The following is a 72,089-nucleotide window of genomic DNA, read 5'->3' on the forward strand; positions in this document are numbered from 1 at the left end:
CCTGAAGCTGCTGACAAACAGCCGGAAGAAGCGGTTATTGTCACTCCGCCTGAGATTCCAGATCTCAATGTTGATGGCACGGCGATTAATCCTTCTTCCTCTGCCCCCTCGGGTTCACCTAAGCCGCCAGAGACTTAGAATGATGATGTGTTGATTACTGGCACCAGTTTTGTTGAACCAGGAAACCCAATAGCTTTGGCCAACATACTGCCAAGCAAGAGGTTATCGAGAGGCAGAAACTGAAGTTTGACATCTCTCATTATGCGCAATTGAGCAGTAATGAAATCCTCTCCGGTTACCTCAGTCAAGTCCACTCCAGCCGCGACCTTGAAATTGATATGGTAAAACAGATGCACCAAAAATATGAGGTATGACTTCCGACTTTCAATAATGTATACATACATATCCTGCCAGCCCCCAAGTCTACTGGCTATGAGAAGATTGAATAGGATGTATACTTTTAAAGAAGTCCATACACTTCTGTCCTAGAATCCTTTCTTGTCCGGTTTAAATGAAGTCGTATGTTTGTCTAAGTTTGAGTTTTGCATCCGTAGCCCCCAAGGGCCGGTTTAATCCGCAGAAATAAGCCGGTCCTATTTGTCTTTGTATAAGAATAGAGAGCTTGACTGTCTAGCCCCCATGAGTCGGTTGGGACTATCTACAGTAATTCCGGCTCATGATAAAAAAGAGACAAACGGTATGCATTAGCCCCCAAGTGTCAAGTAGTCTTGCTTGCAAAGTACTTGGGACTTTAGTCATAAGAATTGTTGTCTTGAAAAATTGCTTCGATAGACATTAGCCCCCAAGTGTCAAGTTTTGTTGCTGGCAAAAGACTTGGGACTTGCCTTATTGTAATCTTGATAAATGTTGATAATTCTGTACCTTATGCAGGCTGCTACTGCTGAACTGGAGTCCCAATTGAATGATGCCAAGACCCGGCTGGCGACTCAGGAGAACTAGACCCGGAAGGCTGAGTCGAAGTTCAAGTTTAGCGTGACTGAGTCGGAAAAACTGAAGACCAGCTTTGAAGCAGAGAAAAAGGCTTGGTTGGATGAAAGGACGGTTTTAACACAACGTGCTGAGAAGGCTGAAGCAGCGCTTCAAGAGGTGACCACTGAGCTGACCGGTTTAAAACACCGTGTTACGCAGATGATTTCAGCTATCTTTCGTGAGCCGCCTTGCCAATCATCAAAAAATCAATCATTATGCTAATCTCATAACCCGCCATTTAATCATCTTGCAATATATCCATGTCCCAGGAGCAGCAATCTCAAGCAAGACATGCATGTGAAGCTTAAAGCTGTATATACACTTGTCGAGCAGCTGTATACCGGGAGTCAACGTGCATTAGCCACCATTTCGCCAACAGGTGAAGCACCAACTATGCTGATAGATGTGTTAAAGAGACTCGCCGTGCTGCCTGTGAGATTTGACGAAATAAAGCGATCCTCTGCAAGAGCTGGCACAATGACGGCTTTGAGCCGGGCCAAGGCATGGGTACCAGAGCTTGACCCGTCTGAGGTAGCCACTGGTTACCCAAGCCTAAAAGAAGATGGTACGCCTTTCGATCAGAAAATTTTTGCAGCCTGCGTAAAAGAAATTCGTCCGATGGCTACTCTGATTGCCAATGATTCGGACCTCTCCAAGTACCATCCGGCTTATGACCAGGAGAATAAGAAGATGGCAACTCCAGCTTACAAAGTGATGGACTTAGTTCCACCAATCCGTAAGCACACCTTTGCTCCCGAAGTCGACCCGTCTTAGCTTATAGATGATGAGGCTGAATTTGAAGCTTTATCTGGCATCGATTGGTCATCTCCAACTTTTCAGACGGTGGAAGAAGACAAAGAGCCGGCAAGGGATAATGCAGAGGACTCCGAGCAGCAAGGCCAAGAAGATTGAACCGCCGGGCGGCTCTAAAACTTGATCGTGTGAAAAATACTTTGATCTCATTTGGCCCATGGGGGCATGTAATAGGGTAGTAAAACTTTGATTTTGCTGTGCCATCGTGCACGTTCTGCTTTGCATGTGATTGCCAATTGAATATCTACCACTTGATGTTAAGATATGCTACATCTCCTCATGATATTCAGTAATGTAGAATCTGCTCCTGCATATAAGTGTCCTGGCGGTTTACCGCTAGATGGGTTATCATGTCCAATAACATAGTTTATAACCAAGGCTGGACTTAAGAATAACCATATATAACTGAAAATATATCATACCTGTGATATTTTATCACACTGTTGGTTTACCAAGTCACTACAATAAGGGTGATAACCCAGATTTTGAGCATTGGCAATTATCATAGATTACTGGCTTATGAACAAAACCAGGCCGGGTTAATAAACACCGGATTTATTTTATCTCATACTGTCGACTTATAGTCAAAAGCCAGTCCAGGTCAATAAACAGCGGATATTAACTTACCATGTACTGACAACTTATAATTGACAGGCAAGCTGGGTTAACAAATACCGGCAAATTGTGATAATAAAACTTTATAAGCTTTACTCGATAAACCTCAAAAAAATTCATCAACTAAAACAAGCAAAAAATGAGGCTTTTCATGGGCTGCCAGGCCGAAAAATAGAGGCTTTTCACAGGCTGCCAGGCCACTGAGTTAAACCGTTTTACAAACCTTATAAGAAGGACCTCACATAACCAATCATCGTTTTAACTTTGACAAGTTCAGGGTCTGCATAAGATTGACTTGTCAAACGTTCGGCGGGTCATTCCAGGAATACCTGGGCGGAGTGGCTTACTTAAAAAGGCAGGATAACCCGGGGTTTTAGGTGAATACACCTGGCTTCCAAGCCTGGCTTTTAAGCCGATCACAAGGGTTATAGCAACTCTTGTTCTTTAGAACAAAAGAGCCCCCAAGCAATATTTCTGAGCTATGCCCAATGGGTACCTATGTTTGAGTTGTGCTTTGTAACAAACTCTCTTTGGTTCCTTTAACCTGGGTAGCAAGCCCCCCCAAGTTTTTTTGTGTGGCCTATAAGCCGGATCAAAGGGAAATCATAACATTGCTCTATAAAGCAGAAGCCCCCAAGTGATCAAGAACTCTTTATTGAAAGATAAAACGACAGAGGCCCTGCTTTAATAGGGATGCCGGCTTTATTATATTGATCATAATATATACATTATCAAAATATGTACATCAGAAGAGCCTGTGGCTCAGGTGTAGTAAGGCCGAAGATGAGCAATGTTCCACGGCCGGTGGGTCTCCTCCTCCGACTTACGTGAGTCTTTGTGCTCTCGAACGTCAATAAGGTAGTGTGACCCGTTGTTCAGATTCTTGCTGACCACAAAGGGTCCTTCCCAAGGTGGGGATAACTTGTGCATATCAGTCTGATCCTGGATGAGCAGGAGCACTAGATCGCCTTCTTGGAAAGTTCTGGTTTTAACCCGGCGACTGTGTTAACGGCGCAGATCTTGCTGGTAAATCGCCGAACGAGCCGCTGCAATGTGACGCTGCTACCTCTTGAGCGTTGCGTTGGTTTTCCCTTGAAGAGGAAAGGGTGATGCAGCAAAGTAGCGAAAGTATTTCCCTCAGTTTTTGAGAACAAAGGTATCAATCCAGTAGGAGGCTACACGCAAGTCCCACGCACCTACACAAATAGATAAATCCTCGCAACCAACGCGATAAGGGGTTGTCAATCCCTACACGGTCACTTACGAGAGTGAGATATGATAGATATGATAAGATAATATTTGTGGTATTTTTATGATAAAGATGCAAAGTAAAATAAAAGCAACGGAAATAACTAAGTGTTGGAAGATTAATATGATGGAAAATAGACCCGGGGGCCATAGGTTTCACTAGTGGCTTCTCTCAAGAGCATAAGTATTTTACGGTGGGTGAACAAATTACCGTTGAGCAATTGACAGAATTGAGCATAGTTATGAGAATATCTAGGTATGATCATGTATATAGGCATCACGTCCGAGACAAGTAGACCGACTCCTGCCTGCATCACATCAACCGCTATCCAGCATGCATCTAGAGTATTAAGTTCATAAGAACAGAGTAACACGTTAAGCAAGATGACATGATGTAGAGGGATAAATTCATGCAATATGATAAAACCCCCATCTTGATATCCTCGACGGCAACAATACAATACGTGCCTTGCTGCCCCTATTGTCACTTGGAAAGGACACCGCAAGATTGAACCCAAAGCTAAGCACTTCTCCCATTGCAAGAAAGATCAATCTAGTAGGCCAAACCAAACTGATAATTCGAAGAGACTTGCAAAGATAACCAATCATACATAAAAGAATTCAGAAGATTCAAATATTGTTCATAGATAAACTTGATCATAAACCCACAATTCATCGGTCTCAACAAACACACCGCAAAAGAAGATTACATCGAATAGATCTCCACGAGAGAGGGGGAGAACATTGTATTGAGATCCAAAAAGAGAGAAGAAGCCATCTAGCTAATAACTATGGACCCGAAGGTCTGAGGTAAACTACTAACACTTCATCGGAGGGGCTATGGTGTTGATGTAGAAGCCCTCCGTGATCGATGCCCCCTCCAGCGGAGCTTCGGAACAGGCCCCAAGATGGGATCTCGTGGGTACAGAAGGTTGCGGCGGTGGAATTAGGTTTTTGGCTCCGTCTCTGATCGTTTGGGGGTACGTAGGTATATATAGGAGGAAGGAGTACGTCGTAGAGCAACGTGGGGCCCACGAGGGTGGAGGGCGCGCCCTGGGGGGTAGGCGCGCCCCCTACCTCGTGGCTTCCTGCTTTGTTTCTTGACGTAGGTTCCAAGTCTCCTGGATCATGTTTGTTCCGAAAATCACGTTCCCGAAGGTTTCATTCCGTTTGGACTCCGTTTGATATTCTTTTTCTGCGAAACTCTGAAATAGGCAAAAAACATCAATTCTGGGCTGGGCCTCCGGTTAATAGATTAGTCCCAAAAATAATATAAAAGTGAATAATAAAGCCCAATAATGTCCAAAACACAAGATAATATAGCATGGAGCAATCAAAAATTATAGATACGTTGGAGACGTATCAAGCATCCCCAAGCTTAATTCCTGCTCGTCCTCGAGTAGGTAAATGATAAAAACAAATTTTTTGATGTGGAATGCTACTTGGCATAATTTCAATGTAATTCTTCTTATTGTGGCATGAATGTTCAGATTTGATATGATTCAAGATAAAAGTTTAATGTTGACATAAAAACAATAATATTTCAAGCATACTAACTAAGCAATTATGTCTTATCAAAATAACATAGCCAAAGCAAGTTATCCCTACAAAATCATATAGTCTGGCTATGCTCCATCTTCCCCACACAGAATATTCATATCATGTACGACCCCGGTTTTAGCCAAGTAATTGGTTCATACTTTTAACGCGCTTCAGCCTTTTCAACTCTTACGCAATACATGAGTGCAAGCCATGGATATAGCACTATGGTGGAATAAGGTATAATGGTAGGGGTTATGTGGGAAGACAAAAAAGGAGAAAGTCTCACATCAACGAGGCTAATCAATGGGCTATGGAGATGCCCATCAATTGATGTTAATGCGAGGAGTAGGGATTGCCATGCAACGGATGCACTAGAGCTATAAGTGTATGAAAGCTCAAAAAGAAACTAAGTGGGTGTGCATCCAACTTGCTTGCTCACGAAGACCTCGGGCATTTGAGGAAGCCCATCATTGGAATATACAAGCCAAGTTCTATAATGAAATTTCCCACTAGTATATGAAAGTGACAAAATGAGAGACTCTCTATTATGAAGATCACGGTGCTACTTTGAAGCACAAGTGTGGTAAAAGGATAGTAACATTGTCCCTTCTCTCTTTTTCTCTCATTTTTTTTATTTGGCCCTTTTTTTATGGCCTCTTTTTTTTATTTAGTCCGGAGTCTCATCCCGACTTGTGGGGGAATCATAGTCTCCATCATCCTTTCCTCACTTGGGACAATGCTCTAATAATGATGATCATCACACTTTTATTTAATTACAACTCATGAATTACAACTCAATACTTAGAACAAAATATGACTCTATATGAATGCCTCCGGCGGTGTACTGGGATATGCAATGAATCAAGAGCGACATGTATGGAAGAATTATGAACGGTGGCTTTGCCACAAATACAATGTCAACTACATGATCATGCAAAGCAATATGACAATGATGGAGTATGTCATGATAAACGGAATGGTCGAAAGTTGCATGGCAATATATCCCGGAATGGCTATGGAAATGCCATGATAGGTAGATATGGTGGCTGTTTTGAGGAAGATATAAGGAGGTTTATGTGTGATAGAGTGTATCATATCACGGGGTTTGGATGCACCGACGAAGTTTGCACCAACTCTCAAGGTGAGAAAGGGCAATGCGTGGTACCGAAGAGGCTAGAAAATTGTGGAAAGGTAAGTGTGCGTATAATCCATGGACTCACACTAGTCATAAAGAACTCATATACTTATTGCAAAAATTTATTAGCCCTCGAAGCAAAGTACTACTACGCATGCTCCTAGGGGAAGGGTTGGTAGGAGTTAACCATCGCGCGATCCCGACCGCCACACAAAGGAAGACAATCAACAAATACTTCATGCTCCGACTTCGTTACATAACGGTTCACCATGCGTGCATGCTACGGGAATCACAAACTCCAACACATGTATTTTTCATTCCAGAATTACTCAACTAGCACAACTATGATATTACCACCTTTATATCTCAAAACAATTATCAAGCATCAAATTTCTCATGATATTAATTAAAGCAAATTGCCATGCTATTTTAAGACTCTCAAAATAATATAAGTGAAGCATGAGAGATCAATAGTTTCTATAAAAAAATCCACCACCGTTCTCTAAAAGATAGTGAAGCACTAGAGCAAAACTATATAACTCAAAAGATATAAGTGAAGCACATAGAGTATTCTAATAATTTCCGAATCATGTGTGTCTCTCTCAAAAGGTGTGTACAGAAAGGATGATTGTGGTAAACTAACAAACAAGGATTCAAATCATACAAGACGCTCCAAGCAAAACACATATCATGTGGTGAATAAAAATATAGCTCCAAGTAAAGTTACCGATGGAAGTAGAAGAAAGAGGGGATGCCTTCCGGGGCATCCCCAAGCTTTGGCTTTATGGTGTACTTAGATTATCTTGGGGGTGCCATGGGCATCCCCAAGCTTAGGCTCTTTCCACTCCTTGTTCCATAATCCATCAAATCTTTCACCCAAAACTTGAAAACTTCACAACACAAAACTCAGCACAAAATCTCGTGAGCTCCGTTAGCGAAAGAAAACAAAAGACCACTTCAAGGTACTGTAATGAACTCATTCTTTATTTATATTGGTGTTAAACCTACTGTATTCCAACTTCTCTATGGTTTATAAACTCTTTTACTAGCCATAGATTCATCAAAATAAGCAAACAACACACGAAAAACAGAATCTGTCAAAAACAGAACAGTCTGTAGTAATCTGTAACGAACGCAAACTTCTGGAAATCCAAAAACTCAGCCAAAATAGGAAGACCTGGGAAATTTGTTTATTGATCAGCAGAAATTGGAATCAATATTTTATCACGTTCTGGTGATTTTTAACAATTATTTTCGTGAACAGAAAGTTTCTGGAATTTTCTGCAAGATCAAATAACTATCATCCAAGAAGATCCTATAGGTTTAACTTGGCACAAACACTAATTAAAACGTAAAAACACATCTAACCAGAGGCTAGAACAAATATTTATTCCTAAACAGAAGCAAAAAGCAAAAAACTAAAAAATAAAATTGGGTTGCCTCCCAACAAGCGCTATCGTTTAACGCCCCTAGCTAGGCATAAAAGCAAGGATAGATCTAGGTATTGCCATCTTTGGTAGGCAATCCATAAGTGGCTCTCATAATAGATTCATATGGTAACTTTATTTTCTTCCTAGGGAAGTGTTCCATGCCTTTCCTTAATGGAAATTGGAATCTAATATTCCCTTCCTTCATATCAATAATTGCACCAATCGTTCTAAGGAAAGGTCTACCAAGAATAATAGGACATGAAGGATTGCAATCTATATCAAGAACGATAAAATCTACGGGCACATAGTTCTTATTTGCAACAATAAGAACATCATTAATTCTTCCCATAGGTTTCTTAATAGTGGAATCCGCAAGGTGCAAGTTTAAAGAGCAATCATCAAAATCACGGAAACCTAGCAAATCGCACAAAGTTTTTGGAATCGTGGAAACACTAGCACCCAAATCACACAAAGCATAGCATTCATGATCTTTAATCTTAATTTTAATAGTAGGTTCCCACTCATCATAAAGTTTTCTAGGGATAGAAACTTCCAACTCAAGCTTTTCTTCATAAGATTGCATCAAAGCATCAACGGTATGTTTGGTAAAAGCTTTATTTTGACTATAAGCATGAGGAGAATTTAGCACGGATTGCAAAAATGAAATACAATCTATCAAAGAGAAATTATCATAATTAAATTCCTTGAAAACCAAAATATTGGGTTTATTAATATCTAGGGTTTTGATCTCTTCAATCCCACTTTTATCAATTTTAGCATCAAGATCTAAAAACTCCAAATTTTTGGAACGCCTTCTAGGTAATGGTGGATCATATTCAGTCCCATCATTATCAAGATTCATATTGCAAAACAAAGATTTAATTGGGGACACATCAATAACTTTTAGATCTTCATCTTTATTCTCATAGAAATTTGAAGAACACGCTTTCATAAAGCAATCTTTCTTAGCACGCATCCTAGAGGTTCTTTCTTTGCACTCATCAATGGAAATTCTCATGACTTTGAGAGACTCATTGATATCATGCTTAGGAGGAATAGATCTCAGTTTTAAAGAATCAACATCAAGAGAAATTCTATCAACGTTCCTAGCCAATTCATCAACTTTAAGCAATTTCTCTTCAAGCAAAGCATTGAAATTTTTTGCGAATTCATAAACTCTTTAACACTAGTCTCAAATTCAGAGGGCATCTTATTAAAATTTCCATAAGAATTGTTGTAGGAATTACCATAATTATTAGAGGAATTTCTAGGATAAGGCCTAGGATTAAAGTTTCCTCTATATGCGTTGTTACCAAAATTATTCCTACCAACAAAATTCACATCCATAGATTCATTATTATTCTCAATCAAAGTAGACAAGGGCATATCATTAGGATCAGAAGAAACACTCTTAGTAGCAAATAATTTCATAAGGTCATCCATCTTTCCACTCAAAACATTAATTTCTTCTATCGCATGCACTTTTTTATTAGTAGATCTTTCAGTGTGCCATTGAGAATAATTAACCATAATATTATCTAGGAGTTTATTAGCTTCTCCTAAAGTGATTTCCATAAAAGTGCCTCGCGCGGCCGAATCTAAAAGATTTCTAGAAGCAAAATTCAATCCGGCATAAAATTTTTGTATAATCATCCACAAATTAAAACCATGAGTAGGGCAATTACGTATCATTAATTTCATCCTCTCCCAAGCTTGTGCAACATGTTCATGATCAAGTTGCTTAAAATTCATATTATCGTTTCTAAGAGAGATAATCTTAGCGGGAGGAAAATACTTAGAGATAAAAGCATCTTTGCACTTATTCCAAGAATCAATACTGTTCTTAGGCAAAGACGAAAACCAGGCTTTAGCACGATCTCTAAGCGAAAAACGAAATAGCTTCAATTTAACAATATCATTGTCAACATATTTCTTCTTTTGCATATCACACAAATCAACGAAGCTATTTAGATGAGTAGCGGCGTCTTCACTAGGAAGGTCGGCGAATTGATCTTTCATGACAAGATTCAACAAAGCAGCATTGATTTCACAAGATTCAGTATCGGTAAGAGGAGCAATTGGAGTGCTAAGGAAATCATTATTGTTGGTATTGGTAAAGTCACATAATTTGGTATTATCTTGAGCCATCATAACAAACAAGCAATCCAACACACAAGCAAACAAGAGACGGGCAAAAAGAGGCAAACGGAAAAGAGAGGGCGAATAAAACGGCAAGGCTGAAGTGGGGAGAGGAAAACGAGAGGCAAATGGCAAATAATGTAATGCGGGAGATAAGGGTTTGTGATGGGTACTTGGTATGTTGACTTTTGCGTAGAGCTCACCGGCAACGGCGCCAGAAATCCTTCTTGCTACCTCTTGAGCACTGTGTTGGTTTTCCCTTGAAGAGGAAAGGGTGATGCAGCAAAGTAGCGTAAGTATTTCCCTCAGTTTTTGAGAACCAAGGTATCAATCCAGTAGGAGGCTACGCGCGAGTCCCTCGCACCTACACAAACAAATAAATCCTCGCAACCAACGCGATAAGGGGTTGTCAATCCCTACACGGTCACTTACGAGAGTGATATCTGATAGATATGATAAGATAATATTTTTGGTATTTTTATGATAAAGATGCAAAGTAAAATAAAAGCAACGGAAATAACTAAGTGTTGAAAGATTACTATGCTGGAGATAGACCCGGGGGCCATAGGTTTCACTAGTGGCTTCTCTCAAGAGCATAAGTATTTTACGGTGGGTGAACAAATTACTATTGAGCAATTGACAGAATTGAGCATAGTTATGCGAATATCTAGGTATGATCACGTATATAGGCATCACGTCCGAGACAAGTAGACCGACTCCTTCCTGCATCTACTACTATTACTCCACACATCGACCGCTATCCAGCATGCATCTAGAGTATTAAGTTCATAAGAACAGAGTAACGCCTTAAGCAAGATGACATGATGTAGAGGGATAAATTCATGCAATATGATAAAAAGCCCATCTTGTTATCCTCGATGGAAACAATACAATACGTGCTTTGCTGCCCCTACTGTCACTGGGAAAGGACACCGCAAGATTGAACCAAAAGCTAAGCACTTCTCCCATTGGAAGAAAGATTAATCTGGTAGGCCAAACCAAACTGATAATTCGAAGAGACTTGCAAAGATAACCAATCATACATAAAAGAATTCAAAGAAGGTTCAAATATTGTTCATAGATAAACTTGATCAGAAACCCACAATTCATCGGATCTCGACAAACACACCGCAAAACAAGATTACATCGAATAGATCTGCAAGAAGATCGAGGAGAACATTGTATTGAGATCCAAAGAGAGAGAAGAAGCCATCTAGCTAATAACTATGGACCCGAAGGTCTGAGGTAAACTACTCACACATCATCGGAGAGGCTATGGTGTTGATGTAGAAGCCCTCCGTGATCAATGCCCCCTCCGGCGGAGCACTGGAAAAGGCCCCAAGATGGGATCTCACGGGTACAGAAGGTTGCGGCAGTGGAAATAGGGTTTCGGCTCCTGCTCTGATCGTTTGGGGGTACATAGGTATATATAGGAGGAAGAACTACGTCGGTGGAGCAACGATGGGCCCACGAGGGTGGAGGGCGCGCCTGGGGGGTAGGCGCGCCCCCTACCTCGTGCCTTCCTCGTTGATTGCTTTACGTAGACTCCAAGTCATCTGGATCATGTTCGTTCTGAAAATCACGTTCCCGAAGGTTTCATTTCGTTTGGACTCCATTTGATATTCTTTTTCTTCGAAACACTGAAATAGGCAAAAAAATAGCAATTTGGGTTGGGTTTCCAGTTAATAGGTTAGTCCCAAAAATAATATAGAAGTGTATAATAAAGCCCATTAAACATCCAAAATAGAATATAATATAGCATGGAACAATCAAAAATTATAGATACGTTGGAGACGTATCAGTTAGCTGATGGATTCATGCTTCTGCTTAGAGATGTTTTATATGTTCCTTCATGTCACAGAAACCGTATTAGTGTTTCCTGTTTGGACAAAGACCATTATGAATGTTATTTTGGACATGACAAGTGTGCCATATGGTTTAATAATGCTTAGGTGGGTGATGCTTTACTTCACAATGAGCTTTATTTATTATCACTGCGTGAAAAAGAGTATTCTGTGTGTAACGTGAATGAACATGTTTCTGCGTCGAATAAAGAACAAAAAGAACGAAAGAGAACTCATGACTCGTCGAAATTATGGCATTGTCGCTTGGGCCATATTTCGAGGGGGGGGGATAGAAAGACTAGTTAAAAATGAAATTCTTCCTCCATTAGTGTTCTAAGACATAGAGCAATGCATAGATTGCATTAAAGGAAAGTATGTAAAACAAATCAAAAAGGGTGCAACGGTAGCACAAAAACACTAGAAATCATTCACACTGACATTTGTGGACCATTTCCGGTGAAAAGTGTGGATGGCTAAGACTCGTTCATAACATTCACAGACGTTTACTCCCGATATGGTTATACTTATCCAATCAAAGAAAGATCTGAAGCATTGGATAAATTTAAAATATTCAAAGCTGAAGTTGAAAATCAGCATGATAAAAGAATAAAGATAGTCGGGTATGACCGTGGAGGGGGAGTACTACGGTCGGCACACTCCATATGGCCAAGTCCCTGGACCTTTTGCAAAGTTCTTACAGGAGACTGGCATAGTGGCCCAGTATTCAATGTCGGGCGAGCCTCAGCAAAATGGAGTAGCTGAAAGGCGTAACCGTACACTTATGGATATGGTGGGTAGTATGATAGGCTATTCCACCTTGCCATTGGGTTAATGGATGGAGGCGCTTAAAACCGCCATTCACATTCTCAATAGAGTACCAAGCAAGTCAGTGCCCAAAACACCTTACGAGCTGTGGACAGGAAGAGTACCCTCTCTACAGCACTTGAGAGTCCGGGGGAGCCCAGCTGAGGCAAAAGTGTTTAATCCAAATATTGCAAAGTTAGATCCCAAAACAGTCAGTTTCCACTTCATTGGCTATCCCGATAGATCAAAAGGTTTTCATGCAATATGATAAAACCCCCATCTTGATATCCTCGAGGGATGAAATGATGTAGAGGGATAAATTCATGCAATATGATAAAACCCCCATCTTGATATCCTCGATGGCAACAATACAATACGTGCCTTGCTGCCCCTATTGTCACTGGGAAAGGACACCGCAAGATTGAACCCAAAGCTAAGCACTTCTCCCATTGCAAGAAAGATCAATCTAGTAGGCCAAACCAAACTGATAATTCGAAGAGACTTGCAAAGATAACCAATCATACATAAAAGAATTCAGAAGATTCAAATATTGTTCATAGATAAACTTGATCATAAACCCACAATTCATCGGTCTCAACAAACACACCGCAAAAGAAGATTACATCGAATAGATCTCCACGAGAGAGGGGGAGAACATTGTATTGAGATCCAAAAAGAGAGAAGAAGCCATCTAGCTAATAACTATGGACCCGAAGGTCTGAGGTAAACTACTCACACTTCATCGGAGGGGCTATGGTGTTGATGTAGAAGCCCTCCGTGATTGATGCCCCCTCCGGCGGAGCTTCGGAACAGGCCCCAAGATGGGATCTCGTGGGTACAGAAGGTTGCGGCGGTGGAATAAGGTTTTTGGCTCCGTATCTGATCGTTTGGGGGTACATAGGTATATATAGGACGAAGGAGTACGTCGGTGGAGCAACATGGGGCCCACGAGGGTGGAGGGCGCGCCCAGGGGGGTAGGCGCGCCCCCTACCTCGTGGCTTCCTCGTAGCTTTCTTGACATAGGGTCCAAGTCCTCTGGATCAGGTTCGTTCCGAAAATCACATTCCCGAAGGTTTCATTCCGTTTGGACTCCATTTCATATTCTTTTTCTACGAAACTCTGAAATAGGCAAAAAACAGCAATTCCGGGCTGGGCCTCCGGTTAATAGGTTAGTCCCAAAAATAATATAAAAGTGAATAATAAAGCCCAATAATGTCCAAAACAGAAGATAATATAGCATGGAGCAATCAAAAATTATAGATACGTTGGAGACGTATCAAGCATCCCCAAGCTTAATTCCTACTCGTCCTCGAGTAGGTAAATGATAAAAACAGAATTTTTGATGTGGAATGCTACTTGGCATAATTTCAATGTAATTCTTCCTATTGTGGCATGAATGTTTAGATTTGATATGATTAAAGATAAAAGTTTAATATTGACATAAAAACAATAATATTTCAAGCATACTAACTAAGCAATTATGTCTTATGAAAATAACATAGCCAAAGCAAGTTATCCCTACAAAATCATATAGTCTGGCTATGCTCTATCTTCCCCACACAAAATATTCATATCATGTACGACCCCGGTTTTAGCCTAGCAATTGGTTCATACTTTTAACGCGCTTCAGCCTTTTCAACTCTTACGCAATACATGAGCGCAAGCCATGGATATAGCACTATGGTGGAATAAGGTATAATGATAGGGGTTATGTGGGAAGACAAAAAAGGAGAAAGTCTCACATCAACGAGGCTAATCAACGGGCTATGGAGATGCCCATCAATTGATGTTAATGCGAGGAGTAGGGATTGCCATGCAACGGATGCACTAGAGCTATAAGTGCATGAAAGCACAAAAAGAAACTAAGTGGGTGTGCATCCAACTTGCTTGCTCACGAAGACCTCGGGCATTTGAGGAAGCCCATCATTGGAATATACAAGCCAAGTTCTATAATGAAATTTCCCACTAGTATATGAAAGTGACAAAATGAGAGACTCTCTATTATGAAGATCACGGTGCTACTTTGAAGCACAAGTGTGGTAAAAGGATAGTAACATTGTCCCTTCTCTCTTTTTCTCTCATTTTTTTATTTGGGCCTTTTCTCTTTTTTTTATGGCCTCTTTTTTTTAGTCCGGAGCCTCATCCCGACTTGTGGGGGAATCATAGTATCCATCATCCTTTCCTCACTTTGGACAATTCTCTAATAATGATGATCATCACACTTTTATTTACTTACAACTCATGAATTACAACTCAATACTTAGAACAAAATATGACTCTATATGAATGCCTCCGGCGTTGTACCAGGATATGCAATGAATCAAGAGCGACATGTATGAAAGAATTTTGAACGGTGGCTTTGCCACAAATACAATGTCAACTACATGATTATGCAAAGCAATATGACAATGATGGAATATGTCATGATAAATGAAACGGTGGAAAGTTGCATGGCAATATATCTCGTAATGGCTATGGAAATGCCATGATAGGTAGGTATGGTGGCTGTTTTGAGGAAGATATAAGGAGGTTTATGTGTGATAGAGCGTATCATATCACGGGGTTTGGATGCACCGGCGAAGTTTGCACTAACTCTCAAGGTGAGAAAGGACAATGCGCGATACCGAAGAGGCTAGAAAATTACGGAAAGGAAAGTGTGCGTATAATCCCTGGACTCACATTAGTCATAAATAACTCATATACTTATTGCAAAAATTTATTGGCCCTCGAAGCAAAGTACTACTACGCATGCTCCTAGGGGAAGGGTTAGTAGGAGTTAACCATCGCGCGATCCCGACCACCACACAAAGGAAGACAATCAACAAATACTTCATGCTCCGACTTCGTTACATAATGGTTCACCATACGTGCATGCTACAGGAATCACAAACTCCAACACACGTATTTTTCATTCCACAATTACTCAACTAGCACAACTATGATATTACCACCTTTATATCTCAAAACAATTATCAAGCATCAAATTTCTCTTGATATTAATTAAAGCAAATTGCCATGCTATTTTAAGGCTCTCAAAATAATATAAGTGAAGCATGAGATATCAATAGTTTCTATAAAAAAAATCCACCACCGTGCTCTAAAAGATATAAGTGAAGCACTAGAGCAAAACTATATAGCTCAAAAGATATAAGTGAAGCACATAGAGTATTCTAATAATTTCCGAATCATGTGTGTCTCCCTCAAAAGGTGTGTACAGCAAGGATTATTGTGGTAAACTAACAAACAAAGACTCAAATCATACAAGACGCTCCAAGCAAAACACATATCATGTGGTGAATAAAAATATAGCTCCAAGTAAAGTTACCGATAGAAGTAGAAGAAAGAGGGGATGCCTTCCGGGGCATCCCCAAGCTTTGGCTTTATGGTGTACTTAGATTATCTTGGGGGTGCCATGGGCATCCCCAAGCTTAGGCTCTTGCCACTCCTTGTTCCATAATCCATCAAATCTTTCACCCAAAACTTGAAAACTTCACAACACAAAACTCAGCACAAAATCTCGTGAGCTCCGTTAGCGAAAGAAAACAAAAGACCACTTCAAGGTACTGTAATGAACTCATTCTTTATTTATATTGGTGTTAAACCTACTGTATTCCAACTTCTCTATGGTTTATAAACTCTTTTACTAGCCATAGATTCATCAAAATAAGCAAACAACACACGAAAAACAGAATCTGTCAAAAACAGAACAGTCTGTAGTAATCTGTAACGAACGCAAACTTCTGGAAATCCAAAAACTCAGCCAAAATAGGAAGACCTGGGAAATTTGTTTATTGATCAGCAGAAATTGGAATCAATATTTTATCACGTTCTGGTGATTTTTAACAATTATTTTCGTGAACAGAAAGTTTCTGGAATTTTCTGCAAGATCAAATAACTATCATCCAAGAAGATCCTATAGGTTTAACTTGGCACAAACACTAATTAAAACGTAAAAACACATCTAACCAGAGGCTAGAACAAATATTTATTCCTAAACAGAAGCAAAAAGCAAAAAACTAAAAAATAAAATTGGGTTGCCTCCCAACAAGCGCTATCGTTTAACGCCCCTAGCTAGGCATAGTAGCAAGGATAGATCTAGGTATTGCCATCTTTGGCTTTAGGGAAAAAGAGAGCAAACTTGTTATCTATGGAATTAATCTTTCTATTTTGACAAAGTACATGGCCATTAATGGTAGAAGAAAGATTAAGTATGTTGCAGAAATTGGCATCTAGGCTAGCTTTTATCTCTTTGATAGATTCGTTTTGGTAAGAAAGCAAAAGAGATGTGATTTCAACTTTCTCATTAATGGGGTGCCCAAATATAGTTTTCATCTTTTCATAGGTAACTATGGGGTCCCCTTCGAGAAAACCCTCTTCAAAAATAGAATCTAAAACTTGTTTGAACGAAGCGGGCAACCCAACATAAAAGCTCTTTAAGTAAACCTCAATTTGATATTGAGGTACATAGCTAGCCCGGATCCTTAATATCCTATCCCAAGCATCTGTCAAAGATTCATCAAGTAAATAATGAAAAATTCTAGAATCATCTTCATCAAAATTACTAAGGTTTTCATTGATAACTCCGGCAGGTTTTTCCATGGTATTTTTATTTATGAGTTTAGATAAGATAGCAGGATTGTCTAAAGAGCTAAAACTCGGGACCCAACTTTTTTTGGTTCCGACATGGAAAGGGGAAAGTGAACGAAAAGAGGAAACCGGAAAAGAGGGGGCGAATAAAACGGCAAGGGTGAAGTGGGGGAGAGGAAAACGAGAGGAAAACGGCAAATAATGTAATGCGGGAGATAAGGGTTTGTGATGGGTACTTGGTATGTTGACTTTTGCGTAGACCTCCCCGGCAACGGCGCCAGAAATCCTTCTTGCTACCTCTTGAGCACTGCGTTGGTTTTCCCTTGAAGAGGAAAGGGTGATGCAGCAAAGTAGCGTAAGTATTTCCCTCAGTTTTTGAGAACCAAGGTATCAATCCAGTAGGAGGCTACACGCAAGTCCCTCGCACCTACACAAACAGATAAATCCTTGCAACCAACGCGATAAGGGGTTGTCAATCCCTACACGGTCACTTACGAGAGTGAGATCTGATAGATATGATAAGATAATATTTGTGGTATTTTTATGATAAAGATGCAAAGTAAAATAAAAGCAACGGAAATAACTAAGTGTTGAAAGATTAATATGATGGAAAATAGACCCGGGGGCCATAGGTTTCACTAGTGGCTTCTCTCAAGAGCATAAGTATTTTACGGTGGGTGAACAAATTACTGTTGAGCAATTGACAGAATTGAGCATAGTTATAAGAATATCTAGGTATGATCATGTATATAGGAATCACGTTCCGAGACAAGTAGACCGACTCCTGCCTGCATCTACTACTATTACTCCACACACTGACCGCTATCCAGCATGCATCTAGAGTATTAAGTTCATAAGAACAGAGTAACGCTTTAAGCAAGATGACATGATGTAGAGGGATAAATTCATGCAATATGATAAAAAAACCCCATCTTGTTATCTTCGATGGCAACAATACAATATGTGCCTTGCTGCCCCTACTGTTACTGGGAAAGGATACCGCAAGATTGAACCCAAAGCTAAGCACTTCTCCCGTTGCAAGAAAGATCAATCTAGTAGGCCAAACCAAACTGATAATTCGAAGAGACTTGCAAAGATAACCAAGCATACATAAAAGAATTCAGAAGATTCAAATATTGTTCATAGATAAACTCGATCATAAACCCACAATTCATCGGTCTCAACAAACACACCGCAAAAGAAGATTACATCAAATAGATCTCCATGAGAGAGGGGAGAACATTGTATTGAGATCCAAAAAGAGAGAAGAAGCCATCTAGCTAATAACTATGGACTCGAAGGTCTGAGGTAAACTACTCACACTTCATCGGAGGGGCTATGGTGTTGATGTAGAAGCCCTCCGTGATCGATGCCCCCTCCGGCGGAGCTCCGGAACAGGCCCCAAGATGGGATCTCGTGGGTACAGAAGGTTGCGGCGGTGGAATTAGGTTTTTGGCTTCGTATCTGATCGTTTGGGGGTACGTAGGTATATATAGGAGGAAGGAGTACGTCGGTGGAGCAACGTGGGGCCCACGAGGGTGGAGGGCGCGCCCAGGGGGGTAGGCGCGCCCCCTACCTCGTGGCTTCCTGGTAGCTTTCTTGACATAGGGTCCAAGTCCTCTGGATCATGTTCGTTTCGAAAATCACATTCCCGATGGTTTCATTCCGTTTGGACTCCGTTTGATATTCTTTTTCTGCGAAACTCTGAAATAGGCAAAAAACAGTAATTCTGGGCTGGGCCTCCGGTTAATAGGTTAGTCCCAAAAATAATATAAAAGTGAATAATAAAGCCCAATAATGTCCAAAACAGAAGATAATATAGCATGGAGCAATAAAAAATTATAGATACGTTGGAGACGTATCACACGCTCCTCATCTAACAGGTCAAGTGCTTCCTGACATGCTTTTTCATTGTCCGCTTCAACATAAGCCGCCACGCGGGGCGAGTCATGAGGGATGTCACTAGGAAGAACCGCATCTGCTCCGTAAACTATGAAGAAAGGCGTGTAACCCGTAGACCTGTTGGGTGTGGTATTAATGCTCCATAACACGGAAGGTAACTCCTCCACCCAACAACCCGGCGTCCTCTGTAAGGGAACCATAAGCCGGGGCTTGATGCCTCGCAGGATCTCTTGATCGGCTCTCTCAGCTTGACCATTGGACCGGGGCTGAGCCACTGATGATACATCAAGCCAGATATGTTCACGTTGACATAACTCTTTCATAGCACCCTTGGAGAGATTGGTGCCATTATCTGTTATAATGCTGTGTGGAAAACTGAAACGGAAGATCACCTTCTTGATGAATTGAACCGCCGTGGCCGCATCACACTTACTGACCGGCTCTGCCTCGACCCACTTAGTGAATTTATCAACTGCCACCAAAAGGTGGGTCTTCTTATCCTTGGACCTCTTAAAAGGTCCAACCATATCAAGCCCCCAGACTGCAAACGGCCAAGTAATTGGAATCATCCGCAATTCTTGAGCCGGCACATGGGCTCGTCGTGAAAACTTCTAACAACCATCACATTTACTGACTAAATCCTCCGCATCCGCATGAGCCGTCTGCCAATAAAATCCGTGACGAAAAGCTTTAGCAACAAGAGACTTAGACCCGGCATGATGACCACCACCTCCTTCATGGATTTCGTGAAGAATATCACGGCCCTCCTCTGGAGAAACACAACATTGAAAAGCCCCTGTAACACTGCAATGATGTAGCTCGCCATTGACAATTGTCATTGACTTAGACCGTCGGGTTATCTGCCTGGCTAAGGTTTCATCCTCAGGCAACTTGCCCCGGGTCATATAAGCCAAGTATGGAACCGTCCAATCAGGAATAGCATGAAGAGCCGCCACCAATTGTGCCTCCGGGTCAGGAACAGCGAGGTCCTCCTCCGTGGGTAATTTGACCGAAGGGTTAAGTAGAACATCCATGAATGTGTTGGGCGGCACCGGCTTGCGCTGAGATCCTAGCCGGCTTAAATTGTCAGCCGCCTCATTCTTCCTTCTGTCAATATGCTCAACTTGGTAACCCTTGAAGTGCCCTGCAATGGCATCAACCTCTCGTCGATAAGCCACCATAACCGGATCTTTAGAATCCCATGTACCAGAAACTTGCTGAGCCACCAAATCTGAATCTCCAAAGCACCTCACCCGGCTTAGATTCGTCTCCTTAGCCATCCGAAGACCATGAAGCAAGGCCTCATACTCAGCTGCATTGTTAGTACAAGGGAACATTAACCGGAGAACATAAGAAAATTTGTCACCTCGTGGGGAAGTCAAAACAACTCCAGCCCCCGAGCCCTCCAACTGTCTGGATCCATTGAAGTGAATAGTCCAATATGTGTTATCCGGCTTTTCCTCAGGCATCTGCAATTCTGTCCAGTCATTGATGAAGTCCACGAGCGCATGAGATTTAATGGCTGTGCGAGGCACATACTTTAACCCATGAGGCACATGCTCAATGGCCCACTTAGCAACCCGGCCTATGGCCTCCCTGTTTTGGATGATGTCTCCTAATGGAGCAGAGCTGACCACAGTAATGGGATGACCCTGAAAATATTGCTTAAGTTTCCGGCTTGCCATAAAAAGCCCATACACAAGCTTCTGCCAATGAGGATATCTCTGCTTGGACTCAATAAGCACCTCACTGATATAATAAACCGGCCGTTGAACCGGATATTCCTTGCCTGCCTCCTTCTATCCCACCACGATAGCTACGCTGACAGCCCGGGCATTAGCAGCCACATACAACATCAACGGCTCTTTATCAATAGGAGCAGCAAGAACGGGCGGCTCAGCCAGATGCTTTTTCAAGTCCTCAAATGCTTCATTAGCAGCATCACTCCAGACAAGATTATCTGTCTTCTTCATCATCTGATACAGAGGAATGGCCTTTTCTCCAAGGCGGCTTATGAACCGGCTCAAGGCTGCAATCCGACCCGCCAAGCATTGGACATCATTGACACACTTTGGTTTAGCAAAGGATATAATAGCCTTGATCTTCTCCGGGTTAGCTTCAATGCCTCTGTTAGAAACCAAAAAACCCAAGAGCTTGCCGGCTGGTACACCGAAAACACACTTGGCCGGGTTAAGCATCATCTTATAGACCCGGAGATTATCAAACGCCTCCTTCAAATCATCAATCAAGGTCTCTTTCTTCCTGGACTTCACGACAATGTCATCTACGTAAGCGTGAACATTACGCCCAATCTGATTGTGAAGGCAATTTTGCACACACCGCTGGTAAGTCGCCTAGGCACTCTTGAGCCCGAAAGGCATAGATACATAGCAGAAGGCTCCAAACGGAGTAACGAAAGCTGTTTTCTCCTGGTCCTTAACTGCCATCTTGATCTGATGATATCCGGAATAACCATCCAAAAAACTCAAACGCTCACAACCCGCCGTAGCATCAATGATTTGATCAATACGAGGGAGCGCAAATGGATCAGCTGGACAAGCCTTGTTCAAGTCCGTATAATCCACACACATCCGCCAAGTGCCATTCTTTTTGAGTACCAGTACCGGGTTAGCCAACCACTCAGGATGGAAGACTTCCACGATAAACCCGGTTGCCAAGAGCCGGGTCACTTCCTCTCCAATAGCCTTCCGCCTCTCCTCATTAAATCGGCAAAGAAACTGCTTGACCAGCTTGAATTTCGGATCAATGTTAAGAGTGTGCTCAGTGAGTTCCCTCGGTACACCCGGCATGTCTGAAGGCTTCCATGCAAAGATGTCCCGGTTCTCATGGACGAACTCGATGAGCGCACTTTCCTATTTCGGATCCAGATTAGCACTGATGATGAACTGCTTGGATGAATCGCCAGGAACGAAATCAACCATTTTAGTGTCATCTGCCGACTTAAATTCGAGTGAATGATCATGCTCTGTAGTTGGCTTCTTCAAAGACGTCATGTCCGCCGGGTCAACATTATCTTTATAAAACTTTAACTCCTCCGTTGCACAAACAGACTCAGCGTAGGCAGCGTCACCTTCCTCATACTCCAAGGCTATCTTCCGGCTTTCATGCACCGTGATGGTTCCCTTGTGACCCGGCATCTTGAGCTGCAGATACACATAACAAGGCCGCACTATGAACTTGGCGTAAGCCGGCCGTCCAAACAGAGTGTGATATGGGCTGTGGATCTTGAGCACTTCAAAGGTCAATGTCTCTGATCTAGAGTTGTGATCATCTCCAAAAGCAACCTCCAGAGCTATCCTACCAACCGGGTAGGCCGACTTGCCAGGCACCAGGCCATGGAAAACCGTGTTTGACGGCTTAAGATTTTTATCAGTCAACCCCATGCAACAGAAAGTTTCGTAATAAAGGATATTAATGCTGCTTCCTCCGTCCATGAGTACCTTGGTAAATTTATAACCTCCAACCTGAGGCGCGACCACCAACGCCAGGTGACCTGGATTATCAACCCGGGGCGGGTGATCCTCCCGACTCCACACGATGGGCTGCTCAGACCAGCGCAAGTAACGGGGAACCGCCGGCTCAACCGCATTGACTGCCCTCTTATGAAGCTTTTGGTCGCGCTTGCATAAACTAGTGGTGAAAACATGATACTGCCCACTATTCAACTGCTTCAGGTTGCTTTGATAACCAGATTGTTGTTGCTGTGTTGACTCCCCTGATTACTCTGCTGATTGTAACCACCCTGGTTGCCTTGATTGCCTTGATGACCTTGGAATCCGAAGTTAGACCCGCCACCGCCATAACCCGGTCCATGAGAGCCGGATCCTGAGCCACCGCCCGGCCCTTGATTGTCTTAAAAAATTGGAATTTTTGAACTCCTTCATAATGAAACTATCCTTCCAGAGGTGGCCAGACGGCCTTTCTCGCGTCCCATGTTTCGGGCAGGGCTGATTTAGCAAGTGCTCCAGATTGACGCCTGATCCGCTGGTTCGTGGGGGCGGCTTAACTTTACGACGCTGACCATTGTTCTGCGTGTTGGTGCTATCCACAAAATCCAAACTATTGTCAGCTTTGCGCTTACCGTTGTTTCCATGCCTCATCGGGTTTTGCTGCTGCCCTCTGGTGCTGCTGCTCTTCTTTCCCATTCCCGGCTTATCATCATCAGACTCGGGGTCCTTGGTACCATTAGAGTCAGCATACTTAACCAGAGTTGCCATAAGTGTTCCCATGTTATTGCAGTGGCGCTTAAGCCGTCCTAACTTCTGCTTCAGAGGCGTGAACCGACAATTGCCTTCCAACGTTAAGACTGCTGAATCGGCATTGATGCGATCCGACGAGTGCGGAATTGCTGAGACCTGGCGCACCCAATGGGATGTTGATTCACCTTGTTCTTGGACACAGGCGGCTAAATCCACAATTGACATGGGCTGCTTGCACGTGTCTTTGAAATTCTGGATAAAACAGGCTTTTAACTCGGCCCATGACCCAATGGAGTTAGCTGGCAAGCTTTTCAACCAAGTACGAGTTGTTCCCTCCAACATCATGGTGAAGTATTTAGCACATGCAGCATCGTCCACATCCAACATTTCCATCACCATCTCATAACTCTCAATCCACATTTCAGGGGGTAAGTCGGCCGTGTAGTTGGGCACCCTACGGGGACCTTTGAAATCCTTGGGCAGCCGCACATTACGTAGAGCCGGGGCGAGACACGGCACACACAAAGTCCTGAAAGACACACCTGGCTCCACCGAAGTTGTCGGACAAACCGGAGAAAGCTGACGGGCCGCATATTGCGCTGCTAACTCGGCCTCTCGACGTGCTCTACCTTGATCCACTACATTCTGAGCATCAGCACCACCGCCCGCCAGGTTATGTCCATGCAGCGGGTTACGGTTCCGCGCACTGCTTGACACAGCCGGTTCGTCAATGTGCCTGCTGTAACTCCGGCTTGGGAGAGGGGTGGAATGAATCCTTTCCCGTCTGTAAGAATAAGCTTGCTGCTGAACCAATGCCGTCTGAAGGAGCTCCCTAGCCCTACGGGTCTCCACCGCCGTCGGAGACTCGCCTTCAACTGGGAGAGCCGCCAATCGTGACGCTGCAGCGATCATGTTATCCAAGGGATTTGAATAATGACCCAGTGGCGTTGGCACACGCTGCGGTGGGATATTATTTTGACGAGGCAGATCCATCATGCGCGGCTGAACCGGCCCCCCCGTTCCAGGTGCTTCAACCCGGTTTACGACTGGCTGGTTACTGGTTCGTGCTCCTGGCGTGTTAAAGAGATTCCTTGCCTCGTAGACCGGCGGCAGACGAGTCTGATGCCTACTTCTCATGACTTCATTAGAAGCGTTCTGATCTAGCATGAGCTGGTAAGATTCCGACTGAATCCTCTGAGCCTGAGCATCCAACTCGGCCCGCTCTGCAGCCATCCTGGTATCCTCAGCCGCCAGGTCTTCCTTGGCTTGAGCTATCTGATCTCTCACCTTCGCGACTTCCGCGTTATGCTGATCTCGATTTGCCGGGTTAACCTCCGCCGCCAGTAGTGTTGCCAAAGTGTCAAATAAATCAAACAAGACCTGAGCCGGCGGTCGCGCAGGGCCTCCTGCCCCGGCCGCCGTCGCCGCTGCTGACCCGGAAATCAATGCTGCTGCAGTTGAAGAATTCTGCACTGGCTGCGTACTGACCATGAAGATCACAACCCGGTTCGGCGGGTCAGAGGGGTCCGGAATACTATCGCCATCGGAACAGCCCCCAAGCCGGCCGTCTTGCAGTTGGTACAACGACTCGGTTTCTCCAGTAGATGACTCGCCATCAGAGTAAACGACGGTCTCACCACCAGATACCGATCTATCCTCATATTCCGCTCCCTGGATGACTCCCACGAAGGCACGCTTCATGGCAGGCTGAACCCGGGCGGGTCTCGCACGCTGAGCCGTCTCGACAAGGTCGGTGCAGATATCCGGCTCAGGGCCCGGTTCGCCGATCCTGCCGATGAAGACGTGGATTCCGCCGAAGGGGACCCGGTACCCATAATCGATTGAGCCGGCCTCGGGGCCCCAGCCTGCGTCATCGATGTAGAGCTTGCCGCGATGACTCTTAGTCATCCGGCCTACGGCATATGCCTTGATCCCTTCAAAGTTGCCCTTTAAGAACTCGAAACCACCGTGCGCTGGCCCCATGGTGGGTGCCAACTATCGTGGACTTAACACGGTAGATGTCCTCATGGAAGGACTTAGTTGCAGAGCCATTGCGACAAGGTTAGCTTAAAGGGGTTAAACGGGACAAAGGACGCGAGGAGGCTATACTGGTTCGGCCCCTTGCGGTGAAGGTAAAAGCCTAATCCAGTTTGAGGTGGTATTGCTAGGGTTTCGATGACCAGGGAGCGAATACGCTTGGCCTGGCTCTCGATATGTTCTTTCTTGTCCTAAACCGCCGCCGGGTCATCCCCTTATATACACGGGCTGACGCCCTGCGGTCTACAGAGTCCCGGCCGGCTCATACAACGTGTCCGGCTCGGTGACCTTTTCTACATGCCTTACAATACAAGTTTACATACATGGCGGTTTATGTCTGTGGGCCATAAGCCGCCTTCGGTTTTGGGCCCTCTACTAAGCCTATCTGTGAACCGCCATTGTTAACCTGATCTTGGGATTTATTTGAGATGAACCGCCATTGGGATGACCCGGCCCCTCCTGGGCGGGTCATACCTGATAGTCATATCCCCAACACTTAGCTAAAAAGAGTTCAGGAGAAATAGAAGCTAAGCTTGAAGACCGAGTTCTAAAGAAAGAAGCAAGAATATAGTTGGACTTAAATAATTCTATCATGCGCTGGAGTAAAGTTTGTGTTGCGACCCAGCTCATCACATTTCCATAGAATCTAAGGAGGCTTGGAAACTAGCATGTACCTTAGTAAGAACAAGCTCTTAAAGAACTAAACCACATTGTTCAAGATTCTTATTTTGAATTTTAGTTACACAAAATGAAGATAATACTAGAAACGTTTATTACATATCGCATTAGTAGCAACAAACATCCCTCCATAAATAGCCTCAAGAAGAGTGGGAAATGCATATATGATGTTACTAATTTATGATGTGATAGCAAAATTTCCTATTAGTTATGCAAATAAACTTTGCGAAGAGAATATCCTATTGTTCACTCCAAATCTCCTATTCATGGCTAGATATATGTAATGCCTAAAAACGGTAGAGAGTGTTTATTATCTTTTACACATTTACACCTGCTCAGCAAAAAGATATTTCTTTATTGCTAGCAGGTGATGAACCTGAAATAGGGTGGATGGGAATATCACAATGTCTTCCTGAAGACGTACACATGCATTTGCCTCATCATCCATCCGTTTTTATCTTTCTACCACGAAAGCAACATGAAGAAACCAGATGAATGTGTTTCACCACTATTATGCATCTTGCACAGAGTACCATTATATGAAACAACAAAGTTAGACATGTACCTTCACTTTATTCCAGTCCAGCACAACTAGTACTGTAGGTAGTTGTTTCAAGCATAAATTGGGAAGCATTTGTTAATGCATATAGTAACTCTCGTAATGAAGTCATTCTCAAATAGTATCAGAGAATAAGAAGTTGAGTCCTAAATTACTTCATTGATTTAGTTCTCGGTTAGTTTTCTATTTCTTGTTTCTTAGGTAGTTTGGGCTATGAATTTGTTGATCACTCATTAGTTGCAGGGCCCCCTTATTTTCTCCGTCCCTATATGTGTCACTATGTAATCGTATTTCCCTATTAGCAGTCACTTATTTGACATTGAGAAGTCAGTAAAATATAGCATGTGTTTTCTAATCTTAGTTTTTGTTGTACTTTTGTGTAGTTTCTACGGGGGATGTCAGAGAAGGACGAGAAGATCAAATTATTAGTAGACATGGGCTTTTCTAAAGATGAAGCAAATATGGCTATTACAAGATGTGGTATGACTCATTTTGAAATTGTTGCCTTCATTTTTCCAAGAAAGGCATCTTATGCTATATATTGTTGTTTAAATTTCTTAGGTATGGATGTTGATCTATGTGAATTAGTTGATTCGATAAGTGCATCACGAATTACAGAAGATAGTCATTCTAGAAACTTATCTGACCATCAGGTACCTATTGTTTTGTTGTTATTTGTATATGAAAACACTTACGCTCTTCTAATTTGATGTAACGACACTGCAATATCTATAAATTTGGCAGGTCACAGATCAGTGCTTCCATTCATTTGGAGGGAGAAAGAAAGCAAGATTGATGGAAGAGAGCAAGAAAAAGAGGAACCGGTATGGAGGTACAGCACAGGGAAATCAACCCTCCTTGGATGGTAGCCATGATGAACCAATGCCTCTCCCAAATCCAATGGTTGGGTTTAATTTGCCAGGTAATTCGCAACCATCAATTACTAGAATACTTCCTAAACAAGATAGTGGACCACCCTTTTTCTACTATGAAAATGTGGCCCATGCTCCCAAAGGCGTATGAGTGACCATTTCAAGATTTCTTTATGACATTCAACCTGAGTTTGTGGATTCTAAGCATTTGTGTGCAACTGCAAGGAAAAGAGGCTACATCCATAATTTGCCAATTGAGAATAGATCACCTATTCTTCCTATGCCTCCAAAGACCATATTTGAGGCATTCCCTCATTACAAGAAGTGGTGGCCTTCATGGGACCTGAGAACACATCTCAATTGCTTGCAAACAAATGTTGCAAGTGCGAAGCTGACAGAACGGATCGGGTGTGCTCTTGCAAGCTCGGACAGTCCACCGACTCGAAGTGTTCAAAAATATGTCATGAATGAGTGTAGAAAAGGGAATCTTGTCTGGATTGGAAAGAACAAGGTTGCTCCATTGGAGCCTCAAGAGATGGAATATCTACTCGGTTTCCCAAAGGATCACACAAGGGGACTAGGCATCACGGAGAGATACAAGTGTCTCGGCAACACATTTCAAGTTGATACAGTTGCTTACCACTTGTCCGTTTTGAAGGTCATGTTTCCCAATGGTGTTAATGTGTTGTCCTTATTCACCGGTATTGGAGGAGGAGAGGTAGCTTTGCACAGGCTGGGCATCCACATGAAGGCAATGGTCTCTGTAGAGATAAGAAAAGCTAATAAGAGGATTTTTAAGGGTTGGTGGGATCAGACTCAGACAGGCACGCTCATTGAGATTGATGACGTGAAATCTCTTACCGATGATAGGATTTTATTATTTGTTAGTAGATTTGGCGGCTTCGACTTGGTGATTGGGGGCAGCCCATGTAACAATCTTGCCTGGTGCAACAGATACAACCGTGATGGCTTGGAGGGCGAGCAATCTGCTTTGTTTTGAATGTATTTTTGTAATTCGTGTTAGGAAAAATTCATTACATGTTGATTTTTTTAATTATATTGCTTTTTAAATTGTGCAAACAATTTTTTACATTGTATAAACAATTTTTGAAAATGTGACGAATACATTTTTGTAACTTTTCAATATATCTTAAAATGTGACATACATTTTTTTGAATGTACAGTGCATTTCTGTTTTACTGCACAAATATTTCTTTGCATTCTATAAATAGTTTTGAAGTGCCACGTACATTTTCTTGAATTGTGAGACATTTTGATTTTTACATTAATTTTTCATGCACATGATTAAAAAAATTCATACACAAGATTAACATTTTTGGTACACATGATTAACACTTACTCTTTTTCTATTCACATGATAATTTTCGTATACACCAGAAATATTTTCTATGGAATGTTTAACATTTTCAAATACAAGATTAATATTTTTCAAATACAAGATTAAGATTTTTAAAATTTCTATGTAAAGTGATTCTGTAATATTGATATTTTTAATATTATGAATATAAACAAAATTAATTAAATGAAACAAAAACGCGAAGGAATGACAGAAAAATCACTCATGACGTCAGTCAGCGTGATGCAGCTTGTTGTTACTGGGTCGGCCCTGTTTGGGTTCCCTCCAAGCGAGCCATGCCAAGGCGTCTTAATAAGCGGCACATAGTCGCGCCCCTCAAAAAAGTTTCTTCAAAAAAACTGGCCTAAGGAAACTCAAACTTGGTCTAAATTGCAAAATTACCCTGGTGGTATATGCAAAATTTAAGAATACTTTGCCCAAAATGTAAGATAATCTCTAGCAGGCCCTTTATAAATTGACCCTTAAAAACGCATATAAGGGGCGCTGTAAACCGTTTTTAGGGTGTGAAATTGCCCTGGCCAGAGCAAGACCCCGTAAATAAAATTGTATCCCACTATAGCCCTTTTTTTCTTTCTCCTCCCGTCCCGGCAGAGTCCGTCTCCGGCCCCGGCGTGCCTCGCCCCGGTGCCCCGGCTCGCGCCGGCGCCGCCCGCCTCGCACCCCGCCTCACCACGGCGCCACTCGTTCCCGGCCACGCATGTCGTGGAGGAGTCCTGTGCCACCCGCCCCAACCGCGCGCTCCCTGGAGCGCCTGCCCGTCACCGATTGAGCCCGGCACCGCGCGCGGCTGCACGCGCGGTCCTCGGCATGGTCGCGCGAGCTCCCAGCGCCCCACCCCCGCCCTTCTCTGGCGCCGCCCCGCCCTGATTCGGGCCACCAGTGGCTGTTGGGGAACGTAGCAATAATTCAAAATTTTCCTACGTGTCACCAAGATCAATCTAGGAGATGCTAGCAACAAGAGAGAGTGAGTGCATCTGCATACCCTTGAAGATCGCTAAGCGGAAGCGTTACAAGAATGCGGTTGATGGAGTCGTACTCGCAGCGATTCAAATCGCGGAAGATCCGATCTAGCGCCGAACGGACGGCGCCTCTGCGTTCAACACACGTACAGCCCGGGGACGTCTCCTGCTTCTTGATCCAGCAAGGGGAGAGGAGAAGTTGAGGGAGAACTCCAGCAGCACGACGGTGTGGTGGCAATGGAGCTCGTGGTTCTCCTGCAGAGCTTCGCTAAACACTACGGAGGAGGAGGAGGTGTATGAGGAGGGAGGGCTGCGCCAGGGAAGAGGTGCGGCTGCCCTCCCACCCCTCCACTATATATAGGGGCAAGGGGAGAGGGGGAGGCGCCCTAGGGTTTCCCCTAGGGGGCGGCGGCCAAGCAGATTGGATCTCCCTAGGGAAAATCCTAGGGAGACTTGCCCCCCAAGCCAAGCAGGTGGAGGCTTGCCTCCCAAGCCAGGTGGAGTCGCCCCACCTCCCCAAGTAACGTGGGAAAGGGTGTGGGGGGGCGCACCACCCCTTAGTGGGATGGTTTGCCCCTTCCCCTTTGGCCCATGGGGCCCTCCAACACTTGCCGGGGCTCCCGAAACACCTTTCGGTCATGCTGGCCATAGCCTGGTACCCCCGGAACACTTCCGGACTCCAATACCCTTCGTCCAATATATCGATCTTCACCGCCGGACCATTCCGGAACTCCTCGTGATGTCCGGGATCTCATCCGGGACTCTGAACAACCTTCGGTAACCACATACTATTTCCCATAACAACTCTAGCGTCACCGAACCTTAAGTGTGTAGACCCTATGGGTTCGGGAACCATGCAGACATGACCGAGACACCTCTCCGGCCAATAACCAATAGCGGGATCTGGATACCCATATTGGCTCCCACATGTTCCACGATGATCTCATCGGATGAACCACGATGTCGGGGATTCAATCAATCCCGTATACAATTCCTTGTAGATGCAGCTACCACGCGCTACTTGGAGCTATTCCAAATAACTACTCTACTATACGAATCCGGTTTACTACTCAGAGTCATCCGGATTAGTGTCAAAGTTTGCATCGACGTAACCCTTTATGACGAACTCTTTTACCACCTCCATAATCGAGAAAATTCCTTAGTCCACTAGTTACTAGGGATAAGTTCAACCGCTGTCATGTGATCCATTCCTGGATCACTCTTGTACCCCTTGACTAATTCATGGCAAGGCACACTACAGGTGCGGCACACAGCATAGCATACTGTAGAGCCTACATCTAAAGCATAGGGGACGACCTTCGTCCTTTCTCTCTCTTCTGCCGTGGTCAGGTCTTGAGTCTTACTCAATACTCACACCTTGTAACACAGCCAAGAACTCCTTCTTTGCTGATCTATTTTGAACTCCTTCAAAATCCTGTCACGGTATGCATTCATTTGAAAGTACTATTAAGCGTTTTCGATCTATCCTTATAGATCTTGATGCTCAATGTTCAAGTAGCTTAATCCAGGTTTTGTATTGAAAAACACTTTTCAAATGACCCTGTATGTTTTCCAGAAATTCTACATCACTTCTGATCAACAATGTGTCAACAACATATACTCAACAGAAATTCTATAGTGCTCCCACTCACTTCTTTGGAAATACAAGTTTCTCATAAACTTTGTACAAACCCAAAATCTTTGATCATCTCATCAAAGCGTACATTCCAACTCTGAGATGCTTACTCCAATCCTTAGAAGGATTGCTGGAGCTTTGCATACTTGTTAGCATCTTTCAGGATTGACAAAACCTTCTGGTTGTATCACATACAACCTTTCCTCAAGAAAATCGTCGAGGAAACAATGTTTTGACATCCTATCTGCAAGATTTCATAAATGATGCAGTAACTGCTAATATAATTCCAACAGACTCTTAGCATCGCTACGAGTGAGAAAGTCTCATCGCAGTCAACTCCTTGAACTTGCCGGAAAACATCTGAACGACAAGTCGAGCTTTCTTAATTGTGACACTTACCATCATTGTCTGTCTTCCTTTTAAAATCCATCTGCACCCAACAGCCTTACGACCATCAAGTAGTTCTTCCAAAGTCTATACTTTGTTTTTATACATGGATCCTCTCTCGGATTTTATGGCCTCGAGCCATTTGTCGGAATCTGGGCCCACCATCGCTTCTCCATAGCTCATAGGTTCATTGTTGTCTAGCAACATGACTCCCAAGACAGGATTACGTACCACTCTGAAGTAGCATGCATCCTTGTCGTCCTACGAGGTTTGGTAGTGACTTGATCCGAAGTTTCATGATCACTATCATAAGCTTCCACTTCAATTGGTGTAGGTGCCACAGGAACAACTTCCTGTGCCCTGCTACACACTAGTTGAAGTCATGGTTCAATAACCTCATCAAGTCTCCACTCAATTCTTTCGAGAGAAACTTTTCCTCGAGAAAGGACCTGTTTCTAGAAACAATCACTTTGCTTCCGGATCTGAAATAGGAGGTATACCCAACTGTTTTGGGTATTCTATGAAGATGCATTTATCCGCTTTGGGTTCGAGCTTATCAGCCTGAAACTTTTCCACATAAGCGTCGCAGCCCCAAACTTTTAAGAAACGACAGCTTAGGTTTCTCTAAACCATAGTTCATACGGTGTCGTCTCAACGGAATTGCGTGGTGCCCTATTTAAAGTGAATGCGGTTGTCTCTAATGCCTAACCCATAAACGATAGTGTAGTTCGATAAGAGACATCATGGTATGCACCATATCCAATAGGGTGCAGTTATGATGTTCGGACACACCATCACACTATGGTGTTCCAGGCGGTATTAGTCGTGAAACAATTTCCACAATTTCTTAATTGTGTGGCAAACTCGTAACTCAGATATTCATCTCTATGATCATATCACAGACATTTTATCCTCTTGTCACGACGATCTTCAACTTCACTCTGAAATTACTTGAACCTTTCAATAATTCAGACTTGTGTTTCATCAAGTAAATATACTCAGCATCTACTCAAATCATCTGTGAAGCAAGAACATAACGATATCCACTGCATGCCTCAGCACTCATTGGACTGCACACATCAAAATGTATTACTTCCAACAAGTTGCTTTCTTGTTCCATCTTACTGAAAACGAGGCCTTTCAGTCATCTTGCCCATGTGGTATGATTTGCATGTCTCAAGTGATTCAAAATCAAGTGAGTCCAAACGATCCATCTGTATGGACTTTTTTCATGCATATATACTAATAGACATGGTTCGCATATCTCAATCTTTTCAAAAATGAGTGAGTCCAAAGATCCATCAACATGGAGCTTCTTCATGCGTTTTATACCAATATGACTCAAGTGGCTGTGCCACAAGTATGTGGTACTATCATTACTATCTTATATCTTTTGGCATGAACATGTGTATCACTACGATCGAGATTCAATAAACCATTCATTTTAGGTGCAAGACCATTGAAGGTATTATTCAAATAGACAGAGTAACCAATATTCTCCTTAAATGAATAACCGTATTGCGATAAACATAATCCAATCATGTCTATGCTCAACGCAAACACCAAATAACAATTATTTAGGTTTAACACCAATCTCGATGGTAGAGGGAGCATGCGATGCTTGATCACATCAACCTTGGAAACACTTCCAAAACATATCGTCATCTCACCTTTAGCTAGTCTCCGTTTATGTAGCCTTTTATTTCGAGTTACCAACACTTAGCAACCGAACCGGTATCTAATACCCTGGTGCTACTAGGAGTACTAGTAAAGTACACATTAATATAATGTATATCCAATATACTTCTGTCGACCTTGCCTACCTTCTCATCTACCAAGTATCTAGGGTAGTTCTGCTCCAGTGACCGTTCCCCTCATTACAGAAGCATTTAGTCTCGGGTTTGGGTTCAACCTTGGGTTTCTTCACTAGAGCAGCAACTGATTTGCCGTTTCATGAAGTATCCCTTCTTTCCCTTGCCCTTCTTGAAACTAGTGGTTTTACTAACCATCAACAATTGATGCTCCTACTTGATTTCTACTTTCGTGGTGTCAAACATCGCGAATAGCTCAAGGATCATCATATCTATCCCTGATTTGTTATAGTTCATCACGAAGCTCTAGTAGCTTGGTGGCAGTGACTTTGGAGAACCATCACTATCTCATCTGGAAGATTAACTCCCACTCGATTCAAGCGATTGTAGTACTCAGACAATCTGAGCATATGCTCAACGGTTGAGCTTTTCTCCCTTAGTTTGTAGGCTTAAGAAACTTGTCAGAGGTCTCATACCTCTTGACGTGGGCACGAGCCTAAAATCCCAATTTCAGCTCTTGGAACATCTCATATGTTCCGCGACGTTTCAAAATGTCTTCGGTGCCTCAATTCTAAACCGTTCAACATTACGCACTGAACTATCACGTAGTCATCAAAATGTGTATGTCAGATGTTCGCAACATCCACAAACGACGCTCGAGGTTCAGCACACCGAGCGGTGCATTAAGGACATAAGCCTTCTGTGCAGCAATGAGAACAATCCTCAGTTTACGGACCCAGTCCGCATAATTGCTACTATCAACTTTCAACTAAATTTTTCTCTAGGAACATATCTTGAACAGTAGAACTAAAGCGTAAGCCACGACATAATTTGCAAAGACCTTTTGACTATGTTCATGATAATTAAGTTCATCTAATTATTTAATGAACTCCCACTCAGATAGACATCCCTCTAGTCATCTAAGTGATACATGATCCGAGTCAACTAGGCCGTGTCCGATCATCACGTGAGACGGACTAGTCATCATCGGTGAACATCTCCATGTTGATTGTATCTACTATACGACTCATGTTCGACCTTTCGGTCTCTTGTGTTCCGAGGCCATGTCTGTACATGCTAGGCTCGTCAAGTCAACCTAAGTGTTTCGCATGTGTAAATCTGGCTTACACCCGTTGTATGCGAACGTTAGAATCTATCACACCCGATCATCACGTGGTGCTTCGAAACAACGAACCTTCGCAACGGTGCACAGTTAGGGGGAACACGTCTCTTGAAATTTTCGTGAGGGATCATCTTATTTATGCTACCGTCGTTCTAAGCAAATAAGATGTAAACATGACAAACATCACATGCAAATCATAAAGTGACATGATATGGCCAATATCATCTTGCGCCTTTTGATCTCCATCTTCGAGGCGCGGCATGATCACCTTCGTCACCGGCATGACACCATGATCTCCATCATCATGATCTCCATCATCGTGTCTTCATGAAGTTGTCTCGCCAACTATTACTTCTACTACTATGGCTAACGGTTAGCAATAAAGAAAAGTAATTACATGGCGTTTTTCATTGACACGCAGGTCATACAATAAATTAAGACAACTCCTATGGCTCCTGCCGGTTGTCATACTCATCGACATGCAAGTCGTGATTCCTATTACAAGAACATGATCAATCTCATACATCACATATATCATTCATCACATCCTTTTGGCCATATCACATCACATAGCATACCCTGCAAAAACAAGTTAGACGTCCTCTAATTGTTGTTGCATGTTTTACGTGGCTGCTATCGGATTCTAGCAAGAACGTTTCTTACCTACGCAAAAGCCACAACGGTGATATGCCAATTTATATTTACCCTTCATAAGGACCCTTTTCATCGAATCTGATTCGACTAAAGTGGGAGAGACAGACACCCGCTAGCCACCTTATGCAACTAGTGCATGTCAGTCGGTGGAACCTGTCTCACGTAAGTGTACGTGTAAGGTCGGTCCGGGCCGCTTCATCCCACGATGCCGCCGAATCAAGATAAGACTAGTAACGGCAAGTAAATTTACAAAATCGACGCCCACAACTACTTTGTGTTCTACTCGTGCATAGAAACTACGCATAGACCTAGCTCATCATGCCACTGTTGGGGAACGTAGCAGAAATTCAAAATTTTCTACGCATCACCAAGATCAATCTATGGAGTAATCTAGCACCGAGGGGAAGGGGAGTGCATCTACATACCATTGTAGATCGCTAAGCGGAAGCGTTGCAAGAACGCGGATGAAGGAGTCGTACTCGTAGCGATTCAGATCGCGGTTGATTCCGATCTAAGCGCCGTACCATGGCGCCTCCGCGTTCAACACACGTGCAGCCCGGTGACGTCTCCCACGCCTTGATCCAGCAAGGAGAGAGGGAGAGGTTGGGGAAGACTCCGTCCAGCAGAAGCACAACGGCATGGTGGTGATGGAGGAGCATGGCACTCTAGCAGGGCTTCGCCAAGCACTGCGAGAGACGAGGAGGAAGAGGGGTAGGGCTGCGCCAAGAGAGAGGGAGACCCATCTATGGCAGCCCCAAAACCCCCACTATATATAGGGGAGGGGGAGGGGCTGCGCCCCCATCTAGGGTTCCCCCCCAAGGGGTGCGGCCAGCCCTAGATGGGACTTGGAGGGGCGGCCAAGGGGGGAGAGAGGGGGGCGCACCACTAGGTGGGCCTTAGGCCCATCTGAGCCTAGGGTTTCCCCCTTCCCTGCGCCTTGGGCCCCTTGTGGGAGGCGCACCAGACCACCTAGGGGCTGGTCCCTTACCACACTTGGCCCACGCAGCCCTCTGGGGCCGGTGGCCCCACCTGGTGGACCCCCGGGACCCTCCCGGTGGTCCCGGTACGTTACCGATAGCACCCGAAACTTTTCTGGTGACCAAAACAGGACTTCCCATATATAAATCTTTACCTCCGGACCATTCCGGAACTCCTCGTGACGTCCGGGATCTCATCTGGGACTCCGAACAACATTCGGTAACCACGTATGTCTATTCCCTATAACCCTAGCGTCATCGAACCTTAAGTGTGTAGACCCTACGGGTTCGGGAACCATGCAGACATGACCGAGACGTTCTCCGGCCAATAACCAACAGCAGGATCTGGATACCCATGTTGGCTCCCACATGTTCCACGATGATCTCATCGGATGAACCACGATGTCGGGGATTCAATCAATCCCGTATACAATTCCCTTTGTCTACCGGTATAGTACTTGCCCGAGATTCGATCGTGGGTATCCCGATACCTAGTTCAATCTCGTTACCGGCAAGTCTCTTTACTCGTTCCGTAACACATCATCCCGTGATCAACTCCTTGGTCACATTGTGCACATAATGATGATGTCCTACCGAGTGGGCCCAGAGATACCTCTCCGTTTACACGGAGTGACAAATCCCAGTCTCGATTCGTGCCAACCCAACAGACACTTTCGGAGATACCTGTAGTGCACCTTTATAGCCACCCAGTTACGTTGTGACGTTTGGTACACCCAAAGCATTCCTACGGTATCCGGGAGTTGCACAATCTCATGGTCTAAGGAAATGATACTTGACATTAGAAAAGCTCTTAGCAAACGAACTACACGATCTTGTGCTAGGCTTAGGATTGGGTCTTGTCCATCACATCATTCTCCTAATGATGTGATCCTGTTATCAACGACATCCAATGTCCATGGTCAGGAAACCGTAACCATCTATTGATCAACGAGCTAGTCAACTAGAGGCTTACTAGGGACATGGTGTTGTCTATGTATCCACACATGTATCTGAGTTTCCTATCAATACAATTTTAGCATGGATAATAAACGATTATCATGAACAAGGAAATATAATAATAACCAATTTATTATTGCCTCTAGGGCATATTTCTAACAATCTTCAACAGAGGCCCCTTCGTGATTGCATTGTGCCGTTGTCACAGACACTAGAACTAGATCCTGCATCATCTTCTGGATGCAAACCTTGCGCTTCTTCGTCACACACGTATAGAACATGCCCTCACAGTTCTCGAAAAAAAGAATGGGCCCTCACGTGTAATAATCGACTTTCACGCGAGATCAGCGCCGGCACTGGTGCAATGCATGAAGCGTTCATTTCTTTGTCGTTGCCGAGCAACTCCTCCAGTGTGTAATGTACTTGAATCTTCCATCATCATCCTCCACTGTGTCAACACCTTCTTAGCCGTTGTCAAGATCGAAGGCCAAGAACCCCTTTGCCGCCTTGGCATGTCCCTGGTACTGTCCTCACAGTTCTTCAATTATATCGGCAAAGAACCCCAGCCGGATGCACGTCATCATCGGTCACTACTCCGGCGGGCAGTCTTCGTTGGACATCAACCAGCGCTTGATCTCCTCTAGCATTCTGCATTCTTCGAGGGCCATTTCTTGGCGGCGTGGAGTTTGGGGGAGTTGAGCATTGGGATTTCCACCAGACTTGACGTTGCGTTGGCTGTCTAGTTAATTCTTCAATATGTTTCTCTAAAAAACAAGACATTCTTTAATCTGTGTGCCACACCGTGGGATGCAAAAGAGATTACTAGCCCTTGTTCGCATTTTCTCACTTTGAGCATGCATCAGGATCATACCAAATAAGATCAGTCGCTTTGCCCAAAAGTGAGAAGTCCACTTTCATCCCTAAACTCTTTTTTGAGGAAATTCATCCCTAAACTCTTTGGTTTGTCTAAGATTCAACCCCCATCTGTAAAACCGGCGAAGATTCAACCCCCAACTCCCCGAACCGTTCAGGATCCAATCCAACCCTGCCCTCGGCCCGGTGCTAGTTTCCCATGAGTCAGATGAGTTTGACCGTGTTGACCATCTAGTCAGCATGTCATGTTATCCTAGTAAGGTAAAAATATATATCATATAAAGACATAGCTAGTCAAGAGATCAATAATCTATAGACACAAATTATTAAAATATAAAAAGAGGAAAGAAAAGCATGACTCCAAAATGTCATGTCAAAGTGACGGTAGCAAGCATCAACATGCAACAACACCAACCGCCGCCTCTGACTCCATTGGAACTGAAGGGAGGTTCTTCAATGGTGGTGCCTCTGGAAAGGGAACTACGTCTCATGTCGACATTGTTAGATCCAATCACTGAAGGCCAGATCCAGGGTTTTCACCCCAAAGATCAAGTCCGAGCAAATTGCAACCCAATGCCTTGAAGAAGGGAATGTCGTGTAAACACCACCATTTTCAGGTACAACCAACTAATGTGCCGATGGCATATGGCAGGGTTCTAAGCATGGTCGTCCCATGTAGGTTGGATTTACATTTTTTTGGAATCAACATTCATGGTGGGTACATGACGATTTGGTTCATGGTCTTGCGCAGTCATTGTCATCTTTCCTGGTCAAATGTGCTTAATTACAGGAAGCATGAAAATGTTGCTAGTCCCTCGGCTCACATGTACTGGACTTGGAATTACGAGAATGCCTTTTTTGTTTCCCACTCACTCGCTCGATTTCATGTAAATTGCCTATTATATGGATGATTTATAATACTTCTATGAGATAATCTCTCTTTTCAGCACATACTAAAAGTAATACATACCGATGAACTGGGTAAAAATCAAACTAACATGATGTAATGTTTTTTTATTTTCTTTGCTGACATTGAAAATGCCGAATAATAGCCTCTTTGCTCCCACCAATTGTTCCTAGAATGCATGCTGAGTTGGTAGGATTGACTTGTGCTTGTGACGTCCTCTTCTTTAACATATTCTTCGATAGAGCTGGCATGGCACTATTGTTGTTTCGGCTCTTACTTGCTTGATTTGAAATGTGGAATGCCACATATTATGTTTCCCTCTCACCTTCTCAATTTGACGTAAATTATGTGATTGACATCAAATTTGTAGCTTTCTAATGGTTCAACTTTCTTGCTCGAGGGTCGACCATCTTCGGGCTACCCTCTCAGAGTTGTTGGGGGAAATAGTTCGCTCTCCACACTAAACATCACATCATCCTATCCTAAATGCCTCTTTGTCCCAACACCTTGGCCAAGAGACCACTCGAGAATCCGGACACTGGACAAGAGGGGGCATTTCATTTGTACGTGCTCTTGACAGCTAGTTTGCAAAGCACACTCATGTACCGCCAATAGCTATGCGGCCTTAGTTATGTTGCTACCAAGAGAAACATAAAAATGCAGGAAGTTGCTAGCTATGACGACTCAAGACCAAACAAACATGTTTGTCGAGCCAAGAGAATATTAAACTATTGTTGTGTGGGTAGGATAGGACTTTTTTAGCTCCACTCACTCTGAACAACCGAGTCCCATAGCATCCTCATGTACCACACATGGCTACATGGCATGTGTTACATCACTACCGAGGGTAACGCACTGATGTAGCAAGTGACATGAACGCACTCAAGACAATCAAACTCCAAACAATATACTTTTCTCTCTTTTCTGACGTTAATTGTTTGTATTCTTTCCTCCATATGGCTCGTGGAATTGGCCAGAAAGCAAGACTTCACATAATTAGTTGCCATGCATGTTCATCATCTTAGACACATCTTACCAATGACACTGACCATAATGGCACCTGCGCATGTTGCATCTTGTGGATATTGAAGCTTGTTGATCCTACACCTATATACGAACCTTAGGTATGATGTTTTATTCTACTTCATACTCTACTTCAATGGAGATTGCATCATGTGTACATGAATAAGTCATGTGACTTTGTTATCACGTTTCCATGCGTGGATGGTAACATATCGAGAAAGTGTGTAATAGTTCTTTTTAGGAAGCATCACATTTTTGCTCGGACACAATAGCAAATACAATGGAGGGCCAAGCATGCATGTGTAGTAGGATGTCCTTTGCTAATGTTTGAGTCTCTAAAGTGTGGAAGTACGAAGAACAAAAACATGTCCACATGATTTGTAAATGCCCTGCATGGGAAAATATAAAAAGGAAAGAGAACAAGTTTGCGAATGTCATGTCCAATTATGTAAGTGAGTCAAATAATATGGCCCATAGTCAACTTAGTTGCAGTTACAATGATCTTACGGTTATGCTTTGCTGATTGAAAGATGATCCACTAGATTAACGACCAGATGTTTTGGTTTCTATGGGAACGTCTTTGTTTTCTCTTGTTAACTTGTCATGTACTTTTAACATATAATGGATTCTAAATTTTTATATGTCGTTCATGATGGAACATTGGCACTCCTGTGACCAAACAATTCAATTAGCATGTTGATACTCTTCAATAAGTCTATGTTGTTAGTTTATGTTATAGTGATCCACCTATATGGTCCAAAACTCTTAGTTGTCTTGCACTCCACCTCATGCATTTGAGCTATTTATTTGTACATCAGACTACCATTTTTAATCCATTTGATACAAGCATCATCAAGTTGATAATGGACAAACCTGGCAATCTGATCAACTTTTTAGATTTACCAACTTGATCACTCTCTTTCCATAAAATAGCCCCATTACGTATAACGGATTCTATTGTCTACTGAACTATTATAATCTGAAATCTAGCATACTTCAGTTAAATAGGAATCCCCTTACTTGAAATTAAACAACTTATAATTGTACTCATGTATATGTTTTGGGGATTATCTTATGGCAGTGTTGTGACAGTGTCGATGGGAGTTTGTTCACTAAAAAAGGTGGTCTTTCCTTCTAGCTTTTTTGAAGTGTTCTACACACTAAAATTGAATTGCTATACTAATTTCATGCTAGAGATGCCAGTTGTGATATCTTGTTGTGACTGTGTGCAAGATATAATTATTGTTCTTCTCCTCAGTTACTTTTTTCTTAGTTTTCTTTAAATCGCTGAGGTGTGCTTAACTCATCTCACAGCGATGGACAAGCGATAGCGATGATAGTGATAAGGATCAAATGTTAGGATTGGTGATGTCAAATGCAGGCACTTAAAGATGATGATGATCTTGATTTTGAGAATTCGGATGGCGATGACGATGCTGGTGATACAGATACCGAGTCTAATGGTTCTAGTGATGAGGTCGATAATTCCTTTTCTCTAGTTTAGTAGTTGAAAATTATTTAACCATATGTATGCTGATAAATGTGAAATCTTTGACATGCATACTTTGAGCACCCCCTATACGTACTGTTTTAGCATTGTTTGTTTTGCTTCTGCGTTTCATTGGTGTATAATTGCATTGTGAAGTTTGAGCACCCATTTTTTTACCTAGAACTATTATCATGTTTAAGTTTTATCGTGTAAGAGTGATCATAGGAAGTAAGATTGAATACCATTAGGACAACGACTCTCGCAAAGTAATCAAATGAACCTAAAAGGAGTAGAAACTAAATGTATTATTGGGTTGCTTGTTTGTCATTTTGATGAATTTTAACATTTATTTCTGTTAGATACCACTCCTTTTCTCATTAGTTCCTATACATTTGAATATTAGTTACAAGACATATGATTTGTGGAGTTATGATGCTACATGCAAATACTCTTACATGTGTTATAACTTGTAACCAAGAGATGATAGACACATATTGCAAGAACTTTAACCTCCAGGAATCCCAAAATTATGCATCACTTATTCTCTTTGATTTATTTTCTAGTCCATGATATAGTATACAATAGGACTTAGCTAAAAAGAGTTCAGGAGAAATAGAAGCTAAGCTTGAAGACCGAGTTCTAAAGAAAGAAGCAAGAATATAGTCGGACTTAAATAATTCTATCATGCGCTGGAGTAAAGTTTGTGATGCGACCCAGCTTATCACATTTCCATAGAATCTAAGGAGGCTTGGAAACTAGCATGTAGCTTAGTAAGAACAAGGTCTTAAAGAACTAAACCACATTGTTCAAGATTCTTATTTTGACTTCCAGTTACACAAAATGAAGATAATACTAGAAACGTTTATTACATATCGCATTAGTAGCATCAAACTTCCCTCCATAAATAGCCTCAAGAAGAGTGGGAAATGCATATATGATGTTACTAATTTATGATGTGATAGCAGAATTTCCTATTAGTTATGCAAATAAACTCAGCGAAGAGAATATCCTATTGTTCACTCCTACTCTCCTATTCATGGCCAGATATATGTAATGCCTAAAAACGGTAGAGAGTGTTTATTATCTTCTACACATTTATGCCTGCTCAGCAAAAATATATTTCTTTATTGCTAGTAGGTGATGAACCTGAAATAGGGTGGATGGGAATATCGCAATGTCTTCTTGAAGACGTACACATGCATTTGCCTCATCATCCATCCATTTTTATCTTTCTACCACGAAAGCAACATGAAGAAACCAGATGCATATGTTTCACCACTATTATGCATCTCGCACAGAGTGCCATTATATGAAACAACAAAGTTAGACATGTACCTTCACTTTATTCCAGTCCAGCACAACTAGTACTGTAGGTAGTTGTTTCAAGCATAAATTGGGAAGCATTTGTTAATGCATATAGTAACTCTCGTAATGAAGTTATTCTCAAATAGTATCAGAGAATAAGAAGTTGAGTCCTAAATTACTTCATTGATTTAGTTCTCGGTTAGTTTTCTATTTCTTGTTTCTTATGTAATTTGGGCTATTCATTTGTTGATCACTCATTAGTTGTAGGGCCCCCTTATTTTCTCCGTCCCTATATGTGTCGCTATGTAATCGTATTTCCCTATTAGCAGTCAATTATTTGACATTGAGAAATCAGTAAAATATAGCATGTGTTTTCTAATCTTAGTTTTTGTTATACTATTGTGTAGTTTCTACGGGAGATGTCAGAGAAGGACGAGAACATCAAATTATTAGTAGACATGGGCTTTTCTGAAGATGAAGCAAATATGGCTATTACAAGATGTGGTATGACTCTTTTTGAAATTGTTGCATTCATTTTTCCAAGAAAGGAATCTTATGCTATATATTGCTGTTTAAATTTCCTAGGTATGGATGTTGATCTATGGGAATTAGTTGATTCGATAAGTGCATCACGAATTACAGAAGATAGTCATTCCAGAAACATATCTGACCATCAGGTACCTATTGGTTTGTTGTTATTTGTATATGAAAACACTTACGCTCTTCTAATTTGATGTAACGACACTGTAATATCTGTAAATTTCCCAGGTCACAGATCAATGCTTTGATTTATTTGGAGGGGGAAAGAAAGCAAGATTGATGGAAGAGAGCAAGAAAAAGAGGAACCGGTATGGAGGTAGAGCACAGGGAAATCAACCCTCCTTGGATGGTAGCCATGATGAACCAATGCCTCTCCCAAATCCAATGGTTGGGTTTAATTTGCCAGGTTATTCGCAACCATCAATTACCAGAGTACTTCCTAAACAAGATAGTGGACCACCCTTTTTCTACTATGAAAATGTGGCCCAAGCTCCGAAAGGCGTATGAGTGACTATTTCAAGATTTCTTTATGACATTCAACCTGAGTTTGTGGATTCTAAGCATTTGTGTGCAACTGCAAGGAAAAGAGGCTACATCCATAATTTGCCAATTGAGAATAGATCACCTCTTCTTCCTATGCCTCCAAAGACCATATTTGAGGCATTCCCTCATTACAAGAAGTGGTGGCCTTCATGGGACCTGAGAACACAACTCAATTGCTTGCAACCAAATGTTGCAAGTGCGAAGCTGACAGAACGGATCGGGCGTGCTCTTGCAAGCTCGGACAGTCCACCGGCTCGAAGTGTTCAAAAATATGTCATGAATGAGTGTAGAAAAGGGAATCTTGTCTGGATTGGAAAGAACAAGGTTGCTCCATTGGAGCCTGAAGAGATGGAATATCTACTCGGTTTCCCAAAGGATCACACAAGGGGACTCGGCATCACAGAGAGATACAAGTCTCTCGGCAACACATTTCATGTTGATACAGTTGCTTACCACTTGTCCGTTTTGAAAGTCATGTTTCCCAATGGTGTTAATGTGTTGTCCTTATTCACCGGTATTGGAGGAGGAGAGGTAGCTTTGCACAGGTTGGGCATCCACATGAAGGCAATGGTCTCTGTAGAGATAAGAAAAGCTAATAAGAGGATTTTTAAGGGTTGGTGGGATCAGACTCAGACAGGCACGCTCATTGAGATTGATGACGTGAAATCTCTTACCGATGATAGGATTTTATCATTTGTTAGTAGATTTGGCGGCTTCGACTTGGTGATTTGGGGCAGCCCATGTAACAATCTTGCCGGGTGCAACAGATACAACCGTGATGGCTTGGAGGGCGAGCAATCTGCTTTGTTTTGAATGTATTTTTGTAATTCGTGTTAGGAAAAATTCAGTACATGTTGAAACATTTTTTTAATTATAATGCTTTTTAAATTGTGCAAACAATTTTTTTACATTGTATAAACAATTTTTGAAAATGTGACGAATACATTTCTGTAACTATTCAATATATCTGAAAATGTGACATACATTTTTTTGAATGTACACAACATTTCTGTTTAACTGCACAAACATTTCTTCGCATTCTATAAATATTTTTGAAGTGCCACGTACATTTTCTTGAATTGTGTGACATTTTGATTTTTACATTAATTTTTCATGCACATGATTAAAAACAATTCATACACAAGATTAACATTTTTGGTACACATGATTAACACTTACTCTTTTTGTATTCACATGATAATTTCCGTATACACCAGAAATATTTTTCTATAGAATGTTTAACATTTTCAAATACAAGATTAATATTTTTCAAATACAAGATTAAGATTTTTAAAATTTCTTTGTAAAGTGTTTTTGTAATATTGATATTTTTAATATTATGAATATAAACAAAATTAATTAAATGAAACAAAAACGCGAAGGAATGACAGGAAAATCACTCATGACGTCAGTCAGCGTGATGCAGCTTGTTGTTACTGGGTCGGCCCTGTTTGGGTTCCCTCGAGGCGAGCCATGCCTAGGCGTCTTAATAAGCGGCACATAGTCGCGCCCCTCAAAAAAGTTTATTCAAAAAAACTGGCATAGGGAAACTCAAACTTGGCCTAAATTGCAAAATTACCCTGGTGTTATATGCAAAATTTAACAATACTTCGCCCAAAATGTAAGATAATCTCTAGCATGCCCCTTATAAATTGACCCTAAAAAACGCGTATACGGGGCACTGTAAACTGTTTTTACGGTGTGAAATTGCCCTGGCCAGAGCAAGTCCCGTAAATAAAATTGTATCCCACTATAGCCGTTTTTTTTTCCTCCAGTCCCGGCAGAGTCCGTCTCCGGCCCCGGCGTGCCTCGCCCCGGTGCCCCCGCTCGCGCCGGCGCCGCCCGCCTCGCACCCCGCCTCATCCCGGCGCCGCCCGTTCCTGGCCACACATGTCGTGGAGGAGTCCTGTGCCACCCGCCCCAACCGCGTGCTCCCTGGAGCGCCTGCCCGTCCCCGATTGAGCCCGAGACCGCGCGCGGCTGCACGCGCGGTCCTCGGCATGGTCGCGCGAGCTCCGAGCGCCCCACCCCCGCTCTTCTCTGGTGCCGCGCCGCCCTGATTCGGGCCACCAGTGGCCTGCTCCGCCCGGCCCGTGGACAGCCTCGCCTCAGCAGTGGAGGTCGAGTCGGCCGCAATTCGGACCGGAGGCGGCAAATTCCGGCGTGCGGCGCTTCTTCCGACATGCGGCGACGGATTCCGGTGAGTTCCGGGTAGATTCCGACCAGTTCCGCGGCGGCGCGTCTACTTCGACGAGGTTTGACCGGTTTACGGGTTGAACTGTATACTGCCTTCAAAACTGTACATATGAGGTTTTTGCGGATGGATTTTCATTGCCCTTTAAAAAGTTTAAGGGCCGATCGAGTTTTACGGGATCTGCTAGGCGCTGTTTTAAACTGTAAATATGGATTTTTTACGGGTTTGATCGCTTTTAAACAGGGCGGCCCTGTGTTTAGGGAGGCCCTAGGCGTACTGGACGACATGGGCCCTAAGTCAAAGAACCCTTCAGTGGTCGAATTTTCAGACCACCTTTTTTCTTTCTTCTCCCTTTTTAGCACCCGACAAATGTATCTTAGGCAACATGACAGGCTAATGTCCTAAAATTATGAAGTAAAGAGTATACAAAGAATTAGAAATTTATAGATCGGATGATTGGAACACTTGACATGTATACAGAATGGCAGAAAATTAGGATGGTTGAATACATAATGTGAAAGATTGAACTAGAAAGTTATACATAAAAAATTTGAAACTTTGTGGGATGAATCATGGATGAATAGTACTCCAATAGACGTGCTAAAAAACTACTGAAAATATGAAATTGAGGGATGGATGAATGGATCAGGATACGTACTGAATCGGCCGTCACAGATGCATAACGTATTGCCATATTGCCGGAAGGCCGGATTGCCTGAGTGGCGGACTGCGGCGTGCGGCGGTGACAACAAGCGGCCGAGGCGCCGAGCGAGGAGCGATGGAGCGACGGGCCGATGAGACGATGAATATGAACCGAGTGACGAACAGGGAAAGCCAGATCAATCGATCGATTTGTTTGAAAACACACGTACGCATTTCAATCACAGTCCCTTGCGGCCGTGACTTGCGTGCGCCGATGCTTATCTACCTAGTGATCCGAAGGGCCCATCTCGTTTTTCTTTCATACATTTTTTCCGGGAGCAACTAGTTAACCAGCGCTCCTTCGTAACGAGCGGTTCGGGAGCGCTCCGCGCGTGACAAGTGTCGCGCGTGGAGCGCTTCCGCAAGGGAAAACTAGTTGCGCGGTTGGTTCCCGGTTTTCCCTTTCCGGTTTGTGGTTTGGTGCGTTTTGCAGTTTGACCCTCGAACTATCAGAATTTTCCGTTTTCCCTTTCCGCGCGAAAACACAAAAAAAATACCAGCTCGCGCGGTTGGTTTCCTGTTTCCCTTTCCCGTTTCCCTTTTTGTTCCCATTATATTTCCGGGTAATGGAGATTTATGGTGTAGTTGCGGGCGGGGACTACCAACACTATCAAATGTGACCTTTCAAGTAAAGAAAAAAAGCAACTTTTTAATGTAAAACGGCAGTCTCCAGAATCGTTCAATCGTGTGACTTCTTTATAGGCACAGGTGAACACTAGGAGAGGCACGGGTGTATAATAACTTTACTAAATTGAAGAAAAGTGCCTCCGGCTCGCCTTCGGCTCGTTCAATTTTCATAAACATCTTGGGGGGGGGGGGGGGGGGGGGATAGGTCGAAGTGTGTGTTGGTCGTGCGGCGTGCTGGTTCGTGCGGCGCGTTGTACGTCGTGGTGTGGCACAGCGCCTCCGGCGCGAGGGAACCTCCGGCTCGTTCAATTTTCATAAACATCTTGAAAAGGGGGCATAGGTCGAAGTGTGTGTTGGTCGTGTGGCGTGCTAGTTCGTGCGGCGCGTTGTACATCGTGGTGTGACACGGCGCCTCCGGCACGCCTTCGGCTCGTTCATTTTTCATAAACATCTTGAAGGGGGGGCATAGGTCGAAGTGTGTGTTGGTCGTGCAGTGAGCTGGTTCGTGCGGCGCGTTGTACGTCGTGGTGTGACACGGCGCCTCCGGCGCGAGGGAACCTCCGGCTCGCCTTCGGCTCATTCAATTTTCATAAACATTTTGAAGGGGGGGCATAGGTCGAAGTGTGTGTTGGTCGTGCAGCGTGCTGGTTCGTGCGGCGCGTTGTACGTTGTGGTGTGACACGGCGCCTCTGGCGCGAGGGAACCTCCGTCTCGCCTTCGGCTTGTTCCATTTTCATAAACATCTTGAAGGGGGGGGCATAGGTCAAAGTGTGTGTTGGTCGTGCAGCGTGCTGGTTCGTGCAGCGTGTTGTACGTCGTGGTGTGACACGGCGCCTCTGGCGCGAGGGAACCTCCGACTCGCCTTCGGCTCGTTCAATTTTCATAAACATCTTGAAGGGGGAGGCATAGGTCGAAGTGTGTGTTGGTCGTGCTGCGTGCTGGTTCGTGCGGCGCGTTGTACGTCGTGGTGTCACACGGCGCCTCCGGCGCACCTCCGGCGCACCTCCGGCTCGCCTTCGGCTCGTTCAATTTTCATAAACATCTTGAAGGGGGGCATAGGTCGAAGTGTGTGTTGGTCATGCGGCGTGCTGGTTCGTGCGGCGCCTTGTACGTCGTGGTGTGGCACGGCGCCTCCGGCGCGAGGGAATCTCCGGCTCGCCTTCGGCTCGTTCAATTTTCATAAACATCTTGAAGGGGGGGGGGCATAGGTCGAAGTGTGTGTTGGTCGTGCGGCGTGCTGGTTTGTGCGGCGCGTTGTACGTCATGGTGTGGCACGGCGCCTCCGGCGCGAGGGAACCTCCGGCTCGCCTTCGGCTCGTTCAATTTTCATAAACATTTTGAAGGGGGGGGGCATAGGTCGAAGTGTGTGTTGGTCGTGCGGCGTGCTGGTTCGTGCGGTGCGTTGTTCGTCATGGTGTGGCACGGCGCCTCCGGCGCGAGGGAACCTCCGGCTCGCCTTCGGCTCGTTCAATTTTCATAAACATCTTGAAGGGGGGGCATAGGTCGAAGTGTGTGTTGGTCGTGCAGCGTGCTGGTTCGTGCGGCGCGTTGTACGTCGTGGTGTGGCATGACGCCTCCGGCGCGAGGGAACCTGCTTGTTTAATTTTTATATAGCAGGTTGTGCAGAAGGCAAGCTGCTTTGTTTCGAAAGGCACGGGTTTCAAGCATGTGCAATCACGTCTGCCTACGAGCTAGGTTTGTGCGTGCATTCACATGTGTGTATACTACGAAGGCATTGGTATGTTGTCTCCGGAGGCACGGGTTTGAAGCATGTAAAGTCACGTGAAGTCATTGGTATGTTGCCTCCAGAGGCACGGGTTTGAAGCAGGTAAAGTCACGTGAAGTCATTGGTATGTTCCCTCCAGAGGCACGGGTTTGAACCATGTGAAGTCACGTGTGCGTAGGAGCTAGTCACGGTTGAGGCGTTCTTGGTATTTGTGTGTGGATATTGCCCGGATGCATGGTGACCCAGGCTTTGGTGGCACAAGGCCATGTCACCTCTGGAGGCACGGGAGGGTGGTCTCCAGAGTCACGCGTAAGGGTATGTGTGTGTGTGGATATTGCCCGGAGGCATGGTGACGCAGGGTTTGGTGGCACAAGGCCACGGGAGGGTGGTTTCCAGAGTCACGCGTAAGGGTTCGTTTTGGGAGTCACTGCTGTCGTACAAATAAGAAGAGGCATTGTTGTTTATAGTTTACTGACACTCTCTGATGATGTAAGAGGCACTGTTGTCGAAATAGTTCTCTTTTCAACATGAACACGCAATTTCTAACTACATTACATAGAAATGTGAGTTATTGATAAACTTTTTTGTCACGTCTAGATAGAATTAGCCTCGCGGGCTAAATCAAAAGTTTTAGTCTTCATTTTTGCTCAAGATCTTGCTAATCTCGTCACCCATTTCACTAGCTTTGACTTGATTCATCTCGCTACTTAAGAGAATGTACATTGCCTCAGACCTCCAGTCTTCGACCTCATCCTGTGAAATTTTGCGGAGAAGGGAAGTATATTATTAGAGTTTGTGCATATAAGTTGTTTATAAGTAAATCTATATAAACTTACTATCAAATCTTCCAGGTCTTCGACAAACTTTTCACCATTGTAGAGGAATTCAAGCTTTAAAATAGCAAATGTTGATTCTCCCTTTTCTACCACTGGAACATCTTGCACGGTATGAATCTGCCATCTTGTACCCTTGGCACTCATTGTTTGTCCTAGTATGGTGTTGAAGACTTCTTTAAACCTAGGTACCTGGGAATATTGAATTTTGTAATTAATTGTTTAAATATTGCAACTTATAAAACTGAAAAAATTATTATGTATCAATGCTTACGATTGCCGACTTATGAACTTGATATTCCTTAAACTTTCTTTCTCTTTCTTATTGGTGTATAGGAGTGGAGGCACCGAAGTGCCTTCTTGGGTGTTTTAAGTAGTTGGTGTTATTGACGGACAACCGTGCCTTTGTAGTGTTCTTCTCTGAGGGTCACGGGCGTAAGCAATGTTTTCCAAGGAGAATAAACACCTAACTACCTCTGTATTCAAATTGTTTTTCCAAAGTGTTCCATACGAACGATTTTTAATATTTGTGTGTGCAATGGTTTGTTAGAACATTGTGCACTGCTTTTAGGAGCATTCTGTAATTGTTGTCCCTGCATTTCGACGCTGCATCCACAAAGGTACTAGTGCATTGCATGCTCGTCATTTTTGTGGATTGCTATGTGTATCTGCTCTGTGCGTTACGCTAATCGTATAGTATCTATACTGTGTTTATATTTTTCAGTTCACACCAATATATTCTAATAATAGAAAACTGCAACATTGCACTGGAAATAAACTTGTTCAGAAGATATGTAAACTGGAAGCAAACTACAAGGTTAACTGCGACACAATCAAATCTAAATTTAGAACAAGCAAACGGCAGTCTTGAGAGAAAGCAAATCTAACGGGAAATCTAGAATGGCATGAGCAATCTTCTAGTTACTTTTCTTGGCCGGGACCACCTGCTTCAGTAGTCATAGTCGCCCCAGGACCTTGCGCGCTTCCTGGTCTGCTCCTTCTCGAGTTTTGCCCGGCGGAGGCCTTCCTGGATGATGGTGAGGCGGCTCCATATCTCGTACGCAGCGTAAGCATCTTTTGCCGCGTACTCGATGTGCCTCATGGACAGGGGCATGCACGCCCAGCGCTGGTGCTCTGCGTTGGTGAGCTTCTTCTTCATGTTGTTGTAGTAGTCGTGGACAAGGATGCCAGAGACATCCCCAAGGGAGTCCAGAGGCTTGGTAGCTGTAGGCACCCTCCATTCCTTCTGGACCGACGAAGTGGGCGATCTCTAGTCCGACGCTCCCGAGCATCTCTATGTCGCCGTCGATGGAGAAGCCAGCAAACGTGTATCTGGGGTCGGCGAGGAAGTTGTCGAACCTGGTGCAGTTCTTGTCGGCGGCGCTCAGTTGGAAGAGCAACACCGGATGATCCTTGCCAACGGAGAGCTGGACGAGGGCTGGTTTCTGATCTTCGCCAACGTCGTTGGTGTACTCCACATCAACTCCGACGATCTTGTGGCACTCGAATTCGAGGTGTCGCTCGTACTGCTCGATGGTGGTTGCCGCCTTGTGCAAGTCATTGGTGTGGATCACGTGCAACTTGGTGTTGCCGTGGGCCTGCACCTCCATGAATTCCTTGATGAATCCCATGGCCTGGAGCAGCTGGTCCTCCTGCAACCTGGTTTTTCTTGGGGCACAATGAGTGGGAGCGCAATGGCGATTTCAGTTGTTTGTGTGTAAGAAGGCCAAGGCAGAACTCTAAATTTAAGGGCGGGGAAGTGGCAAAGGAGTGCACGATCTCACTGTCGATGCGGTTGAGCACATCGTGGGTTCTGGATCGTGGTTTCATCTCCCTGGTGGTGCGGTTGTGCACATCCTGGGTTTTTGATCGTGGTTTTTCTTTATAAAAAATAAAAATAAAATCAGTAGTTATGTTTTTAGCAACCGTCGTATCTCCAGCAAGTCGAGGAGATGTTCGTTGTCTTGCGTAGTTTCTGTCAAATGTTAACTTTTACAATTTATCTCGTGAGGCATGCAGGGGCAGTATGTAGAGGCACAAGTCTCTGACCAAGAGAAGCATGCTTGAAGTGGCTGGTTTAACTCTCAGACACATGGGCGTGGTACATTCATTGGGAGTGGCAATTGTTTTCAGTGATACATTCGCTGGTAGGAGCAGTGCTGTGTTTTTTCAGAGGCACTGTTGCAGCTGACGCTACGAGATGGACAGAAAGAACGAGAAGCAACGACAGACGTGGATATGCAGCTGCAAGAAGCACTTATACAACAAGAGGCGCAAGTAGAGGAATAGATACGATGCTACGTCAGGCACGGAAATGAAGTTACGTGATTCACGGACGTCAATTCGTGCTATGGTGCTATGTGAGGCACGAGCACGAACAAATAGCCGTGCACTCAACTACATGCGCAAAAAGCCACAGATGTGTTCCTAAGAAGCACCGGCCTCCATGGTTTTGCCGCAAGGTGAGATTCGACATTTATCCAGGGCATTCCGGGTTTTACAAGTGTAGGAATAATCATTTTACACTTATATGTTCTATGGCAGAGGCACGGCAATTACTTTTGTGACGAAGGAATGAACGTCGAATGTACGTGACGTGAGTATTGACAATAGGCGTCCGTTACTGTTTTTCCAGAATGTTTTTCAATTAACTTTGAGAGGCATGAATGTGACGACGGAACAGGCACGGTCATGTCTGAAATAGTGGCAAGGTGGTCCCTAGCGTGTCCTGAATGTATCAACTGTAACGCTGCACTGTTACAAGCACGGTCGTTATTCTTGTCGAGGCACGGTCTTGAGAGTCGTGAATGTGCCGACTCAACAGGCACGGTCATGTCTGAAATAGTTGCAAGTACGAGATGGGCAGAAACAACGAGAAGAAACGAGGGGCGTGGGCATGCAGCTGCGAAACACACTTATATAGCGAGTAGCACAACTAGAGGCACATGTACGATGCTACGTGAGGCACGGATATGAACCTATGTGAAGGCATGGATGTTTAAGGTGACTGAGCCATAGGGGAAGGCGCTAGGTTTTCAGGAGAAGTGCTGTGTGGTTGACAGAGGTGTATACTTGAGCTCATCGCAACAAACTACTTGGCATGACGCTATTCTGCGGAGCACCATAGTGAAAAATATGTATACTACTGACGTGCGGAGCTAGCAATGTCACTAAACTATTCTGAAACATACTTCACCACAGCCATTCATCCTCCATTATTATTCAGCGAATCCTTTTATTATTATCAGAGATAAATAAACTAACCCACGTAAGTGTTTCACCTTCTTTGACAGGGAATTTTCACCACCGTCCTCTTGGACATAATTATATGCTCAGTTACATACCATCACATAACTAAATAACAAAACTGATGTGTACAGGCTGTTCAAAAAACAGACATAAATTACTGAACTAGGAAGTATAGCCACCGGCAACGCTCTATCAGGAAAGGTCGTTGATTATCATCCGCAGCAGCTTCATGTTTCCCAATGTTGGCCACCGCTTTTCAATTGTGACAAGGACAACTGAACCAACCCTTAACTGAGCTTCCCGGGCAAAATCTGAAAAACCGGTCACCTCCATTCTGCCGTCGGTTCGTATGGAGTACGTTGTGCTCATGTCTATTGCATCATACATCTTTGTTAGGCTGATACCACCGTTTTGAGGTCGATATCCCAGGTTCATCTTTAGAAGCCTCACAACGGCAGACGGGATTCTCTGCAGATTGTACCAATATTACTAGATAAAATCAATGTACAAGGACATAGAACATCGAAAATAGCAAACAAAACCATGGCAGTGGGTCAAACAAATATTCAATGACTAACCAGACGACCATTTATGACATTGGTGACATTTAGACGCTGCACAAAGGGTATGGTGGGGAAGTCGTCAGACTCAAACACATAGTATATCATCTGTCCAAATTGTCTATATGAGAGGTTTACGCCTCGACCGAACACTGTTTTCCCAATGTACTCCCTCTCCGAGTCATTTAGAAAATCAAGAGCTGCATTGAAAAAAAAACTCATTTTCAAACAAATTTGTTTAAACAGATGAACTTGGTATTTAAGTTTAAAATGAATGGTTAAATTCAATGCATGTGATCAAGTTGGGATGATAATCAACATAATTGCATAAAATGTTTTCAAAATAACTTTGACTGTAAGTATGTCATTAATTTAGTGGACAGGGGTAGGAGTACCAAAGTATGCTGATAAACGTAGTTGATAAAACAGGATGGAAGTTGGTGCACTTACCTAGTGATGGTTTGGGGAGGGGCCTGTGACCTCCTCGAAAATCACTGAGTCTCAGATCTATCTCATTGGATAGACTCCTAGTATCTAGGTTTATGATGATTAGATCTCGATAATGAAGATCGTAGTCACTAATTAACTTTTCCCAGCCAGGTCCATGAATTTTAGACCGGTTAGGTTCATCGGTGATGTAGATCTCATATGACAGATCCTCGTTGGTGATCAGTACTGGATTTCTTTGTTTTCCTTCTTCTTGAAATGCTTCCTCTTTCCACCGATAGATTGAAGAAGTGACTTGCTGCCTGCAGTAGCATGGCACATATTGCGCAAGAAAAAAAAATCTTACCAGGCATGTATAACGAAGACAGATAGCGCTTGTCATATATGTACCAATTGTTTTCAACAGGTTGCTATTTGATAAAACAAGGTACATCAAAAATTGAAAACATATCATTAAATGCTTAAATGTAGGCATTCCATTCAAACAATATGGTAGAAACTTTTATTTCCTTCATCAGAAAGATACACTAGTTGGTAGTAACTGATGGGCAGCATGGGGTGGCAAACATTTCTCCTTACCAGGCATGTCTTGAAGCATCGAGGAAGATGCACTGTTATCGCCCTGCGAAGAACGCCTAACTCCAGTCCGGAGCAACCGAAGTTGGACATACATCACAACACATGGTTTCCCCTAGAATACGTTGCAAAACAACGTTTATATGAAATTCTCAACACAAGGAAAATTTTATTATCTTGAAAAACTATTCGGCTAAACCGGCATTTTTACATAAATAGTCATTCACAAGCAATTTCCTAAAAAGACATGTGCACAACTTTTGATTAGAAGGTGAACAGTAGATATGGGATATGTAATAACAGAGGAAATATGAATTTAATTAAATCAGCATTTTATTTTCCAAAAATGGTTGCTTAATTCATCACAATTCAGTATTGACTATTTTTAGAGCAGTTCACAATCTTGGTTGTCAATGTCAATCAGTGAAAGGATTTCTGCTGCTTGGTTTTAAAAGCAGCTTTAGCAAATGTATATTTCAAGACAAGACAGGCAAAAAGGAGAAACAATAGTCTATCATCAGGCGGCTCAAAGGAGTGTTTATAACATTAAAATTATATGTAAATTCGTCGGAGCTGCACCCAGCAACAACGTCATCCACGACCATACGCTACCGTCGCCGACGCCAACCACCGGAACATGTGTGGCTAGGTGGTATTTGAAACGGGTGATCCATCAACGTTAACCTTGCCTCCAGCGTACAGGACCCCAAACGCTATCTTCAAGCACAGATGCCGACTCCCAGTCAACAGCACCCCAAACGCAGACCTCCAGCACCCTGTGGCCGGTTATGCAATAGACCTCAACGTCTGGCCACTCGCTTGGACTTCCGGCCACCGCCATTGTTTGCAAGACCTAACGGGCTTCAATTTAAACTACCAACCTCCCTCGGCCAAGTTCATCGCTCACATAGGACTTGGACGCCGCAGGTCGCTGCAGCTCATAGCGTTCTCAAGAACAAACGCCGACTTCCAATCAACCCCACCCCTAAGAGGCACGGGTCGTGTACAGGTTCGGCCTCGTACTGCGTTGATTTGGTCTAGATCACAACGAATTTCCAGGCAATTCCTAGCATAACAGCGCAGATGCGTCGCTTTCAATCACGGAGAGACGAAACCAACAGAGAGCAAAACAGATCGTAGCGAAAAATTCACATAGAAATTAAGAGAAAATATACTAACCCTGGATCTAGAGGGAGAATCGAGAGAGAAGAGACGATGAACTCTACAGCGCGTGAGTGGGAGGGGGCGATCTGGGTTGGCACAAAACAGAACAGTTATAATACGCGCCTGCTCACTGACATGGGGCTACTGTACAGTGGCAAAGACAAGACTATTGGCTTATTAGGAGCATAGAGGCACGCACTGACGACCCCAACACGCACGGACTTACATGCAAATAAGGCACGGCTTTGTTTGTGTTTTGCAAATTTTCTCAGTGAGGCGTTCACTGAGACAGGTTGTGCACATCCATGACGCACGACCATGCTTCTATTTTCCAAAGTATTTTTCCCTAGCACGGTCTCTCGGAGGGACAGGGACGTGAAGCCACGGTGCGCATCGTCCTGTAAGGATAAGAATGAGACGCACAGAAAGGCCTCTGTATTCTAAATGTTCTCAGTGACGTGTTCATTGACAGACGCATGGTCTTTAAGCAGTTGGCACACGGTTGTACATGCGGACGATGCACAGACGTCTTTTGTGTTCTCCTAGTTGTTTTCGCATGACACGACCACTCCTAGTTGTGTTCTCCTAGTTGTTTTCGCATGACACGGCCACTCCGAGGGACAGTGGAGTGAAGCCACGGTGCGCACGGTAATGCAAGGAGAAAATGCAGTGAAGTGCCTCAGTTTTTGTAACATTTTAAGTTGCTTGTTCACTGAGAGAGGCACGGGTGTATGTTTAAATGACGCAAGACCGTGCTACTGTTTTCCGAATTGTTCATTTCTGACACGGTCTCTCGGAGGGACACGGTGTCTGCAATTAAAAGGGGCACGTAGTCTTTCGCTTTGACGAATTCTTCGGATGCATGAGTTTTATTCAATATGACAATGAGAATGGAAACCCAGCATCTAAAAAGTGATTGGAGGTTCGTTGCTGACCTTAAGTCATTATCACAGCATTCCAAATGTTTTCAGAGACGTGTTCACACGGACGTATGATTTTCACAACCTCTTGATGCACGTTCGTTTCCTGTGGGGTGCACGGACGTCCTTCGGAGAGGCGCGGTTGCAGCAGTTGCAGGTTTGCAGTGGACACATGTTGCTTTTAAAAGACAGAATTTCATGCCAAGCAACTGAGACAAACAAGAGGATACTAGTTTGATTTTTGAGCATCTGTGTGAGCTGATTTCTTTTATCATTGGGTCCAGAAACATATGATCGATATTGAAAACAGAAAGCATGTACATAATTGCTTGACCATGTTTACACAATGCACTCATTCAATATAGCAAGTACATCTCTCCAGACCTGTTTTCAACATCTACAGTTGAATGGATCTAGCAAATCCAGATATTCAACACTTGTGTTTTTTAAGTCCATGTGCATATGCTCGCAAGTTGTTGTTAATTTAAGCTCTGCGCAATTAGAAGCCCTTTTGTCCATCTGCAGTACCTCTTCTTGCCCTTTGTAAAATTCATGAGTGAAATCTCTGCGCATGCCAAACTTAAGCCTGATGGTCAGTAGCATCCTAGCATTGAGAATAAAGAATGTCACAAATTCAGTGTTTGCATCTGTGACTTCATAGTCTTCCAGCGTTAATGTCCTCAAACAAATGTCGTGATTATTGAGAAACACCCGCTGCTTTTGGCGCCATTCATTTGTTATACCTCTTTGATCCCATCCTCCCCCCTAAACACACGAGAAGAGCAAACTTAAGAGTTAGTGCCAGTATATTATGCATATTATGCGTGGGCTTTCAACGTGTGTGAAATCATCACCTCGATAAACAAGTTTTGCAAGCATTGAAAGCATCGCAGCAAGTCAACAATCTCATCCAGATTAAAGCATGTCTGTGAGATAAACAAGGTCTTGACGGAATCCAGCACCGCGTGTAGGCTACTTATGCAGAGACCCTTCATTGAGCACATAACGTGATATTATTAGCTCGTGGATGTGAATCTCAAGTGCTTTTGAATAACGCAGGTCAAAGTAACGTGCAGAGGCAGTACCTGAATAACTGTAGTCCCAATGATGATATTTGTTTCATTGGGTAATTCAGAAATTTTTCTTCGTGTGTCCAACACAGGTGCGGACAAAACTTTTATCTGTAGTTGTGCATCTACAGAATCATGTAGCAGTCTCCGGAGGGAAGGCGCATCCTCAATGATCAGTTTTCCTCCGTCAGAACGAATGCCAATGCTTACAAGCCTAGCTGAGTTTATTCATAGACAACAGAATTTCTTGTTGCAAACAAGCAGTAGGCACTGCAGGGCAGGGCAACCATGGTGGATGAACTTCCGCAAGGAGACATCCGATATATAAACCTCCACCAGCAAAAGTCTCCTGAGTAGTGGGAGGCAAAGCATTTCTACAAGATTGTCTTCTAGTTTGCACATGGCGAAGGTGATGGTGTGGAGAGACGAGCGAAATCTCGAGATGGATGCTGGTGGCGACGGCATAGAAGAAGGGATTCTGCGTGCTTGCCTGGGCCCTGGGTAGAAGAACTTTGGGAATATATGATAGAACTCTAAAACCTGGAGTTGGTACAGATTCCGAGACAGGAACAACTCATCGACGCCACAAGGTTTGCACTGGAGGTAGCTTGTCGGGATGCAGAAGCGGCGAATCGGGCCCTTGTGATCGGAGAGGATAGATACAGGAAGACTGAAGCCATCAGCGACAGATTCTCCGCGGCAGTTGCAACTAAGATGTCGGCAGTGAGTTCAGACGTATGTTTCCTAGACGATTTGCTTGCCTGGGAGAACGCGGATGATTTGGCAACAGATTTTTTCCAGAGATCTGGTAGAACGAGTATCAAGGATCACACGAAACTCAAGATCGAGTGGTGCGGTGCGCCATATGCGGCGCCACCGAGATGCGAGCACTTGTGCGCGCATGCCTTCCTTTATGGGAAGACGAGAGATGATCTCACCGAGGATGGCGTCGGGAAGATCGCTGATGCGGTCCGGACCAGACTCAACATGGTTCTCGGATCCAGTGGGCGAGCCACAACCGCTCCTCTTAACGAGCTTAGAGGGCACGGGCACAGCCCCGAACCTCGTCTTCTTGTTTTGCTAGAGTTTTCAAGTCTATAAATTATACGTCCCTTGCTTGAATCATAACGACTTACTTCAATTTTGACCCTATCCCCAGCCGAAATGGCCAAGAGTCTCTGAATGGCATTAGTGGCCGCTTTTTTTGTCGATTATTTATCAAGAAAGCAAAAAGGCACAGTGATCGAAAGCTGCGCAACCAAAACAACTTGAAACCGCTCAGTTCACGATTGAGGCTCAGATGGAGACTGATGAGATACAGGCTCTGGCTAAGGTTGACATCCAGGCTTCGCCCTTCTCAAGTCAAGTGCAGAAGCGAAATCCGTTGAGCAAGCCAATGTCCGTCTGGCCCGAGGAAACCTTTGGAATCTATCGTTGAGCACCCATGAATGCAGGTAGAAGGTGTTTTTTCTGATCTACTTTACGAAGGTCCCATTGTATTCCAGAAGCTCGTAACATCGGCGTAGGATAACCCAGATCACTCGGACTAGCTGAACTCTCCAGAACAAACAAGCTGAATCCGGGTGCAAATGGGATTCAAAATGATTCTTATGTTTCGTAGCATGCTGAAGCAATCCAAGGCAGAAGGCCCGTTTTAAATAACTAATCTCGTGACGGAACTCTAGAAATCGTGAAGAATTTATTCCATTTTGTTAAATATCGCGAATATAGTGGAAAAAACTCTAGAACATTCCTTTGAATGGAATTGTTCATTGGGTTCGACTTGTTGTTCGACAAAATAGAAAGCTGTCTCTCCTTTCTGACTTGCTCCTACGGAACCAAGGTCGAAAGGATTGAAAAAGTCAGCATTAATTTGGAACCGCGTGCATCTAAAGCGCCCTTTACTAAAATCAATGTAGTTGTGTGCAAACCTAGAGCAATAGCATGATGAACCAAGAAATCCCCAGGTCCTATTGTTAAGAAAAGCGAATTACTATTCTCATTAACAGCATTCAACCATCCGGCGATCTGTCTTAAAGTGGTCAAGGAAGTATATATTATAGCAATCGCGGCGAAACCCTCGTTTTGTGTTGCTGAGACATGCGCCTAAGGAGAAATTGCCACCGAGTGACGTGCCAGCGCTACTACTTGATTGAGTGCCAGCACGTAGCTGTGCTTTCAGCAAGAATTTCACCATTGGGAGCCGGTGCCTTTCGAAGCACTTTCACGTGTGAACCGAAGTCGTCTTGCCCAAGACCCACGGAGACAGATCGAAAGCCAATCGTTTCAGAAGATGATGACCCTCTTGTGCACTAGTAATCGATTATTTGGCCTTTTGCGATCGAACAACCTATGAACAGTTGTAGCCTACATAACCTACCTACCCAGACCAAGGGAAGACTGACGTCTTGGGGCGCGCTAGCGCGCGCTAACGGGACAGGAATCGAAGTGGGGGACCTCTCTACCGACGGCCTAAAGCACTCATGGTATCATTATGAATGTACAAGCCAAAACTGTGAAAACCTGCTTCGGTATCTCTTTCTTCCTTCCCTTCTGTAAACCAAGCAGTGACTAGCCTCTGGCACTCACTTTCCAAAGCACCAATTGACTTGCTTTCAGAACAACCCTGATCAGTTATACCTGAAATACCACCCGTACGTAGTACGCCATTCCCAACGCGGAGCGCCTTTATTTTCGTATTGAACTCCGCTAGGAAGAAAAAGTTAGACCGTAGCCTTGTCGTAAGAGGAGGAAGGGTTAAGTATCTTTGAACTCGGTGTGAGATATCGCATTATTCGAGCTGGATATCTAGAATCACTTTCAGCTATTAACTTCCCATGACTTAAACCACTTCTATATAAAGTTACATAAAAAAGAATACAAGCAGATGTGTGATATTTTGAATGGGCTTCAGTCTCAAGCGTTTGAAATAAACAAAAGGCTCTTGAGATTTCTGGAAAAGAATCGTCAATGTTTAGTTGAGTGTGGGCTTCTTTTACCAAATGCTCTGGCTAAGCCAGAGCGTATCTCTTGTTTCGAGGAAGAAACAAACATCCTGGTCTCAATAGATCTTGGCGGAACGTCAACGTTATATATAGTGGAATTCTAGAGGTAAGTTAATGTTTTCAAAAATCCAAATGGAAAAGGATTTGCAAAAATATGCAGATTAGAAGCTAGTATCTCCAGTTTTATGAGAGAAAGAAGAGGAAGAATCGGCGAACTGTTAGCATGAACACATGAATGAGATTCTTCTTATTCTTCCTAAATAGAACCCCCCACCCTCACCTTTCTTAGGCATAGAGCTTAGAAGTAGGATCTGGTAATTGGTTCTGCTCAGCAGATGCAAAAAAAGAGGTGTTTTTGGGGTGAGTCCCTGCCAAGCGGCTTTTGATGACGGCGTCGTCAACGTACACTTCTGCATTACGACCCAACTGAGACCTGAGGATGAGGCTCATTAGGCGCTTAAATGTGGCGCCGGCATTTATCAAACCAAAGGGCATCCGCTTGTAGCAGAAGGAAGGAGACCGCGAAAGCAGAGCTGGTTACGTCCATTGGGGAAGAAGGCAAGAGCGCGGTTCCGGCTAAAACCAACTCTGCGAGGAAAGCAGAACTCAGCGGTGACTGATCCGCTCGAACCTAAGGAAGAAGCCATTTGTAGCACTAAGAGGAAGATGTCTCACAACCAGCCTACGGATAATACATGCCGATATAGGTGTAAAATCATGGATGGAGCTTGATGCAGCAGCCACTAGATTCCTACCTTTAGTGCTTGCCAATGGATGGTGTCAAGTTGCTTTCTTACTCGAAAGTACTAAATAGATAGGCGCTTGGGCCAGGTACAATTGAACGAAAAGAAGCTCGTATCGGATCTGGAGATCTGCCCCGGGATGGAAAGGACTATGAACACTTGTAATTGGTTCTTTCTACTTCAGGCATGGTTCTCTCTAGTTAGTGGAAGAGTGCTTGACTGCAAGACTCACCCGTCGAGCAGAGACGAAAGTCGGGCTAGTACTCAATTTCTTTGTGATGAAGTGAAGATATCTATATACCATTTCATAACTGTTTGCTTCCGCTTTCCTTGCAGAGTTGGTTCTAGCTTTCACCGAAGGCCCATTTCTTGGGTAAAATCTCCCAACTATATTGGAAAATGGATTTGAAGAGTTAGTTGGCTGGCCTACCGGCCCGCAGATTAGGTTGGATTCTCCTCTTTTCTTTTTCAGAGTTGAGCTCAGGTTGCTAAAGATATCAGCTCGGTTGACTACTGTATACACCACAAATGTTATTGTTTGCCTGGTCAAAAGGTTTGTTTGGGAAAGCTTCAGATGCAATTTTCCACCGGAAAGAGAATCCCATATTCTTTAAGCCCTTTGAATAAGCCTCAGGAACACCCAATCTCTTCAGTTCCAAGACTTTTTTTTGAATGGCTCGTGTTGCGCTTTCAATAGCGGTGGGAGCTGTGATGTTATTATCGACTATGATTATCTAACAGTGAATCGATCGAAGCATATACTCGCCATCAAGAAGGGACAAGTTTCTCCCCCCGGCCCTACTCCCCAACCACAATTCTGCGAACTTTGAATGCATCATTTCCTCCATTTCTCGGAACTATTTGTTTTTAGTTTATGTTGTGATGGAACGCTAAATTATCTATCCTTGAGTGTGATTGCACACTTCTTCTTCTCCATTGCCAAGCTCGTGTCGGCTCCGTTGCAGGTCTCTGTGCGGTGGATCTGGGAAAAGGGTTAGGGTTTTACGATCCATAAAGACGACAATATATATATGTACCTAATCTAGAAGATTTCGACAGACGTGGTGGAATAGTCACGGCGTGGACAGTCGTGCGTCTTCACGAGGCACGGGTATCAACTGTCCAGATACACAGAAGTTTGTTGGGAGAGGCATGTGTCTAAATACTCAGTTAGAGATGCACGGTTGCGCGGTCTGTAGAGACACGGGGGTGTGGCGCCACGACACGGGGGCAAATGTCATGTGAGGCACGTGCGTGCAGGCGGTGGAGGCATCTAATTGCAGTCTGTACAAGCACGGACCTCGTTGAAGCCTCCACAGAGCCAGCTATCAACTCCCTGGATGCACAAAAGTGTGGTGGCAGAGGCATGCCTGCGAACACTCAGGTGAAAAGACACGTTTGTGAAGTCTCTGGATCCACGACAGTGTGTCTCCAGCGGAACGTAAAAGCCACAGCTCGTGGCACGTGAGGCACAAGGGTGCAGGCTCCGGAGGCACTGAAGTCTAGCCTCTATAGGCACGTACGATTGTCAACCCTCTGAATGCACAAAATTTTGGTGGCAGAGGCATGGATCAGAATACTCAGCTATGGAGGCCCGGGTGTGTATTCTCTGCAATCACAAGGGTCACGGCAAGTGTCATGTGAGGCACGTGTATTGAAACACCAGAGGCGCGGAAATGAAGCCTCTTAGGCACGAGTGTCAACCCAATGGATGCACAAAAGTGTGGTGGCAGAGGCATGGGTAAGAATGCTCTGCTGCAGAGGCACCGTTGTGAGCTCTCTGGACCCGTGGGCGTCTGGCTCCACGGGCACCTAACAGTCACGACTTATGTCAGCTATGGAGGCACGTAGATGCACGCGCCGGAGGCACTGTTGGGGAGTCACTACACGCACGGGCGTGGCATTTCTCCATGCCTGACTCAGCATAAACCCTCTCTGGGTGCAGAAAAGTGTGAGCAGAAGGCGCCGAAGTAAGGGCTCTACATGCACGTGTACCAACCTTCTTGATACTCAGTTAGAAAAGTACGGTTGTGAAGTTTCTAGACAAAGTCTGACCTTAAGACGAAGAACAGCCGTCATGTCACGAGACATATGGTTTTATTGGCCTACCAATCACGGACTTGCTTCGGTATTGGAAAGGTTCCCACTGACGATTTCATTATCAGTGGGAACATGGTACTATACTAACAAAGAGTCAGTGTCGTGACGGTAAAATACTCAGAATCTTTCCGCTGAAACATTGACGTTTGCACAGTTACAACACTTTCGTTTGCACAGTTACAACACTTTCGTTTGCACAGTTACAACACTTTCTAATCAAGGATTGTTATGGCAAGCTTACAGACGGTACAAAATATTACAAGGCTTGTCTGTTCATGTTCAGACGAAACGCACGTTCAAAAGGGCGCAACAACATGTAACCCTGCAAGCTTGGACAACTTACTCCAGCTCTGTGTTCAGCAGTCACATCTGAATGGGTCCGTCAAATCCAGGTATTCAACACGCGTGAGTTTTAATAAAAGAATCGGTGCTTGCACGCTCCTGATAATATAAGGCGAGCACGTTCAGAAGCCTTTTTGCGCCATAGAAGATCCTTTTGATGCTTTTCGTAAAATTCTTCCGTGAAGTCTTGGTGGTAGCGATAGTTAAGCCTCATGGTCTCAAGCTTGCTTGCACTCAGAACAAAGAATCTCACAAATTCAATGTTTACCAAGCAGGGTTCATAGTCATCCAACGTTACTGTCTTCAGACGAAAGTCGTGTCGTTTGACAAACGGTCGGTGCTTACGACGCCATGTATTTGTTTCTCCGCAACAGAGTCCTCCCTAGATGTACATGAAGAATGAAAATACTTAAGCTCTAAAAACAGAGATTCTGTCGAAAGAGCATCCAATGTAAGGTATTTATTGGATTTTTTGTAGATACAGGTGTATGTAATACTAAAACATGTCTAGCCACGGGTGTATCAATTTAGAGACGAATGTAAGACAAGCCTTTTAAGACATACAGTCGAAGTAGTACAGTATGCATGTTATGGGCTTTCAATGTGTGTGAGAATCATCACCTCGATAAAAAAGTTCTCAAGGCTTCGAAAGCATTGCATTAGGGAAACGGCCACATCCACTTCAAAACACATCTTGATGAGCAAAGTCTTGACCGCTTGAAGCACTGTTGACAGGCTGACTGCCGGCAAACCCTGCATGGTGCATGCACAACGATTTTAAAAATCAAACAAAAGGTTCTATTACATGAAATTTGTTTACTCGGACAAATGCAGCTGAAAATTAGGTACCTGGATAACTGTAGGGTTACGCGTGACCTTGGATCCAGAGAAAAAATCATGGAATTTGCTCACAGTCTCTAGTTTAGGTGCAGACATGACAGTTATCTGCAAGTTGCTGCTGAGAATATCGTTAAGCAACCGCTGAAGTGACGAGGCATCCTCTATAACAAGTTCGCCATGTCCACAGCGAATTCCAATGCTTACAAGGTTACGTGAGTTTATTCTTATGCAGCGGCTTTCCATATTCCAAGTAAGCAGTAGGCACCGAAGTGCGGGGCAACTAGAGTGGATGATGCTTTCAAGCAAGATGTCTCATATACCAACGTCCACAAGTGAAAGTCTCTTGATCAGTGGTAGTTTAAGAGCCTGAACGTAACTGTTTGGTATTTGGCAAAGAGCAAAGGTGGCGGTATGTAGGGAGGATGCAAACGGAGAGAAGGACGCCAGTGCAAAAGGCGCAGATGATGGGTGTGTGAGTGGTCGTACGACACACTCTCTCACGAAATCTGGGAACATGTAATAGAACTCGAGCACCTGGAGATTGTTTAGTTTCGATGATTTCAACCAGGCGTCGACGGCGGAGGGTCTGGACTAGAGGTAGCATGCCAGTATGCAGAGACGGTGAACTGCGCCCACATGGGCGGAGAGGATGGCTTCTGGAAGGGTCGTATCATCAGTGCCAGATTTGCGAGGGCACCGAGTTCCGAAGTGCCTTTCGCGGGCGAGCTCCCAGGTAGGAGGCGCCATGGAGATTTTCTCGATATGAACTGTTTCTAGAGGCTTAAAAAGACAATCGGCAGGGATCTCAAGGCAGTCAAGATTCAGAGGAGCGGTGGGCCATAAAGGACGCCATCGACGAGTGAGGATGCGAGTACGGATGCTATCCCTGATGGGGAGACGAGAGATGATCTCACCTAGGATGACGTCCGGGAGATCGCTGATGCGGTCCGGACGAGTTTTTTCCCCGTGCTCCTCAGATCCGGTGGGCGGACCCTCACCGGTCCCCGCCGGTACCGCCAAACACCCAGAGGAATGCGTCGTCGGTGGCATGAGCCTTGCCCTCTTGGTACTAGAAGCGTCGGCCTCCATCTAGGAGCGACGGGTGCGGTGGATCTGGAAAGACGGTTTGGAGGACGGAGGTGTTGCAAAACACCATTTATAAAAAAAGTAGTATTTTTTAAGTGATGTCATTGCGAGAACAGTGACATCGGACAGTGGCAACAACTCGTACTCCATGCCTCCAATTGATTCACGCACATGCCTCTCCGAGCAGCGTGTCACTACAAACATACTGAACACGGACGCACGATCGCAACTCTTCTTTTTGACATGGGACGCACGACTGCAAGTCTTCTTCCTAATATGGGACCGTGCCTCCGCTTGCTCGACCAACGTGCCTATCTGAGTACACGACTCAGCTGAAATAATGACAACTGGGAGGCACGACCGTCCCCTCTTATAATATATGACCGTGCCTTCACTAACTTCACGGTTGTGCCTCTCTTACTGCACAAAGTCAGCTAAGCTAATCATAGCACAGAGGCATGACCATGAGTCTTCTTAACAGAAGACTGAACCTGCACTAGGTTCAAGTGCCTCTCTGAGCAAACATGCCGAACCGAGAGACACAACCACAACAACAACAACAGCGACGACAGCCACGTTTAGGATCGCATCTGCTTTCAGTACCATAGTCTGAATAAGAATTTGAACTGATAAGTTCTATTAGGTATGTACTATGAGGATTTGAACTGCATTCATAGTTTGAAATAACACACGTACAATACTTAACTTAATACCATAGTAGTTAAAATTTATGTGGTGTAATGCCATCCCTCCATCACCGTACACATATCGCATCATTCCATTTTTTTGTAAAGACCGGTGATCACAAGTGAGAGCGAGTCCTGCACGTGCATAGTGTGCCACTGGATACTGATGAGTACAACGCAATCAACTGTCAGCCTAGCTGCATCTGCAAAAGCAGAAATCCCAGTGATCGCCATCCTTTCATCTTTGTGTATACAGTAGGTGCCAGGCAAATCAACGCTGCTGAAAATTTGTACAAGCCTGATGCTACCCATGAGAGGCAAATATCCAAGCTTCATCCTAAGATCATTGGTAACAATAGCTGGGATTTTCTGTACAATAACAAATTATTCTGGCATTAGATTACGAAGACACGCATGTTGACTGTGGTTTAGAGAAAGAAACAACGACGTACCAAACGGTCTGTGTGAACGTTGGTGAAATATAGACGGTGCACAAAGGTAATGGCAGGGATGTGTTTAGCATTTAGGACTAGTTTAATCATGCAAGCCATGTCGATATAGGAAAGTTTTATGCCCCGGGTGTAGACTGTCTCGTCTATGTAGCTCCTTTCCGATAAACTGAGGCCTTCAAGGGCTAAATAAATACAACCATGTATTAGCCACTATGTGTGAAGCAATGAATAGAGCAGTTAAAACTAAAATAAACGAATATTGTCTTTTAAAAGGTAAATTACAGTTTTAAACTACATTGTGAGTACAAAGAAAGATTTAATACATTATATCACAGAGATTAAGCACATAAATATCAACGACATACCACAGTAAAATTATAATAGATAAATGTTAAACCAGAACAAATATTGATAAGCGATCAGAACATACCAACGGAAGGTTTGGGAAACGCTTTGTGACCTCCACGAGACTCACTCAACATCAAGTCAATGGGAAAGAAGAAATCTTCTGCTTGCAAATCCAATTGTATAATATCACCATAAAACAGATCATAGTCACGTATCAACTTTTCCCATCCAGGTCCCTGAAACTTAGACCTGTGGTTGTCATCTGTAAACTTAATCCTGTAAGAAAATTCCTCAGTAGTGCCGAACACAAGGTCAAAATCTTCGTCTTCAAAACCATCCTCGAAAGCTTCATCTTTCTATAAAGAGATCAAAGAAAGGACCTGGTTCCGGTAGTAGCATGGGACATACTGCATAAAAGTAAAATTAAGACAAAGGTATATAAACGTTTTACTGATTTTTAGGAAAAAAAATGCATGCAAGAGTTTTTTTTCCTTGAAATTTCTTGGCTTTCAGGCACGGGCACAGGCAACATCTATGACATTTAATTAAACCTATACAAAACAATTGAACTTCTAATTACATCAAGGCCTATAAAATAAAAACAAGCATGCGCAGTATAGTTTGCTCCGAAGGAATACGTGTGGTTGCTGACTGCTGAATAAAGATAACTGTAACAAATACAGTGGCGAAGGTTTTTTATTGGCCATGCGTGATTTGGTAGCAAAACTTACCAGGCATGACTCATAACAATGAGGCAAAGACACAATCAAGAAAGATTGGGCAACATCAGATTCAACACCGGGCCAGTTGAGGTTCCTACAAACATCACACGCCATCTTTGTCTGCGAGATGTAACAATATATAAGACTTGGGTTCATTAATTATTAAAAACAAATTTATTTCAACACTCCGCTAATGGTACAAAGAATTAAAGGACTGTATATCACTAATACATGCTTGTTTCAACGAGTAAGACAGTGCGGAGCGAATGCTGATATGGTGATATCCATTGATGTTAGTGTCTCTCTAAAAAATGAAAGAACACGCACAGACCTCTTCAAATCTACAAGCTCTTGCAGCGAACTAGCTGAAAAAAATCAACTGTTGTCCTCCAAGATTATTCCCCTATAGAACCCCTTCAAAGGGGTAGGATATTAACACAAAAATTAAAATGAAGAGGGTAACATACAACAAGAATCCATCTGAAAAAACACAGTGCACAACGCATAAGTATTAAGTAGAGAGGAATTTTTTTACTGTATTTCAGAGCAAGTGGGCGAATCGTAGATCCATCTATGTGGACTGTAGAGTGAGCAAGACGAAGCAAGAAATACGGAAGGAACCAGAGAAGGGGAGCGGAAGAGCAAGTGACTCGGGTGGGAAGACGCACAAAACGATGTATTTATGGAGTAATTACGGAGAGGGAAGAAATTTTGTGTACTCGCTCGCCAAAGCTGAAACTACTGACAATAGTAAATGGCTCCTTGCCATCCCAGCGCAAAAAAGGGGCGTGTGAGGGGGTGGGGGTTGGTGGGTCTGGCGAGTAGGTGGAGTATTTGGTCGAGCCGGACCATGTCGAAGTCCCTCGCTTTCATTTCCCCTCTCACTCTCTCACTATATCTCTTCCCCTCTCTCTCTCTCTCTCTCTCTCTCTCTCTCTCTCTCCTCTCAAATTCGACGCCGCCTACGGCATCGCATCTGCTCACATCCTCCGGGCCATGTCGACACAAAAGTTCAGACAAGAGGGGAGGAAGGAAGGCTTGAACTTCCTTGAACTGGATTTTGATTTCTATGTAGGTGATTTCCTGCTACATGCGGAGCGTTGAACTTGGGTTTGTTTTCCAAACAAAAGATCTGAGCTCTAAACATTCATGTGTCCTTGTAGGAGAACCCTGACACCATCGAAGACCATGATTTCTATGGCAAAGAGCTCGACCGTCCTCTCTACTGTGTCCTCCACGATACCAAGCCTCTCAGGTGTGTGGCTTTTGAAGGAAGTGACACGGGGAGGAGGTTCTATGGCTGTGCTGTGAAAGTTAGTCACTTTCGAAAATCTGAGTAACTTTCTTATTGAATCAAACTGTTTGGATATAGGACTTGTAGTCTACAAAATAGGACTGATTTCTTCTTGTGTTTTCCGGTTGATTGTAGGAAACATTGTGTAGTCCTTTTACTTTACATAAAAGGGTAAAGGTCACTACTTATTTTACATCATCGAACACAAAAGAAGTGATCTAGACACTCTCATGTTTGTTTACAAATGGGACTTCTGTTTAAGAGTCAGTATATTCTTAAAAAAACTCTCTAAATAAGTTGTCTGCAGAGGTAGCTCCAGATTAATTCAAGCTGGCTTAAAAGAAACTAAGTACAATTATGAAATAACTCCGCTGACAGGGTGGGCGAAGCACCATAATTAGTGTTGTGGGTACCTAACCATTGAAGTGCCACATTGCACAAACATGGTTCATAATTAGTTGAATGAGGTTATAAACCAAGTATATGTGAACTTTATTATATTCCAGAGCTTCTGCAGCAGTGTATTAATAGTCCCTGTTTATTTTGTTCCTTTTTTGTTCGCAGAGAGGCGTGAACTGTGGAGTCGTTGAATGGGTTGACCGCCCATGGCCTATCATTATGCAGAGGTGCCTACTCAAGCTCTGGGGGATGTTAGATGAGAGCAATGATGATAGGCAAGCAAAGGATGAAGAGATAAGCAGGCTTAAAATGGATAATGAACAAGTGAGCCTTAAGCTCGAGAATCTTGTTGCAACTGTGGAAAGAACTAATGTAACTACCATGAAGATTGACAGGCAGAAGAAGCACATCGGTATCGTTGATAAAGATGTCAAGCTCATTCAGAGGTCTCTCACAAGTGCCATTCATAATCTTAAGGACGACAAGGGTGAGATTAAGATGGACAGGGATTTTCTGAAGGAGGAGGTGCATAAGCTGAAGGAGAATAGAAAGAAGGTGCAAAGCGTCATCTGTGATCTTTTGGGGCAAGGGTTTGTGAACACTAATGACCTCCTGATGATCAAGGCAATCCTCGAAGAATGATCATTAACATGATCAAGGCAATCCTCAAAGAATGATCATTAACAGTTGCCTTCTTTTGAAACGTTGCAAGGGATACTCGTCTAGTATAAGTTTATGCTTGGACATGGTTACTTGACTAAAGGCATGTATCTCATTTTTTGCAATCTTTCAGAGGGTGTGTGACGGTCTACACACATCAAATATTGATCTCCTGAATATTTTTATATTTCAAAGAAACGTGCTGCTAGCGAGGCGCATCTGGCAATCTTTCGTCTTGGATCATTCCACGAGACATGCGTTACTGTAATCTAGCAAGGCACAGATGTCGCTTTGGCAGGCATGGGGAACCATGCCTTCGGTGACGTGGCACTGATTTGTCAAAGGCACGGTCCTATGTCAGACAGGAGCACCGCACTAGCCCTGACACACATAAAATCTACAATCTACAGAGTCACGCTTACTCCTGAAGCCGACGCACGCCAGTGCCGACTCGATTGTTTGTACTCAAGACATAAACTCGTTCATGGACATGCGTTTACACGAAAGGCACGTACAGTCTGAGGTTGCTGGGAGCACGGTTTTAGATTAAGCAGAGCCACGGCCATGTGCACGTGCAGTCTGCCACGAAAGGAGGCAGTGCCGTCTGCTCACTGCAGACGCACTGGTTTACATGCACTAGATGCACGTTCCTTGAAGAACAGGCAAGGCAGTGCCTCTTCTCTTCCAAATGTTTTTGTTCCCTGGTCGACGACCGCACACGAATGTTTTTGTAGCATCACGATAGTGACATAAAACTATCAAATTTTTAGAACAGCGGGTGCATAGCACAAAAGCATTGTTATAACAAGCTTACAAAACGGTGCAAAAGGCTTCAGCCATGCTTAGACATAACACAGAATCAGATTGGCGCAACAACATCTAACTGTACTAGCTTGAGGAACTAACTACAGCCCTGTGTCCAGCAGGCACAAGTGAACGGATCTGACAAATCCAGGCATTCAACACGCCTGTGTTTCAAATCCAAGCACAGATGATTGCAGCATGCTGATAACTTGAGATTGGCGCGTTTGGAAAATTTATTCTCCCACAGGAACAACTTCTGTTGCTGTTCGTAAAATTCTTGCGTGAAGTCTGAGGGAAAGCGAAACTTAATCCTCATGGTCTCTAGCTCCGTTGCATTCAGAATAAAGAACCTCACAAACTCAGTGTTCTTCCCGCTTTTTTCATAATCTTCCAGCGTTACTGTCTTTAAATGAATGATGTGTTCTTTGAGAAACGCACGGTGCTTGCGACGCCAAAAATTTCTTGCACATCAGGAACGTTTCCTCCCTGAAAACACATAAAGGTTGAAAGACACTCAAGATCTATGGAAGGACAAAATGAACGATAAATTCCATGACGCCCCG

The 72,089-nt window shown here is 43.8% G+C and overlaps 3 pseudogenes; 2 read left to right on the top strand and 1 right to left on the bottom strand.

Moving 5' to 3' along the window:
* The first annotated feature begins 26,938 nt into the window (after positions 1-26,938).
* Positions 26,939-28,415, top strand: LOC109785797 (DNA (cytosine-5)-methyltransferase DRM2-like; annotated as a pseudogene).
* A 12,998-nt stretch (positions 28,416-41,413) lies between these two features.
* LOC109785798 (DNA (cytosine-5)-methyltransferase DRM2-like) lies at positions 41,414-44,790 on the top strand (annotated as a pseudogene).
* Positions 44,791-51,008: 6,218 nt separating this feature from the next.
* Positions 51,009-52,365, bottom strand: LOC141021058 (uncharacterized; annotated as a pseudogene).
* Positions 52,366-72,089: the final 19,724 nt, after the last annotated feature.

Source organism: Aegilops tauschii, chromosome 3, assembly GCF_002575655.3.
Source record: "Aegilops tauschii subsp. strangulata cultivar AL8/78 chromosome 3, Aet v6.0, whole genome shotgun sequence".
NCBI lineage: Eukaryota > Viridiplantae > Streptophyta > Magnoliopsida > Poales > Poaceae > Aegilops > Aegilops tauschii.